Here is a 72,089-nt window from a genome sequence, read left to right as displayed (position 1 = left end):
CCTCTCCCCGGAGCCAGATATTCCCGTAGCCTCAAGTATGGTTTGAAACCTCCTGTCTAGGCAAATTCCCCATGCAAATTCCATTACCTGAGCCACAACAGTTATGATTCCCATCCAATATACCACCATGTTATCCCTCTCTATGGTTCAAACCATTTCTGCAACCAAACCCTAATTTCAACAATCAAGTTGCACATCAATTTAAAACACATATTATTCCTACTCACTCCCCTGTCAAATGTAATGTCATATCTTTTAGAGAGGAGAAAGGAGTGAATACATAAACTTCCCATATTACAACACATCATTTACCTTGGAAAGAAACTTTAATCCATAAACCATTAGAGTGGTAATCTATGATTGGAACTTGTTCGAAAGCTATTGTTGAATCTCACAAAGAAGAAAACCCTAGAGTTTCCCTTAACCATCCTTTTCAATCTAAAGAGATAAATCCTCAAGCTGTGGAAGACTTATACAAGTTGGAGAACCATGAATATGTATGTCCTATTGAATCCTGGTTCCAAACAATTATTAGTACACCCCATTCCATCATCATTCAAAAACTCTCAGTACCATATCAAGTATGTAAGTTGGTTTCTCATACTTCGATATGCGTTAAAGTGTGCATTTTAAACCTGAGTGTGAGTATATTTATTTATTTTTTATGCACATGACTTCATTGGAAGTATGCATTCACTTAAAGGTGATATTTCGTTCTTTAAAAATAGGATAGGATAATAGGAGAATAATGAATAAAAATGCATAACAACACTCATGTGCTTGTGATTCCCTAGAAGTGAAACTTTTGAAATTACTATTGTCATGCACTCTCGTAGTAAGACTTGTCAGAAGAAATTTACACTTAATACCTCTTAAAGTGACTTTTATTTTTGATCAATATGTCAGTGAAGTATTGTTATAAATTACATGTAATACTTTTTCCTATTCTAACAAACTATCATCCAGAAAAAAAATATATTTAAAGTTCCTCTTCGAAGGGACCGGTGAAAAGCCTCCTATGGTGGACCACGCCTACAAAACTCTAATAAGCTTTCATAAAGAACCCTGATATGATAAACTCAAGGAATATTTTTGGTCATTATCTGAGATGTTTTTTAATAAGCTCACCAAATGGTAAAGAGTAGTAATTGAAAACTTTTCACACCATCCTGCACTCTTAAGGAGTATATTTTCTTCCCCACCTATTAAGTAATCCATCTGAGGTTAATCATAGTGAGAGTCTCTTTTCTAAAAACACAAACAAATTAATTGAGGGATCAGAGGTTTCATTGTGAGCCTACCTACTATGATCATGGGTCCTAAGGTGATCTGAAAATGGCGCACTAAGGGCTTCTTGTCAAGCTTACAAGAACCTCTCAAACTCCAAAGCTTATATATTCCCAAGACCTTATGATTAACCAATTGTGGAATTAAAAAGTGCTTGAAAATAGGTGTTTTCTTATGTTTTCCTTTAACTGTTAAGTGCTTTAAGTTCTGTTGCTTATGCTGATATTTAAATACATGTGAGAGTAAATAATGCAGTAAATAAAAAAAACACATAACAGCAATATTAATATGAATTTCACCCAAAACTCTTGGGCTACGTCTCCTTGAGCTCTAGTCAACTCAACTAGGCTCTCCAGGATTATGGCATAAGTTCTTTTACAAGCTCCATTCTCAACTCCATTGGATTACACAGAAACAATGGGATTAGAACACCATCTTATCCCACTGGTTGTCCACACTTTTGCAGACAGACCTAGGCTTCTCTAGACTAGAATCCTTCAATCAGTTCTCTGAGTGATCTAGCTTGCACCAAATCCCGCAAATTCTTTCATTGTCTCTGGAATCCCTTCTTCTATCTTCAGCACAATTTGGACATTAGCAACAGCTGGATCATTTGATCTCTTTTTTGTTCTTGGCTCTGTCTCTCACTCCGGCTCTTCAGCTCTGGCTCTCGCTCTGGATCTTGGATCTTACAAGCTTCTTTTAGCCTCTGCATGCCTCTGTAGTTCACTTGACCTCCAAGCAACTCTCAGCAACCTTCCAGTGACCTTAGTAACTTTTCTCTATTGTTAATTGAGTTCTCTGGTTCGCTCGACCTCCAAGTGACTCCAAAACTCTATGTGCTCTCTTAGCCCTTGCATTCTCTCAACCTCTACACGCATATCTTGATCCCTCTATCAAGCACCCCCTATTAATCGTGCTCTTTGTGTTTTTATGAGGAATCCTCCGAATCTGCGGCTTCCATCCGTTCCATTATGTGCATTCATTCTTCTGCCTCTGCGTTTTCCCTGCTCTGTGTGGCTCTGCATATGACCCTCTAGCTCTGTGGCTCTGTGGCTCTGTGAATTACAAACACCCTCTTAGAGCATGGCAAGGCGAAAGGGATAGTTACAAAGGAGATACAAAGGTGGCCTCTTTCCAAGACAAAATCCGTGAAAAAACCATATTTCCAATACATAGAGAATATACATGGAAATACACTATTGGGCGCAAAATCTAGACATCAAAATCTATGAAATCGTTCTCATAATCCCTATTGGGTACACCTTCCATTGGCATATCACAATCGCATCATCGCATGGCCAAAAACCAACTACACAGGAATACACAGAAATCCCGAATTCCTGGATTTCAAAACTTATGAAATCGGGTCTATAAACCCATCGAGTCCGACACTTATCAGCATATCGCTATCGCAATCACATAGGCCATGGCATCGGCAATCGCTAATAGCCGATTAAATCTGGACCATTGATCTGCTCCTTGATCAGACGGTCGATATCGCATATTGCTGTCGCAACAGCTCTTTGTATCAGGGATTACTGATCTCTCGAACGCCGATTAAGTCTGGACCGTTGATCTCTTTTCCCGATCCGACAACTATCGTGCAATTGCACATCGGCCAATTTATTTATCTTATATTTCATTTGTAATGGCCCGAGGGTTCTTCCTTTGGCTATGGACTACGCCGAAGACGATCCACCTATTTGATAATTGGCAATCGCAATGTCACATAGTCTAAGGTCCTGATATCATATACAACCTGCCTCTGATTTCGATATGTCGGGGATTGCTGATCGGGGGTCCCTTTTTCCTTAGCATTAAGTCCACCCTTTGAACTATTTGCGATTCAATTTCCCGATTAAGGCTTTTTATGCCATTTTTAGAAGAAATGCCTCCTTTTTCAAAGGACAAAGGCAATCTTCCTTTTGCGATAACTTCATCATCCGAAGTCTGTTTTAGTCCATTCAAACTGAATCAGATTCAGAATGAAAAGAGCTATGCAATGGAACTATTTCTAGGAGAAGCCCTTGACTTTCATTTTCCTCTGTGAGGAACACTTTAGACTTAGAAGTTTATCCAAAATCCATTTTGGATCATGCCTTCCAGCTAAAAGAACTTTTGGTCTCCAAAAGACTGATATACTGATCTGAATAGTAAATGAGAGTAACAACACCCTCTTCTTTCAGCCTCCATACACTTTCCTTTCATAGTGCCTCTAAACCAAAGCCTTTGACCACTTTCCTTCCTAGATTTGCTGGTTGCCCTGGGAAGAACTATTTTCCTCCTTGACTTCATGCAGAACTCCTGCTAAAATGGCCATAGAAGGTAGTTTGAGCTTCTCTTCCTTGATCATTGATCCAAGGTGGCCCAAACCAATGTGAAGTTACATCTGCTTAAAAATATTTTCATTTGTATTTGTTTGAAAAGCTGTCAACAACAACTGTTAACAACAACAAAAATACAGACAACAACTGGATGGACTAAACTCGTGCTTCAACAAAAGAAACAGATTTCACATCTTGTGAACACCTCCATGTCTTACATCTGCATAGAAATGATGGACTAGATAACACGCCCAAAAAACATGCCTTTAAAACAAATGACCCTTCAAGTCAAGCATGTCTTTACATCTCTTTCTACATGCCTTTTCAAAGATGAAACACTTCATCATTATCTCCATATTGGAGACCCAATCAACTTTTCTCAAGTCAATATTACATGCATGTTTAAAACAAAAGCAATCAACCCTTCAAGTTAATTACACATACATGTTCAAATACAAGGAAATCATCAAAATCCCTGTGTTCATGCACATCATTCTCATGCATGCATTTCATCCTTCAACTTTCACTTAAGCACATTGTACTTTCAAAGCTAAAATGAACATAATGTTGCAGCAACAAAGTGAGACTCCTACTCAACTTTTCCATTCACCTTCTTGGTAAAACCCTGCAACATGCATTCTATTAAAAAAGAAATGCAAATAGATGCAAAAAGACATGCAATCTTAATTGGATAAGAATTCTAACCATTTCTTACCAACCCATTTCAAAGGTTCTTCCTTTCTCTACACATCAACATCAACATGTGAATCATCCTGAAACACATCAATCATGGAATCTTCCTTTCCATTTCTACCTTTTTCTCTTTCCACCTTATTCAAGTTTCGCGGAAGTATTATTGGATTCAGAGTCCAACACTTTTCAGCAATGTGTCCTTGCTTATGGTAGTAGGTGCAACACATGTGCATCCTCTTGATAGAATGATTTTCCTTGTCCAATGGACCGCTGGCTTCTTGCTTCCTTTCCTTCAAAATTTTCCTGTATGTGGCCATTCTCTTCCAACATCTAGAAACATTATGTTTAACCAAACCACAAAAGGAACATGCAATTATTTTCCCATACTTATATGGAAATTTATCATGCTTAGCATAATCAAAAGGAATATGATAAGAACTAGATTTATACCTTTCTCTTTCACCTTAATTGCCTTCTTGAGGAGGTGAATTGAACGAAGAAGTAGATCCCTTTGGAACACCATCAATCTCTTCAAGGTTGTCAAAGTTTCCACAACTCTCTAGTTCAAGTGTATGCTGATGCACACCTTCTTTCTGCAAGGTATGCTTCACACCATTACATTCCCAAAGAATACAATTTTCATACTCTTGAGGTAGAAGACCTGAAATAAAACTCCTTCTTGGAACTGTTTCAATTGTCTTGATGGCATCTTTGGAACTTTATCCATAATATTGTCTATAGCCAAGACCCAAATACTTAGGCCTTTCCTCAACCATTATTGGCTCAACAATATCTTGTGTATGTTTACGGAAGCCTTTTCCCTCATAGCCCATCTTGGACATTAGCTTGGAACCTATGCCTCTGGTATGCTTTTCAAAAGAACCAATATAAGCATTCTTAGAAGAATTTGAAGACAAACAGGAATTGTTTACCTCTTCTTCAAGATGGTACTGACTAAGGCTTCTTTGGCAACAAAGAGTTGTGTCTCCAACTCATGCATCCTTTTTAGGTTCATATTTGCAATACAAAGTTGCCTCTCCATTTGCTACAATTTGTCAGAAGGCAACTGCTTCTCTTCCTCCACAAAATTCAACTACTCTCTAAGTATGTTGCTCTTCCTTCCATCCTCATACATTTCTCTCACCTTGTCCATCATGGTGAACAAGTCTTGCTTCATTTCTTCACCAAATAATCTTGTGAAGAAAGAAGATTTTGAGGACTCACTTGTAGAAGTTGTCATTATGAAATGAACAAAAGAACTTCAAACAAGACTAACAAAGAGCTCTATTCAAGCAACCTTTTGCAACAAACCTCTTATGCTTCAAGGATTTCCCTGAGGTCCTTTGGGATAAGAAGAATGCCTTTAGCCCTTCTTCCTTCTTGTCCTTCCTAGATGGAGCTATCAATAACTTTCCCTTCACCTCTGCAAACTCAAACAATAATCAATCTGAAAACAAGCATACAATCAATCAGACAATCAATCGTTGACTTCCCAAACACCTTTTTGATAAGCAGTCCTTTGCTCTGTCAATCAAGCATTCTAATCTAATACCATTTTCTCTAGTATAACCAGCTTTGATATCACCTTCCTAAAGGTGGGGTTAATCAATCTCAAGCTCTGATACCACCTAATCTGAAAATGGGGCACTATAGGCTTTTTGTCAAGCTTACAAGAACCTCTCCCACTCCACATCTTATATATTCCCAAGACCTTATGATTAACTAATTGCAGAATTAAAAAGTGCTTGAAAATAGGTGTATGCTTATGTTTGCCTTTAACTGTTAAATTCTTTAAGTTCTGTTGCTTATGCTGATATTTAAATATATGTAACAGTAAAGAATGCAGCAAATAAACAAACACACATAACAACAATATTAATATGGATTTCACCCAAAACTCTTGGGCTACATCTCCTTGAGCTCTGGTCAACTCGACTAGGCTCTCTGGGATTAAGGCATAAGTTCTTTTACAAGCTCCATGGTCAACTCCATTTTGTTACATAGAAATAATGGGCTTAGAACACCATCTTATCCCGCTTACTATCCCCACTTCTGCAGACAAATCTAGGCTTCTCTGGACTAGATTCCTTTGATTATTGCTCTTAGCAATCTTGCTCTAGCTTGCACCAACTCCCTCAACATTCTTTCACTGTCTCTAGAATGCCTTCTTCTATCTTCAACACATTTTGGACACTAGCAACAGCTAGATCATTTGATCTCTTCGCTGTTCTTGGCTCTGGCTCTTTGACTCTGGCTCTAGCTCTAGTTTTGGTTCTGGCTCTTGGCTCTTATGAGCTTCTCTCAGTCTCTTCATGCCTCTATAGTTCTCTTGACCTCCAAGTGACTCTTAGAAACCTTCTGGTGACCTTGGAAACTTTTTTCTACTATCAATTGAGTTCTCTGGTTCACTCGACCTTTAAGTGACTCCAAAACTCTATGTGCTCTCTCAGCCCCTGCATTCTCTAAGCCTTTGCACGCATATCTTCAGCTATCTGTCAAGCGTCCCCTATTAATCATGCTCTCTATGTTTTTGTGAGGAATCCTTCGACTCTACGGTTTCCATCCGTTCCTCTCTGTCCAATCATTCTTTTGCCTCTACATTTTCCCTACTCCCTATGGCTCACGTCTGACCCTCTAGCTCTCTGGCTCTATGGCTCTGCACGTGCCTATGTGGCTCTATGGCTCTGTGCGTTACAAATGCCCACTTAGAGCATGGCAAGGAGAATGGGACAGTTACAAACGAAATACACAGGTGGCCTCTTTCCAGGACAGAATCCGTAAAAAAAACCATATTTCCAATACACAGAGAATATACATGGAAATACACTATTGGGCATAAAATCCGGACTTCAAAATCTATGAAATCGCACTGATAATCCAAATCAGGTCTGCCTTCCATCGACATATCACAATCACATCATCACATGGCCAGAACCCAACTACATGGGAATACACAGAAATCCCAAATTGCCGGATTTCAAAACTTATGAAATCAGGTTTATAAAGCCACCGGATTTGGCCATTATCGGCATATCGCTATCACAATCTCATTGGCCCTGGCATCAGGGATCATCGATTGTTAATTGCCGATTAAATCTGGACCATTGATCTACTCCTTGATCAGATGTTCGATATCACATATCGCTATCGCATATTGTTGTCACAATGACCCTTTGTATTGGGGATCACCGATATCCCGACCACCAATTAAATTTGGACTGTTGATCTCTTTTCCCGATCCAACGGCTATCGTGCGATCACACATCAGCCCATCGCTTTATCACATATCACATTTGTAACAGCCCGAGGGTTCTTCCTTTGGCTATGGACTACGCCGACGCTGATCCACTGATCCGATAATCAACAATCACAATGTCGCATAGTTTGGGGTCCCGATATGGCATACAGCTACCTCCATTTGCGATATGGTAGGCATGGCTGATCGGGGGTCCCTTCCGCCTTGGCCTTAAGTCCACCCTTTGAACCGTTTGCAATGTGATTTCCCAGATAAGGCCTTTTATACCATTTTTAGAAGAAATGCCTCTTTTTTCAAAGGACAATGGCAATCTTCCTTTTGCGATAACTTCATCATCCGAAGTCCATTTTAGTCCATACAAATTGCATCAGATTCAGAATGAAAAGATCTATTCAATGGGACTATTTCCAGGAGCAGCCTTTGACTTTAATTTTCCTCTGTGAGGAACACTTTAGACTTATAAGTTTATCTAAGATCCATTTTGGATCATAAGGAGAATAACATTACCGCACTGGTCACCAAGCTGGGGTAATGGCTTTTAATTGAAAAACTGGAAGAAAATAGGTCTCATCATGAGCCGACTTGTTTGTTCCTGTTAGTTCTCATGAATGGCATTGTTGATAGCTCATTGCCAAGCCAAGACATCAGCCTTCAATTAACTTCTAAAAAGAGAAAAAGGTAAAAAGTTCTTAAATGACTCTGAATCTATATCTAATAGGTGGGACAAAAGCATTTCATAAGGTTAAAGGGTACCCATGTTGAGGCTATAGATGCCTACTGGTAGCAGGGGCAGGACTGTGGTATTAAAGTTGACTCTACACTATAATTTACTTGGTTGATTTTCTTTCCCTCAACTCACTATCAATCTCTTTCAGAATGGCTTTAAAATTGTTTTGTTGTTATACCTTGGAGTGCTATCTTTTTGGGATGGTTTTTATGGATGTGGGATCCTTAGTGCAGGTAATTCACTGTGCCCAGGCAAGAAGATCTTTAACTATACATGGATATTGGTAAAACGGTCACTATGGAAAATATTACTATGTCTACTTTTAACGTCATGGCTTTTAAATCATGTCACTCATCTCTACAATGGGGATTTTAAAGTGTAACTTCTAAAAATGGATGTCTGTGAGATATTCTTGTGTAAATTTTAAAGTTAGCTATTTTATTCAATTAATAACACCATCCGTGCAATTTAGTTTTTATGGCAGCTTTCGTTTTAGGTTTTCTTGAAATCAGTTTAAGCAAATAAAGAGTCAAGAAGACACTATGTTTTGGAGCAAGCTTTATCTAGCACAGGAAAGGTCATCATGAAAAATTGTGAGAACATAATTTTGAAATGCCTACAAATATTCTAATTTTGTTTTTGCAAGGAAGTAACAACACCAGATTTCCTTGCATGAGAACATGCAAGAAGGTCAGCATGGAGGGATGTTGGGTCTCTGTTTTGTCCTATTCTTTTATCTATTTCTCTCATGTTGTCGATTGGCTAAATGTTTATTTTTGAAGAGTATTTTCTACTTATTTGTTTTAACAAGATTAAAATAGCATTAATGTGAGTTTAATTAAGGCTTGTATGTTACAGGATTAAAGCTAGTTTTATTATACTTGATGTGCCTGCACGAGTGCATTCACTTGCCTGCACCATGCATTGAGATTCTTGCACTAGTTACAGTGGGATTCCTCCACTATGAAGGATTCCTAAACTACATTCACATTCCTGCACTATGAGTCCAATGATTCTACGTTGCTACTCTTAATTGCTTCACGAGAACATCCTTCATTTTATTGAGGTTTATTTTATCACGAATTGTATCCTCGGTGATGAAGTGATTTAGGCAGTAATATGTCTACGTATTGTTAGTTTGAAACAAGTGACAGTTATGTGGGATGGAAGTCTGGTTGTAGCTGCAAATAATCATGGAAAATGCTATGTTTAGAGGTTGATGCGTGGAACATATACAATGACGAACTTCAAGCCATTGCATGAGCTTCAAGCACATAATTCATACATTCTGCTGATGGAGCTTTCCTTGTTATTGATTCAGCTCCAAGATCATGTGGGCAAAGTAAGATCAGAGGTTCAATTCTGCAGGCATTGTCAAACCTGAGATTTATATTCAAGGAGAAGCATTCGGCTCTGCTCAATTGTGCCCTGTGGGTGATATACAACTTATTGGGACAATCTGCATTATATGCATCGATTGAAGTTTTAAGATGTAGTGGCCAAAAGTACAATGGAAAAGGGCACAAGCCATACGTTTACAAGGGGCCCAACCTCCACTTATTTTTAAAAAAGATGTTGAAGTTTTATGGGATGGGCGTCTTCACTCTGAGTGAGTGAACTCCTTCCTGGATGTGATCGATAGAGATCATCAGCTCATCAACGAACCTTGGAAAATAAAAAGGTTTGTCTCGGCTTGGAAGGGATCTGTGCGAAGTTCAATAGAGCAATGCCATCTGCATCAAATGCTTCAATGATATGAAGTCAGACTCAGAGCTCACAACACTCATCCCTCTCTATAGAACCTCAGTGAAGTGGAGGACATCTTCCCAGTGCTTTCGGCTAAATTCCACCTTGATAATTGCCCCGTCACTAGTGCAATGATATGGAGATCAGAATTATGGTGATCACCCTATATTCGATGTGTGATAGTCTGAGTCAATACGAATCTAATCGAAGGAGATATTCACCAATGACAACCTGTGAGCAGCTCACACAAGGAGAAAATCGCTCAGTCAAATCGCACCTTCCAGTAACAACTGTTCCAGGAAAAGAGGAACAATTCAACAGAATCGTTCCCTCTTTCGACAATTAGTTCAAACTAATTCTTAATTTAGCAGATTGTTAAAACTAATAATCTTCCCTTGTTAGGCCCTTATAATACTAGTGATTAACCCATTACGGTTGCCATTGTATCCCTTATTGTTATTACTATACCCCTATTGTCCCCATATTGTTATTAGTATGCCCCATAGAAACCCACTATTGTTATTTTTTTCCCTTACGTTATTACTGTTATGTTGGCTTGATTATATTATGACCCCTTAGACTCCTATATATAGGAGGGAGGTTTAGTCATTTGTATCATCCAAGAATTGTTCATTTGTGTAATGTAAAGGAGGGTTCCCCCCTGAAGAGGCTGAATTGTAAGGTGCTGATCTATCTTTTCTATCTTTATGTGAGCTAGATTCCTAACATTTGATATGAGAGCTTTGGATTCTAGGGTTTCGCTGCTCCAAACAGGTCATCGCATCATTTTCGCGATAAATTTTTTTCTATGACGTTTCATAATCTAAAAAAAGAAACCGTTTGAGTGGAAATCGTTCTGAACATCGGGTCCAAATTGCAGATCTTCTCTCGCTATATTTGCAGAGATATGATTTGAGGAGGTTAGGGTTTTTGCAGACTCCCGAATTACATTCCAAAAAAGTGACCTAGGGAAACTCGTCATAACTTTTGTTTCGAGCATCAGATTGAAATTTTGTAGAAAGTTTTAGAAAGAGGATGGCCTGTAGTTTTCGGTGTATTAGTTTTAGGTACTAAGGCCGAAACAGTGACACGTGACGCATCGTACAAGTTTGCTCTACTGAACTAGTTTATAATAAGGTCATCGTGGGAGATTTGGCATAACTCTTCCTTGGAGAATCCAATCTTAATCAGACTTGCGGGGTTAGAAATATGACTTAAAGAGCTATCGTAGGTAGAGATTTCATATATTCGAGATCCACAATTACAAAGACAAAACACATTCAATATTGAGCTCTTACAAAGTTGAAAAAAAGGTGTGTAGTTTTTTTCTAATTTTGCATAAGATTGGTTTAAAAATTAGTTTTAAGGAATTCAAAGGGAATAGTGAATAATTATTAGCATTAATTAATGCCCTGAAAAAAGTAAATGGAAACACCTAGTAAGCAACCTGAAAGCAATAGCATGACTCGTGAAGAAGAGGAAGAAATACAACATGATATATCAAAATTACAAGACCAAGTACAACAAATTTCACTCTCACTAAAGGTAAATGAAGCCAAGATGAATGGCATGGAAGCTAATATGAATGGAATGAAATAATGGAAGCTAAGATGGATGGCATGGAATCTGTTATGAATGGCATGGACACTAAGATGAATGGCATGGACGATAAGATGGAAGAATTGAAGATAAATTTGAATAAGTTGCTACAAGAAATGGTCACTAATGGTGAAAGGGTAGTAAAGGAAATTCATGATGAGAACAAAAGAAATGTTAATCATGATTTCATAGACTCTAATGTTGGATTGAAGACCCACCATGTTCTAAAAATCGATATGAGGAAGTTTGATGGTAAGGATCTTGGAATATGGATACTACAGATGGAGCAATTTTTCAATCTCCATAATGTGCAAAACACACAAAAGGTACATATTGCAACTTTATATTTGGAACAAAATCAGTTTGTATGGTACCGATGGCTTTTCTCTCATAAACAAATTGTCACTTGGGCAATTTTAATAGAAGAAATGATAGCACATTATGAGGATACAAAAAGAAACACCTTTTTTAGCCAATTGATAAATCTCAAACAAAAGGGTTCAATGATGGAGCACATTGAGGTCTTCCAAAAATTGAACATAAGGGTAAAATATATTCCAAAGGAGCATAGGATTGATGTTTTCATAGGGACTTTAAAGGATAATATCCAACATCATGTTCGCCTTTGGGAACCTGATTCATTGGAGAAGGCATTCATGTTAACAAGAAAAATGGAGAGAAAAATTATGGAAACCAGGAAGCCTACCAGTCACAAGTATAAAGATGGAAGTGTTGTTTCCCCTAGCCTTCCACAACCTACAAGGTTGACACCACAACAATTGGAAGAAAAAAGAGTAAAAGGGCTTTATTATAGTTGTGATAGAAAATACACTAAAGGTCATAAGTGTGCTGAGAAAAAATTATTCTACACAGATTGTGAAGAGGAGGAAGAAAAGGAACAAGAAATGTTAAAAGAAGAGGATATACTCTAGGAACAAACCCTACATAAAGAAGAAATGAATTTGACCATATCTTGTAATGCATTGGCTGGAATTACCACTCCTCAAACTATCAAAATAGAAGGACATATCAAGAAGAAAATGGTAATAGTGTAGATTGATTCGAGAAGTACCCATGATTTTATTCATTGTAAGATAGAAAAGGAATTGAATTGATTCCTATATCCAGAACTAGAGTGTCAAGTGATGGTTGCACGTGGAGGAACCATAAATTTCTCTGGAAAGTTCCATAATATCAAGCTATCCATGGGCGAATATGTCTTTAATAGCCAAATGCTTTCCATTCCAATGGGTGGTGTTGATGTTGTAATAGGAGTCCAATGGCTACAATCGTTGGGTACAATAGCTTTTAATTTTCAAGAACTTTTCATGAAATTTTGTGCAAAAGGAAAGGAAGTTGAATTAAGGGGTGTTGCAGGGAAACCAGGAAATATAATTAGCTCTAACGATATGACAAAGTTTCTAAAGTAGGAACAACGAGGTGTAATTGCACAATTATGTTCACTAGAGGTTCCCACATCGATATCATCTATTTCTCCAGATCTCCATAATGCGTGGGACAATCATTCCAAGGTATTTGAGACTCACAAAGGTCTCCCACCTATTCATGATCATTGTCATGCTATTCATTTGATTCCAGGAAGTGTTCCTCCAAACATCAAGCCGTACAGATGTCCCTATTGTGAAATTGAACGTATGATTGCAGAAATGCTAAAGGCTAGTATAATTCAACCTAGTCAAAGTTCTTTCTTTGCTCCAGTAGTATTGGTGCACAAGAAGGATGGATCATGGCACAGGTGTCCGGATTATAGGGAGCTCAAAAAGCTCACTATTAAAGATAAATTTCCCATTCTTCTCATTGATGAATTATTGGATGAATTGCATGGATCAATTTACTTCACCAAGTTGGATCTTCATTCACGATATCATCAAATCAGAATGAAGACTCAAGACATTCTGAAAACAACATTTAGAACTCATGAGGGTCATTATGAATTTTTGGTCATGCCTTTTGGCCTTACCAATGCACTTTCTACATTTCAAGGTTTGATGAATTCCATTTTCAAACCTTTCCTTAGAAAATTTGTGTTATTATTTTTTGATGATATACTAATCTACAACAAGTCTTGGAAGGATCATGTTGAACATGTTGAGAGGGTGCTCAAACTATTGGAGGAGAAACAATTATATGCAAAAAGCTCCAAATATTTCTTTGGAGTATAAGAGGTGGAATGTCTGGGTCATATTATATCTCATGAAGGTGTTAAGGTAGACCCTAGCAAAATTACAACCACTAAGGAATGGAAAATCCCCACATCCATAAAGCATCTACGAGGATTTCGCGGGTTGATAGAGTATTATCGCAAGTTTGTTAAGAAGTATGGGAGAATAACAACACCTCTAACAACATTATTGAAGAAAGATGCATTTTCATGGACTCTAGAAGCAACAAAGGCCTTCAAAAATCTTAAAGAGGCAATGTGCTAAGCACCGGTCTTAGCTATGCCAGACGTCACAAAAACCTTTATTGTGGAATGTGATGCTTCAGGAAATGGAATTGGTGTTATTTTAATGCAAGATGAAAGACCCATTACTTTTGAAAGTCATCCAATCAAGGGAAAGTATTTACACAAAGCTACTTATGAGAAGGAAATGTTGGCAATACTACATGCACTTAAGAAATGGTGAGCCTACCTAATGGGAAGACACTTCAAGGTAAAAATGGATCATGATAGTCTTAAATACTTTTTAGAACAAAGATTATTTTCTCAAGAGCAACAAAGATGGGTCACAAAGATGTTAAGTTATGAGTTTGAAATCATCTACAAAAAAGTGAAGCAAAATGTTGTGGCAGATGCACTCTCAAGAAACGATGAGGATGTGGAAGCATTGTTGTGTGCCATTTCTATTATCCAACCAGGTTGGATAAACGAAGAAAGGGAGGAATGGAAGAATGAAGAAGAAGTGTGGGCACTCATTTGAAAGTTACAACAAGATCCCAATACATTTAATACATTTAGCTGGAAAAATGATTCATTATGGTACAAAGATCACTTATACCTATGTAAGAATTCCCAACTCAAACAAAAGATTCTTATGGAATTGCACACTTCTCCCTTAGGAGGGCACTCCAGATTTTTAAAAACTTACCACAGGGATAAGAAGGAATTTTTTGGGATGGCCTTAAATTGGATATTCAAAAGTCTATGGCAGAATGTTTGGTTTGCCAACAAAATAAAGTTGATACAATTAAGATCGCAGGTCTATTACAACCTTTATCCATTCTAAGCCCACTTTGGGAGGAGCTTTCAATGGATTTTATCACAGGTTTACCCAAGTTTGAGGGAAAGAGTGTCATCATGGTGGTAGTTGAAAGACTTACCAAGTATGCACACTTTTGTACATTATCACATCCATTTAAATACAGTACAATTTCTACTGCATTTATGGAAACAATTCAAAAGCTACATGGAAACCCAAAGATTATTGTAAGTGACATTGATCCCATTTTCATTCGAAATTTTTGGATAGAATTATTTACCTATCTCGGTACTGAGTTAGCTCATAGCTCATCGTATCATCCTCAATCCGATGGGCAAACTGAGATAGTAAACAAATGTTTGGAAGGATATCTTTGTTTCTGTGTATCTAATAAACAGACACAATGGGTCAAATGGTTACCTCTGGCTGAATTGTGGTATAACACTTCCTTCCATACTGCAACGAAAATGACCCCATTTATGGCACTTTATGGATATCATCCACCATTCATCACATCATATTTAAGAGAAAATTATAAGGTTCAAGCAGTGGAACATCACATCAAGCATCAACAACAAGTTCTGCAACTCTTAAAGGATAACCTCACGTTGGCGCAGAATAGAATGAAACAATAGGCAGATCCTAATCGCAGTGAAAGAAGTTTTGATGTAGGTGACTAGGTATTCCAATGGCTACAACCATATAAACAAATGTCCCTCAAGCAAGCTAATAAGGATAATAAATTATCACCAAAGTATTATGGTCCGTACAATGTGTTGCAAAATATTGGTACTATGGCATACAAATTGGAGCTTCCTACAGCTTCTCGAGTGCACCCAGTTTTCCATGTTTGATGTTTAAAGAAGGTTATAGGTGACAAGCTCCCAGTTCAAAAAATATTGCTAGAACTTGATGAGGAAAGAAAAATCATATTAGAACAGGAAGAAGTCACAAAAGCAAGAACTTGACGACTACGAAATCGATTAATTTCAGAGTATCTCATCAAGTGGGAGAACTTATCCACTGAAGATTCGACATGGGAGGATGAGAATTTTATACAGAATCATCTAGAACTACTCAAGTGTTGAGGACAATGCTTTTTGGAATGAGAGGGGCATGTTAGGACCCTATAATACTAGTGATTCCCCCATTACTATTGTCATTGTATCCCTTATTGTTATTATTGTGCCCCTATTGTCCCCATATTGTTATTAGTATGCCCCATAGAAACCCACTATTGTTATTTTTGTGTCCTTATGTTATTATTGTTATGTCGGCTTGATTATATTATGACCCCTTAGATTCCTATATATAGAAGGGAGATTTAGTCATTTGTATCATCCAAGAATTGTTTATTTCTATAATGTAAAGGAGGTTGCCCCCTCAAAGAGGTTGAATTCTAAGGCGTTGATCCATCTTTTCTATATTTTTGTGAGCTGGTTTCCTAACATCCCTCTTGTATTTTAGCTGGCTATTGAAGAGCCCCAATTTTTAAATCAATGCCTATATAAATTGTGTGGAGCGATAGTCATAAATTAATCAATTAATTATAGTAAGGAAGGAAATCGACCGAGCAAGGGATAGTGCACATAAGAGGAAGGCAGAGAAGGGAAGAGGAGTTGTCCGAATGTAGCCTCACGCAAGGATGTTTGCATAATGTAAACTTTGTTTCAGTAATTAATTGAAGCAATTTCCCCGTGTGTTTGTTTATCTACTTGTTGTGTCTAATGATTTCTATTTCTGTGTGAACGAGCCACTCAAAGAGGGTGTGAGCTGGCTGGGTTGGGCACTAGACCAGCTTGACACTGCCCTCATCTTTTAGATTAATAGCATCTAAATTATTATTTGACGTGTGAAAGACTTAACTATTTCAAGTCTCTTTTCCTTATTTAAGTTAACCTTATTTAAATTGTTGCAGTGTTTTCCCTTCAGCTTTAAACTTCATTGATTTGTTGCATTAATAAATTATTCCTATTTGTGCTTACTCTTCGGATATTTCTCCAGTTGTTCTAATTGAAAAGATATGCTTATGCGTTGATGAGATACTATTGATTTATACTTCGAAATATGAAAACAATGTGAGTGGTTGTGGTTTTGAGGCACTAACAGATCCATTTAAAACTCTACTTACAAAAACCCTATATTATTTGGATGTCGCAGAGCCAATATTAATGAAAGTAAATTGTGTCATTAACTTTCCATTAAACTTATGGAGAGTTTGTAAGATTTATTTTCAGGGCAAGGAAGGCGAGAGATTTACATTAATTTAATTACTTTCACAAGTTATTTATGCAGCATATTTACTTAACCATGCACAGAATTAGTGCAGGTAGAATTAGTGCAAGCAAAATGGTTTTGAATTTATTCCAAGATTTACAGTCTTTTTGTTATTATGCCAGCACTGCTTGATTTCTAGTTTATTTTTCCTTATGTTCTCTTGTAATCAGAATTTCCTTTCGCATTGATTGCTTGTATTTCCCGTATGATTTTGATTGCCTCAATTGTAATTTTCTCAAATTCTCTTTTAGTGCGGGATTTCATTTATTGATAACATTAATATGCAAGATAGACTAGCATTTGTTTTGCGAGGGCTGTGTCTCGAAGTTCACGAACTTTCGGGATTGACAAATTAAATGTTGATACATTTATGAGCCCTATACAGCACCCAACAATTACATTGGGGTGTTAGAGTAATTAAGAAAATGAATTGATTAGAAATTAAAACCAATTAACTCTAGAATAAGATTGAGAGACACTAGGCTTAATATAAGTACAATATCTTTCTTTAGTTTTAGGAATTAGTTATGCCTAAACATTCTCTATACATTGTAATTGGTTTGGAGTGATGAATTCAATTTAGTTTTGTGATTTTTTTGCTACAAGACTAATGGTTTCTCCAAGTTATATTATCTAATTATAATAATAATAAAAGGATATAAAAATATATTTTTAGAATAATCTAAAGTAATGATAAGAAACATTAATTAATTTAATAGTCAACAAAATTTACTCTCTTATAAGAAATTACAAATTCAAAAAAAAGATTATATACACTTTCATAAACATTAATAATCAAACAAAATTAACAATTAAAATACATAAAGCTCTACATCATCTTAAAATTAAATTAATATTATTAAATTACTAATATCAACAAATTTTAACTATATATAACATATTTTTATGATAACACCAATATTAAAATTACAATAACGAACACTAACTGGGCATATATAACAAAGAAATGAAAAATAAATAAAAATGGCTTAAAAATTGTTAACAACAATATTTATGATCCCTTTTAACATATTAGTATATTTAAAATTGAATTTATATTCTCTTTTATGATAGTTTAAAACTATTTTTTAAATTTTGATAATATTTTAATAGTTAATTGTGTAAATTAAGTAACGTGTCCCACTCAATCCTAGGCTATCAAAAATTTCTATAAACCCGTAGGAGTCATCATTCTCATTAAGATCAAATTGGAACATTGGCATGCTCTCAAGTCACATCACCCCCTTTTGAATCAAGATCCATTTGTCATGTTTGTACATTGTTCACATTGTCATCAAATGTGAAGGAGGGACACATACAACGAGTGGTGAAACCATCACCGCCCAAACCAAACATGATAGCATAGATGTTATTGTTTACTATTCCCATGTTACCTTTGTCATCATGTTTATGCAGTGGAAGGCAAGTGAGATAGGACTATATTTCACTTGTGGACCTGCAAGGCATCGAAGGTTGGAAATCAATGTCCTCTTTGTCCAATGAAATAATTAAACTCTTTTCCAAAAATCAACAATATTGTACGAACGGTTGGGCTTAATCTCCAAAAATCAACAATATTGTACGAATGGTTGGGCTTAATCTCCAAGCGAATTGCGAGAGAAATAAGAAATGATTAGATCTCAATCATTATTTTTGTTAATCATCATTATTTGTTTTTGTTAATAAACACAATCTCATGACCGAAGTACGCTCTAAATGTAATTAACACTTTAATGGCATCAAGAAACTTCTAGAATCATTAACTTCTTTAAGTGCATTAATTGCCCTTTAATATAAATTCACTTTTAATTTGGTTTTGCTGTGATTTACACTTATCTAAGTGATCCACGGATATGATATATTCCTTGTAGAAAGAAAAGAAGTTAGCTTCTAAATCTATGGTAAATCTCAGAAAAATTAAACTTAATATGAGTGAGATTATAATGTCATTCAAAGCTTTATTTTAGGTAACCAGTATGTATTTTGAATTAGTGTCCGAATTTTTAATTTAAAATTAAATTATAAAATTTATTAGATATATTAATATTAATTTTTAATCATCTCGATGGGCGTGGAGGAACACACGATGGAGGAATTCAGGGGAGCAGGGTTAAATTTGACCGGCACCCGTCAGAGAATTTTTTTATTATGACAGTTTTATTTTTTAAAGTCCCTTTCACATGATTTTTAATATTTATTTTTATTTATTTTTTATAATCTTTTGCAAATTATATTTATAATTGCTCTTACATGAAAATAATGAATGTAGATATTGTTGTAATTAAATTAGACAATAAAATTTAACTTACAAAAATTGAAATACACATACTATATCATGTTTTCCATTTAAATAACTTCAATACCAATCCAATTAAAATTCAATATTTGTGAAATAAATTTCACCATGAACTATGTAAATGTTCAAAAATTACATTCAATATAATCATGTAAAGGAATTAAATTTTTAGATAGCTTCACCAAAAAAATTTAATTGTCAAAGATATATATAAAAATCGAAAAAGAAAGACAAACTACATACCTGAAAAGATTTCAGGTCATCACATATCCCTGCAGAGTGTTCGTTAGCTGCATTGAGTCCAAAAATGAAAATTTATACGAAAATTTATAATTATAAACTACCAATTGTAATAACTTTTATAAAGAATGAGTTCATTACATAACACATTCAAAATATTAAGTTCTAATTTTCTTATTTTTTCATATTTGGTAGAAGCTATTCATTTTTTTTTATATTTTTTTGACATATGCAAATATGTTATTATAGATATGGCCTGTATTGTGAGAAAATACTATAAAAAACACCAAATATTATGGCATCTATAACATAATTTTCCAAGAAATTTTTTTTCCTTCAATCAAATAATTAGACTTTTCCGTTAAAGATTAAACATCCAAACTTAGACAGAATGAAATCATATAAAATATGGAAACATAACAAAATGAAATCATATAAACATACAATTGTATAAAATTTAAACTTTCTTTCTCCTATTAATTTAAAAAATCATATAATAAAATTACAAAATTCCACAAAAAAATTATGTAGTAGAATTATTCTGATAATTACTGTAAAAGAAAATCCAATTTGTAAAATTGTTAGACTTGTCCTTCAATTATTAATTTGTGTTGGGAAATTTTCTTAAAAATACAATGAAATTTTGCATTTTGTGTGAAAACTTATTTTCTTATAAATACACTAAAATTCTGTGGAAAATTTATGAAAAAATTATGTGAGAAAAACCAGAAGAGAACCTAAACACAAGAAATTTCGTTATAAAGGTTCGTTTCTTGAAATAGTGAGGGCTTTAAAGTTAGGGCAAGGGATCGATACTCATGCACAAAACAAAGATTTGGGAAATCTCTGTGACAAAAATAAACTATTCCTGGAGAGTGGTTAGCGGTAAAAGCAAGGCCCGACTTGTCTCTGAGTAATTAACCAACTATAAGTGGCAAGTAACCATCAAATCCAAAAATACCCATTATACACCTTGGTTTATACTCCTATATACTCTGTTTATTAGACTGGTGCATACCTATATACCCCTATTTATTAGACTGGTGGATACCTTGACCTGTGCCATGATGTAAAAACTCTTGCCCTAACCGGCCGGATAGAAGGACTCACAAATTTTATAGGCAAACACTTGAAAACGCAGTTTCTTCTAATCACCCTAGTCTATTCATCCTCGGTTACATCGTTGAAATGATCATGAAAAGCTTGTCCTCGTTTTCTCTGTGACGGCGTTCCATCTGGCATGGATTCATCTAAATTAAGAGTCATTATGTCATTTTTAAAAATTATTAACCAGTCAAAGATTACGTGTTTATTTTGAAATAAACAATATTTCATGGGTAAAAAATGGAAAAATGTTCATACGGGCGTCAATTTCAATTTTAAAGCTTGCAGGGTAGGGGCATGGCTTGTTCCCGTCACCCTACCAACTCCCAAGATCATTAAAGAGGGGTCGTGCGGCTTATTTCCCGTGCACTATACGTGTGGAGATTTTCACTTTTCTTTACGGCACATTGGATGTTTGCATGCTTATTCTCGATCCGTCCTTTGTTTGAAAAACCTTTATATGTGGAGAAAAGTTCATATGGGTTGTACGAGAGCTCCTTTGGCATTTCTATGTGTCAGGATTATGGAATTGGTAAGGACTTTGACCCACTGTGAGGGAGGGAGGTTGTAAGGTTGTAGTGGAAAATATTAAGCGGAGAAGGTTTACTAAGTTTTATTGGATAGTCATTTATCATAAAATCAAAATCTCACAATATAAGGTAGGGCAAGAAAACTATATTTCTAGTGGGTTGTTATTAAAATGTGAGTGCTAGCCTACAATAAGTCTTGGTTAATTGTGTAGATTCTGATTGGGTTTGGAAGGATAGAATGACTTGGAAGTCTTGAGTCAGTCTACCTTAAGGCGTTTTCTTTTACGGTATGTCTATTCTCTAGATTTTATCTTCTCTATTATCTTGTTATTGAATGTTCACATGTGGTGTGGATACCTTATTTACTCTTTATTTTTAAGTTTGAGAAAATAGTCGTTGGTCTATGCAACCAGATTCCTTTTCATTCGAAATCTACTTTGTATCTTGGGTTAAATGCACTCTACTAGCCTTTCTTGTTCATTTTCCCTTCATGGTTTTGGCACTAGGGTGCTAAAGTTACCTTGGTATGTTTCTTGTCTACTCTAACCAATTTGAATGAATTAATTGTTTTTGGCATTGTTGGTGAGTGCTAGCTCTCTATGAAGGCTAGAATTTTATGCCTACAAAGAAGATTTCTCACTTTCAGGGAAAGCACATTTGTGGTCTTGCAAGTGTTATCAAGGTTTTACAGTTCACCTATATCACCATGCCTCGACAACAGGGGACATAGCCATAAAGCTGCTAGGGAGTGTAGCCAAACTAGTAGGTCTTCCTTTGAGGATTTGTCCTAGTAGGCAACCCCTATATACCAAGCTGGAATCTTGTCATCCACTAGAGTTGATATCCATATGATAGAAATAAATGCTTTTAGAGACATATAATGGGTATATGATTATAATCTCCTAGAAGAAAGTTCTCATTTTGTCTCAGGCCCTAGACACATCAAGGGTAGGAAGAATCAATATATGCACACAATTATTCTTTATTGGTAGTTGAAAGCATTATCGGGGAAAATTATTAAGGAAAAGAACAATGACAAAAATTAAATTATATCCTCTCTTAATGATCTGCAATGGAACCAATAGAGAATGTAGATAGACCTAGATTGATTGGAACCATGCATGAGACATATGGAAAGTCATATAGAATGTGAATTTAGGCTTCCAATTCTATGAGGATCTAGACTAGGAAACTCTACTCTTTTGAGCATGCTAACCAAAAAACCTAGTCAAAGTAAGGTTGGTGAATTTTGTTAAATATGATAATGTAATAGTAATCTCTCTCTCTCTCTCTCTCCATTCTCTTTTAACAGTTGAGTTCAATAAAATGTCAACAATACATTCCAAAAATAATGTAAAACATGAGCTCTGGATAATAATAATGTAATAATAATCTCTCTCTCTCTTCTCTTTTAATAGTTGAATTTAATAAAATGTCAACAATATATTGCAAAAAGAATATAGAACATGAGCTCTAGTTAATAGAGGAAAATCTAACACTTAGTGTTTCTCTACAAATGAACATGTTTTGTTTGTTAATATTTATTTTCTTAAATAATTATATAGTAACATAGAACAATTTAAGCATATTTTAACTTATTTTTTATTAATCAAATATATAGTGGAAGTATGTATTGGAGATAAATTAGTTTATAATAACTTATGAGTGTCCAAAATCTACATAGTAAGTAGTAGAGCGTTCACCATAGCAAAAATGAGAAAATCCACAAATACATGGAAGCTCTCAATTATGTATAATATAAATAAGACACCTAAAATTTGGCAAACTTTCAAGTATATTTGGATTAAATTATAGTATGATCTCCAGTAACCTAGAAGAAATGATATTATTTTGCAACCTTAACTAGGGTGTTAAAATTTCGCAACATTGTTTCATCATGACGAACTATTTGAGTAATGTGTTGGTTAGGGGAGAGGGAGAATAAAGGTGATGGAGGGACTCCTTGCTTTATCTCTTCTAGTTTGTTGTGTAACCACCCAATTGCATCCTTAAAATGATGTAATTGTTATGGATTTTGGTTTAAGATGTCAATAATTATTGTCAGTTGAGAAAGCAACTATTTGACTTTTATGTGCAAGTGGCAGATGCAATCCTAAAGATTGTGAACTTTTGAATTCTAGGAGAGGAGTGGATTTTACAAACCTACATAGGTGGAAGAATCCATGACTATGAATGAACAAAAAGGTGAGAATTTAATTACAATCCTCAAGGATATAGAGAGAGCCAAAAGATACTATAATGTGAATCTATAAATCTCTCCAGACACTATAAGATGCACAATATATGAGAATCCATCATGATGGTGATAACCATGTCCCTAACCTCAACTTACCATGAACTAGCTGGTACATTTTCCTATCCTTTAATCAAAGGGAAGATGACACTACAATATCTCCTTATAATTCCTACCATGATTCTCTTTATTCTCACTCATGTTGGCTACATTTATCTCAGTGTGAGTGCTTCCTTTATATGCGATGAGTCCACTATGATGCAGGCCAATATTGCATCAATCAAGGTACGCAATGACTAGTTTAAGTTTCTACTTTATTATTAGCAGCCAGGCACAACTCCTATAAAAAGGAAAATCTATGTTTCTTCTTGGGATAATCCCCCTCCCACTTTCCACCTGGTAAAATTATATAAATATTTAATGGAAAAAACAACACATCTACTTTTACAAAAAAACTAGAATGTTAATATTTAAAATAGCTATGCCTAGATTAAGAGATTTTTGGCTTGACACAACATGATTTAGGAGGCCATGAACCTTCCCAAGGCACATGTAGGTGGCCAGGAACATTGTCATAACACATGTGTCTACATGTTCATACTACTGCGTGTAGCTTAACAACATGGGTAATAACTAAAAACCCTACTCACTTTAGGGTTTTGTCAAAATACAAATCTCTCTATCTCTCCACCATCAATGTTGTGCTTATAGCATTGATTCTAAGATTCGGTAGTGTTATTTCATGGGGAATGTGTAATGTTTGATTATTCTAGTTTATTATAATAGCTATGGATTTAGATTATGCTTCATCATTTGTTATTCTTACTTTTTCAACTTTCTTTTCCTATAACATTCTCTTTGTGCTCCATGTTTTGGTATGGAAGCATTGATCTCGACTTGTCCTCATGGCTCCCCATCCAACTTGTTGGTAGTTGAGCTTGTTTCCATGGAGACCACTTATTCCTTCCACCACATTGTTTTTCCTGTAACCTAGAAAAAGTTAAAATTATTTGAAGAGGAGGTTAAAATAGAGATTGGTTGTATCCCTAATGAGGCTATCCAAGTTGATGTTAAGGAATTTACTCCAAATACAGGATCAAGTTGCACACATGACACTAATCCTTTTAGGAAATTAGAACTGTATTTACATTTCAAGCTTTTGGTAGTGCATGCATTTGCTTCTCTAGAGCTAGAGAAATGGAAAATTTACATTCATATTTAAAATATGGAAAATGAAGGATATTTTCTTCCCCACCTTTTTGCAATGGGCTTGCTAAGAAACATGGCACGATCCTATCTTTAGAATCTATTGTTGGTTCTAGAGACCATCTCATTAACATCCTAGTGAATGTTCCTTCAAACTTTGTTCCTCCAAATACATAATTTTACATTTTCATGAATGTCTTGCAAAGTTTCTTCATTTTTGATATGTGTTTTTATGGGTTTGATAGGTTTGGAGTTCATTAAGTGAAGGAAAATTTTAGGGGCTAATATTTGGAGATGGGCTATTTTTCCATGTTTCAACTTCCATTTTCTTCTAAAAATTATTCCCACAAATTATACAATATAAAATTCATTTACTTTAAAAATCATCCCATAAAGACCATATATAAAATGATAAAAAAAATTGAATATTTTTACAAAAACACCACCAAATTATTTATAATTTGCATAATAACAATTAGGAAAATTCACCAAAGTTTCTAAGTATTAAAATAACTTTCCTAAAAGTTTCAACTTCACATTTGGAAAACCAGCTTTACCAAAACTATGTATATGCTAGTTAATCACTTAATTTTTTTTCCATATAAACTTGCTTGTAAGTTTTGTTAAGCATGCCTCCACTCAAGATAAACCATTTAAACAAGTTTGTTTGGACATATAAAAGTAGAGTAAGTTATAAGATTTTAAATTTATGCTAATGAAATATAAATCTGCAAAAAACAATCAAAATTTTAAGTAAAAAATCATAAATATTATACCAAATAAAAAATTTTAAAATTATTTTCACTTTATTATTTTTTTAAGTTTGTTAACTATTTATATACACATTCAATATGATAAAAAAATTTGCACAATAAAATAAAATGTAAAATCTTTAAAATAAAATTCAAAATTAATATATATATATATATATATATATATATATATATAACTTAAATAAAATCATATCTATAATTAAATTTTAAAAAAAAAATCGAATTTGGATAAATATATTATTTGATATACTTTTAATGTGAGGATGGATGCTCTTACAATAAAAGACTCGAACACCATGAAAAGTTATCTATAAATGAAATCTCATCTATATTTATATCTCATTTATTAGTATATTGTAAGTGATGAGTTTAATCACTTAGTATCATAATAAATAATATAACTTTGAAGATAAATTTTCAAATATAATAATATTCATAAAATGAAAGTGACCATTTTATTATGTGAAAATGTTAATGGCGTTTTTATTTTAATGATGTAGCTGGCGTAAATATTGTAAACATTGGGTTTAAGTCAAAAGGTCTGTACAGAATGACAGGCCTATAAAGTCATGCCTAAGCCATCCTTATCTCACATGCAACAACTTCATGTCCCCACCATTGCCCACAAGTTTTGACTAGTGATCTTTCAAGTAATTATTGGTATTCAGTTGCATTTATATCGTAGTGGAAGCAAAGGAAGTTTATCATTATGGTTAAAAGAAAGTTTTATAACCAATTCTTGTATGAATTACATTATTTTCTCCTACAATTTTGGTTACAATTTAACAGTTCCATTTTTTTTTTGGGACAGTTTTCAAGTTTTTGGCTTTATGTTCGTAAATTCCAAATTGATACAAATATTATCATTAAGTGACTGCAGCATTTGTTTAAAGGAACATTTATCTTAAGGATATGTTTAATATTTTGAACTTTTTAAAATAAGAAAATCTATCTTATTTGTTTGCATGTGAGACCATGAAAAGGACAAAGAATCAGAATAAAATGAAATAAGATTTATAAGCAAGAGGATGCTTAATGCATCCCTTTATCTTTATCATTGATATGTGTATATTACTTTATTTGGATTAGATGGCAGTTGTATAAATACTTCTTAAATAAAAATATATAAATGTATACGTTAGCCTGAGGGAAGATGTCAATCCATGTTGATGATCTCTGGGGATTAAATTTTAGAGTCATTATATATTCTTAAAGAAGCTATATGCATGCACCAGTTTAGTACTTTATATACATGACCTCAACCATGATATATGCGTGCACCTCTTTACTAGCTAGAAAACAAGTTTCATGCATCTAGGGTGTGCAAGAACCTTCGGGGAAGCTAAATCGAATACTAACTGAAAGAGACCCGGAGAAGAACGATGCGAAAACCAAGTCTCTACGCAAGTTAATAGGTAAGCAAAGATGAGAATATTTTTGTTCATGATCTTTTAAATCTTTGACATTTGGATTGAGATTCGATGAAGCTGACATACTGTAATGGAATGATTTTTTTATTAGTATTAAAAATATATATATTTCTCATTTATAAATTAGTGTTTTTTATTTTCACTTATTTTAGTTTGAATTTAAATATATAAAATAGAAAAATAAAATATATATTAATTTTAAATAGATTTATTTTAGGTATTTGAAAGAAATGATTTAAAGAAGTTTAATTCTAGAACTTAACATGATGAGATTTGATGTGATTTGATGTAATGAGTTCAAGTACTATTAAAAATTAATTATAAGTTACACTGAATGGAGCATTACATCAAATATTGATTAAGATAAAACAGTAAATTATAATAAAAAAATTTAGTGTGTCATTTAAAAATGTAAAACAAGTAATAGTATAAATAATAAATTGCTCAATTAAATAACAAAGAGTAATTTTTATATCTGAATATCAATATTAACGTGTATATCTTAATACCTATTTCATTTATAGTTAGACAAAATAAACAAATATTTCAATAATGACTATAAATAAAATATTTTAATATAAGTGCTAACTCAAATAATTTTATATCAACCTGATTAATTTTATATATTATACAATAAATATACATCAATTTTTAAAATTTTATATATCAATAAAATCAAATCATTAGAGATATTTTTTTTTTTTCAAATTTTAAATTATAAAAGAAATCTGTTGTAAATAGATTTGATCTTATCAATCTTTAAAAAAAATTCAAATTCAAAACAAATTTATATTAATTATAATTATCAACTAAAATGATTAACAATAAATTAAAAAATATATATATTTAATTAAAAATAATAATAAATATATAAATATTTAAAATATCGATATTTATTATTATAACTACCCAACATTTTCTAGCAGAAGCAAAAAGGAAATCCAAATCACCTTCTAATAGAAATTGCCCATACAATGCTGCCAAGGAGGATGCATCCACCATTTCCTTTTTTTTTTTTTCCTTCATTGAATTATTTTCCCTTAATATTTGCTTATGTGCACTTCTTAATGGAATTACTGTAATCATTTAAAAATGTTATTCGCAAAATATAACGAATAACTAAGTTTTCCCTTTATCTTTCATATAGCTGCAATCTGGCTTCATTTAGTTTTGTTTTTATGTTCCGTTCCTTTTAGTGTGGGTAATCTTAGTATTTTTAATGTATAATTATCTGATTTAAAACTCTTAGTACCTCACCTAAAATTTACACCATTTCATTTTGTATCAAAACAATATCATTTTGAATCAGAACAATAGATCCAGGCCTGTTTTCCCTCCGCCCCAAGGAGCACGCGCTCCAGTCATTCAGATATGTACATCTCCTAGAGTACTCACCCAAGGAGCATGCCCCTCACCCAATGATCATGCCTCTCCAGTCATTCAGATGTGTACATCTTCGACCCTACTTGACGATTTTGTCTGAGACCACCCTTAGACAGAGCTACGCTTTACGTTGTCGATCAATTCCTAACTCGGATCGGTCGTCACTATACATGGCTACGGGTTTTCAACGGTTCATATAGTAAACCCTATATATGCAGCATCATAGAGCAACTTTGGTTCATACATCCCCACATAGGTCTGAGCACTCAGCCATCGCCAAGCTATTTGTAGATATCGGTGATTTTTAGGTATTTCCCTTCTTTTTTGCCCGTTAGGGTTACAAGAATACCATTCCATTTTTCCAATCCAATAGCTGTTAATACTCATCGTGAAGCCATGTGATTCCACGAAAGGAGGTTGCAAAAACCCTAGGCTTAGAGGCCTTCCTAGGGTTCCAGGTTTGGCGAAGAACATTATATTAGATACCCAGAGATCTTTGCCCATATTTCCTGAGTGAAGTAATGAAGTTATGCACCCAATCATCAGTATCGCTCAGTTTCCAATACAATTCAGCGAGCAAACCTAGCGCAGATGACTGTTAGATTTCAAGCTCCGGAAGCTTGGATACACGTTAATGACAGCAGATCACTCTTCCCCACCCTCCGCAACTTCTATCCCCCATAGTGTACTTTAAACCGTCACACTAGATCACGATTCGCTTGCTGCTGGCAATGTATGGTTTCAATCTGCAAATGATGCCCTAATGTTTCGCTCGAGCACCCTTAATTTGTGTTAAGCTTCTAAAGCATCGGTTCGCCTGTACATTATTTTTGGATAGCAAGCTTCTTCTTTGGGCAATCTCTATCCGTATGTGGACAGCAAACTTTAGCCAGACGTATAAGCTGACCGAAGAGTTGACTTGGTACGACAGTCGCATAGGTAAAATTTTGGTTGTTGCCACGTCTTGGTTTTGTGCACGTTTCTATTAATGGGCGATTCAAGCTCTCTCATGGAGATCTCAATTTTGGACTTTACCTTTATTTTCAGGCCCTTACCCGGCCGTATTTTTCTAACTGCATGAAGGGGGTGCTGGGCCACCACCCTTTTTCTTTTTAACAATACTCACAAATGTGGACTACCCTAACATTCCATATTTAGTTTATTTTTCAATTTCCAAGTATTATTTTCGTAAGCACAACGGAAAACATTCATAACACATTTATCATCATTATGATTTTAACATAGGTACAAAGCAGATAAATATTGGGAGGGGCAACTCCCTGCAGTATGAGTGTGCCCACCATAATAATGACAATCTTAATTTACATACAATTCGCAATTGCAGAGGAACCCCAAGTTCCAACTCTCAAAATCTACTAAGTTTTACAACCGAATTGCACCACCGTGGAGCCTTGCCTTTCACCGAGCAGATGTGCCCACGGGCCACCCTCCACCGTTCACCGTCGTTCAACCTTCGTGTCCCTATCGTTCGGCTGTCTCACGCAGCGCTTCCTCGTCATGTCGTCCACCCGGTGCACACCCCGTGGCCTGCCTACACCCTGCCACCTAACTTCGCGCTTCAACCGTCATTTCACCCAACTCACGGGTCGCCTGCCCGTTTCACCTAGCGCACTCCTACCCACTCGCCAAACCAACTGTGTCGACCAGTTCGCAGGTCAACCGTTCGACTACCCAGGGCGCTCCTGCCCAAGCTCATCGCATGCCCCTCGCGTTCAACTCGTCGCACTTCGTGTGCGGTGGCATGCATTCAGCTCGTCGCACTTCATGTGCGCCCGCCCGCTACAATGAGCTCGTCGCACTTTTGTGTGCGCCCGCCCACTCGTTCAGCTCGCCGCACTTCCGACCTGCGATTATATCGCCGCCCAACCTGCGATTATGTCCATCACTCGACCTATGTTCAACCCGTCATGTCACGCCCCTACACTGGCGATACTCTTCCAACCACACTATAGGAGGTGCGGCACCACCGACCACTTTCTTTTTAATAATACTTGTGACCGTGGACTACGCCTACTTTCTATACTTAGTTTATTTTTCAACTTTGCTAAGTATATTTTCATTAGCACAACAGAAACATGCATACATAAATCATCATTTTTATCTTTTACACATATATGCGCAACAGATAATAAACCTGAGGGGCAACTCCTTGAATTATGAGTCTGCCCGATAGTATCAATACTTCACAAAATATTCAGTTTTACAGTCTTTGCAGGAAACCCCAATTTTCCTTGGTACAATATCTGTCAAATCGTGCAAGTTGGCCTGCACCATTCACACTACTCGAACCGCCGTTTGGAGTGCCCAAGTATACTTCCTCCCGTCGCACCTCGTTCATCATCACACTGTTCAGCACGTCGTTCAGCCTCGACTCATTCAGCTGAATGCCCTCAACTCGTTCAGGGAAACGCCCTCGCCCAGTCGTTCGACCCGATGCCCTTGCATGACCTGCAGCTCCGTTTTCTATGTTTTCCCTGGTTCAGTGTTTCGGCCCAAGAGTTCGCCCACACCTTGCCAAAATTCAGTCCTCTCCAAGTTAGCTCGCCCTCCAGCTCACATGAACACTTGGAAACTTGATTAATTTTTTCCACCATTCCTATGCTTTACTTATATGGCGGTTGGTCCATCATTTAGGGCGTCGACTCACAAAGCCGACCCACCGTTTCGTCCGACTCGCCCCAGCTTCACGTCGGCCCATGGTATGGGCACCCATGTGCAGGACCACCCCCACATATAAACTTTCCACCGCCCAACACTTAGTCATCTTCACAAGATGACTTTGCGTCACACGTTTCCTTCGTTCGATCGGCTCGTCGCACCGTTTGCACGTGCCCTCAACTCACCGTTCAACCGCCCAGCTCATCGCTTGCCCGCTGTGTACTCGTGCCAACTCTCGCTGACCCGTCTGTTAAATGCACCTGCCCAGCACGTCCGACTCGTGGGCTTGACATACTTCCCCACTCTAAATGGTTGTCGTCCTCGACAACACCATCATACGACATCGCAAAGTGTTGCTAGCTCCAACATCCAAAAATGCCCATGTTGCCTGCCTCTGTTCTACCATTGTACAAACCATAAAGGCTCATGTCTCCATAATCGGAAAGTCTCCTCAATCCATGATCATCAACCACATCCGTCGCAATCCCCACATGATGCTCCCACTGTGAAAGGCTGGTCCCTCCAACTCAAGCTACATGTTTACTGCAACATATCATGTCGACCTCATCATGTATCGCCATCGTCTGAACTATTGCCATGATACTCCAACACAATGTTAACACATTTCTGTACACTTCCGGACCCCATGATTTGAACTAGTCAGGTAGCTAGTCCAACCATCACGCTCAAACCATGAGAGTGTGCATCCTCATGCCATCATCAATTGTTTCTTAGACTCCTGTCACAACATCAACTCGACCAAGAATCTATCTCCATCAAAGTAATCCATGCCCAGGTCCATGAAGTAAACTCCATCTCGTCTGCAACATGTTGTCCATGATTTACGGTGTCAATGTGCTGCATGAAATCAGCTGCATCTATCCCAAGATCATCATCCATATATGTACAATCCATCTCCTCAAAATGAAGACATCCCCTCATCAAACCCGACTCTCGATGTGCCACATCTAGGTCCATGAAGCAACCTCCATCATATCTACAATGTGCGATCCCTCAAGTCTGCCAAGGAAACAAGTGTACACTTGTCTCATCTCCCATGTGCTGCCCATGATCATAGAACAATCAGATCCCATGTATCAAAAGTGGTTAAGTCTTGACTCAACCCATGCCCAAGTGTTGCCACCAAGGCATCACCATCGCTGCAACTCCATCACTCCAAACTGTCTCATATCGATCCTCCACATCAAGTCACTGTCTCAAGCACACCCATACATATACTCAAAAGTATGCACCACATACTGCATCAAAGTCCCTGACCTCAGCTTCTCAATGCATTAGATCCTCTAAGTCCACCATAATATGAATTCCCCAAAAGTCACAACCTCATGTCATCATGAGCTCCATGAGTCATCTCCAACCAACACCCTAGCAAGCATACATGTCTTGGCCCAAAAGTCTCTGCAAGATGCCTCAGCTCTCCACGTAGTAGGAATGCTCCATAGTCTTCTCACAAATCCAACCAAGTACATGGCCTTGTTGTACAAGAGTGCACAACATCCCCATTGGCTCATAGATAAAACATCTCCATGTCACATCAACAAATCCACTTACACAACATCCCTGCCTTGGCACCCCTCATTGGATACCCATAAGTGACACCACTACAAGTTCTCCTGCATAATGTCCCTGCATAAGCCTGCCATGCTCCATGCCTCCAACTCAATGTCCATGACTCAAGTTACCCATGTTGTCCAACTATGTGGACCCAACATAACAATCGGTCATCCTCATCCAAGTCTGCAATGCGGTCTAGTGAACTCGGTCACCCAAACCATATCGTCATCACATGAGTCTCTTCCATCATAGCTCCCCCACTAAAAGTTCCACCAAGACTTCCTCTTGGTCTCGGCCATGAGAAGTCCACCCAAGTATCATCAACTCAAGTGTGTGCCCTTCTCTAATTTGTCCATGAGTCATGCCGGGCACTTAGCCAATTTCTCCATATGGCTAAAGCATGACCCATTCCTCCACAATGATCATCATGTTCCTCCCTTGTCACGGGCATTTGCACCTTCTGTGATAAGGTCACAAACAAACCCAACAAGCTTTGCAAAAGTCGATGGTCCTTGCCACTCCATACAAGGTCTCATCATAGACATCCATGGTAAGACTTTCCATCGCATAAACACACTGATTTTTCCCTTCCCTGCATATGGTCCAACTACCAAAAGCTCAAATGAAACACAAGTATAAGTAGTACTTACTTTACCATGAGGTTTCTCCATGTGAGTATCCTCATCGACCAATGTTTGCAAACTGCATGATCCTGGTCCAACTTGATCAATTTCAAGCTCATCCTCCATCGTTGTCATGCCTGCAACATCCTCAATCATCACAACTTCCTCTTCCTTATCATCGCAATTTGCAGCTTTCTCCTTATCATGAATGAAAGCTATGAACTATTTTTCTCTCAAGAGTTAGCCATTCCAGCTTCTTTCGAAGCAAGTTCTACCTTATCTTCAACTCCTTGAGTTCTACACCAAACAAGTCCACTTTCCCTGCAAGTCAATAGGCTTCATCCCTATTCATGTCAGAGATCCCTTCCTTGACCAAAGCACGAAGAGCATCCCTTGTTTCAAACAAGTCCTTGCTCCATTATGAAATTCTTTGTTCCAAATCACTTGATTCTTCAAGTAGACTTCCTTCAGATTGACTTGGCCCCGATGTGTGCCCCCTCCCATTCTTCAAACCCTGCAAAACTCATTTTTTGCAAAATGGACATCTTCCTCGATTCTCTGAATCACCAATGCTCGCGGAATACGAAGCTCTCATACCATCACAAAGTGCAGTGGGATCAACTTTTCTGCAAATCGATTATCTGAATCAGGGCTCTGATACCAACTACCACGCCCTTACACTAGCGGTACTCTTCTAACCGCACTATAGGAGGTGCGACACCACTGACCACTTTCTTTTTAACAATACTTGCGATCGTGGACTACGCCTACTTTCTATAATTAGTTTATTTTTCAACTTTCCTATGTATACTTTCATTAGCACAGTGGAAACATTCGTACATCATTCATCATTATTATCTTTTACACATATATGCACAACAGATAATGAACGGGAGGGGCAACTCCCTGAATTATGAGTTTGCTTGATAATATCAATACTTCACAAAATATTCAGTTTTACAGTCTTTGCAGGAAACCCCAAGTTTCCTTGGTACAATATTTGTCAAATCATGCAAGTTGGCCTAAACTGTTTGCACTGCCCAAACCACCATTCAGAGTGCCCAAGGATAATTCCGCCTATTGCACCTCGTTCATTGTTGCACTGTTCAGCACGTCGTTCAACCTTGACTCATTTAGCCGAACTCCCTCACTCGTTCAGCTGGACGCCCTCACCCATTCAGTCGTTCAGCTCAGCGCCCTCACACACCCTCGCATGTTTGCTCGTTCGGCCCGACTCCCTCGCATGCCCTCGCCTATTCACTCATTCAGCCCGATGCCCTCGCACGCCTTCACCCGTTCGCTTGTTCAGCCTGATGCCTTTGTACGCCCTCCCCTGAATGCCTTCGAACGACTTCATCGGAATGTTCACTAGTTCGGTCATTCGGCCCAACGCCCTCACCCGAACGCCTTCTCATGACCTTGCCTGGTCGTTCACTCGTTTGGGCGTTCGACCTGGTGCCCTCACATGCCCTTGCCTGAACGCCTTCGCACGACCTCGCTTGGTCATTTAGGCAAACACCCTCAAAAGACCTTTCCCAGTCATTTGACCTGACTCCCTCTTGCACCCTTGCACGACCTACGGCTTCGTTTTCAGTGTTTGCCCCGGCTCAGTGTTTCGGCCCAAGAGTCCACCTACACCTTGCCAAATTTCAGTCCTCTCCAAGTTAGCTCGCCCTCCAGCTCACATGAACACTTGGAAACTTCACTTGATTGATTTTTGCCACCATTCCTACGCTTTACTTATATGGCAGTTGGGCCATTGTTTGGGGTGTCGACTGACCAAGCCGACCCACCATTTCGTCCAACTCACCCCAACTTCGCATTGACCCATGGTGTGGGCACCCATGTGCAGGACTTCCCCCACATATAAACTTTCCACCACCCAACACTTAGTCATTTTCACAATATGACTTCGCGTTGCATGTTTCCTTCGTTCTATCGGCTCATCGCATCGTTCGAACGTGCCCTCAACTTGCCATTCAACCACCCAGCTCACCACTCGCCCATCATGCACCCATGCCAACTCTCGCCAACCCGTCGGTTAAACGCACCCGCTCGACATGCCTGACTCATGGGCTTGACACGTCATCTCGCCCTGCAATCATGCTGCCCACTCGTGCTGCGGCTTCCACACGACTGTGTTCTCCTCCGTGGCTCCATGCTTTGACCTAACCACCCCTTGTTATTAGGAAAACTAGTGTCCACTCAGAGCTACTAGTCCCACTAAGACGGGTAGCTATCTTAGAAATAAACAATTTAAAGTTACTTGTGTTTTCCTTTATGAGAGATATATGAGAGAGAAGTAGAGAGTACCAACCTCAGTCTTTCACTTGGCTCCTTACTTGTTTCCTCTCTCCTTTTCTAGAGCTTCGCCACTTCTTTTTCACTTGTCTCGCTTCAAAGAAAACCTGTAGAATCAAAGCAGTGAAATACCATCAAAGCATAGAGATCTATAACCATAAACAATGCAGAATCAGATGTACATTAACCATACAAATGCATACACAAATACAAGATTCAGAAATATACAAGTATATGGAGGAAAAATCAAATAGCTTTATTGATAGGAGTAGTAGAAGAGAGGATTACAACCCAGCTATCTGATCCAGCATCATCCGCCCAACATGAAATCCCTCTTCACCTGATAAAATTCAAGATCACCCAACAATACAATGTCTCAAAGAGAAACCAACAACACTTCCTTACAAATTACAAAATTCCAGCCTCTTGGATCTCTAGGATGAGGGATCCATATATAGATGTTTGTAGGAGAGTGACTCAGCTTCTAGGATTTTGATTAGTGTCATTTCACTGATAGTTCTTGGTTCCACTTGGAGATTTCATGATCTCTTACTTATCCTTGGGCGAATTCAGAGAGGCAAATGTCATATGAGTAGTTTCTAGAATATTCTTTGAATTTCCACCTAGCAAACTGCCTCTGCCATTTGTCTGCTCTTGCTCATCGTACCCTACAGAAGGGATTTTCAGTATGCATCGCACCCTTTGTGTGTACCAGGTGAGATGCATCGCACCCTTAGCATGGAGCAGTCTGTATGGTTCAATTTTGACCATTTCTGAGCCATTTTTCAGGGAGAACTTCTGGGAAATGATGTAATTAGTTGACCTTGATCCTTTAGGGTATGAAACAACACTTTTATGGGTTTGAGAGCCCTTGGTTTATTGACATATGTGATTGGGGTTACAGTGCCCAAATATGTCTATAATAGTTGCCCCCTAAAGCATGAGGTCGTAAATCTTCTGATGTCGGGTGAAATGCTTTATCATGAGGATCCGGGATTTTTCGAACTGGAAGGTGACATGTAATAAGATACAATACAATACATTATCTTCATAATATTTTCATGATCTAGCTGAGGCGGGCATTCCCATGCTCAGTTTTATAAATTCATTTTCATGTACATAAGACAGAAAACCATTTGTGTGGCAAACTGATGATTTTGGTAGAGCCATCATCGTTTAGCTTGGATGATTATCTGTGCAGCTATGGTGTACATTTGATGTCTTTATTTTCTTGAATATATCGCAGCCAGGATGGATGAAACTAGATGTGGGGTCTTCAAGCTCGTTCAATCTTCCCCTGAAGTACAAGTCGATCCATGTGAAAAGATGTTCTGATGTCGAACATGGAAAGACATCACCTGATTACCAGCGAATGATGTAAGCTGTTAACAGGTGTGGGAGGAATCACCGATAATGATAATGACCCTCAAGGTACTGCAGTACAATTCACGTGGTGTGAATACATGAGTTGATGTTGAACACCATGCAAAATCTTTCTGTTGAAAGCCATTGATGTAAACTTGTCGTCAGAAGTGAGAAACTTGCCACTGAGGCATGCACGCTTCAAAGTACTAAAAGGGTTGTTCTTAAGTCAACTTCTTGGATAATGAGTTGATGTAGACAAGAAGTGACCCGTCATAGGAGGGCCTTAACGAATCCCACATCTATGACACGGAATGGAGAAAATGATTTTGTGGAGGTGAAAACGATCTGATGATACAAGGTTCAGGGTGGCGGTCATGAAAAATGGAGCGTCAAGGTATTATAGTGGATGAGGCATTAGCTGGGTTGGTGAATTCACCGAGCAGCTTCTCTTGAACATATCGGTGACACTGGAATGGATTAGTAGCGTTAACCGCAAAATGGATGGTACGGAGGACCAATGGTGATATGACCAGTGAACGGAATAACCCAACTCGACTCAATCATGGTGATGGAATGAAAGTGTCATGTTCAAGAGCGACTTGCTACCAATGAAGTTCTTCAAGTTTTATTTCCTTTGTCCCCAGTCATTGCTGACCAATACCTCTTTATTTTTGTCAAGCTTGAGGAGGATAACATATGCTTGTTCTATAATTTGCCCTTTGGGCAAACCTGTCGCTACGTTTTAGCGAGCCTAGTGACAGTGAAACTCGCTCTTGTCTGCATGGACAAGTTTGTCACTATTGTTTTAACGAGTTTAATGACAAAGATAACTCATTCCTTTTCAATTTTAGAGAGTTTGAAAAGAGACAAAAAGAAAACTCCAGTAGTCCTTTTTCGTAGTATAATCCCTTAAGTCCAAAAATGTATAAAATAATACGAAAGGAATGACTTTTCGATAGTTTTAACGAGCCGAACAAGACAAGCGCTCGATCTTTTTTTGTAATGATCCCTCAGGTCCAAAAAGATTAAAATATAGAGGAGGGATGGCACTTCCAATCACTTTAATGAGCTGGAGAGGCCAATTGCTCGACAATCTTTTCATATTTTATGAGTCTAAAAAGAACTTAAAGGAGACTCATTTTTTGAGGAACGAGTGATGTTTTTGGATAAAAACTGGTTCCAGGTAAGTTTTGGAACTTTTCAATCATGGCAGTGTAAAGAAGGTGGCTAATAGAATCACTCATTGCAGCTATTCCTCAAAACGGTAAACAATCAAGTGGAGGCGTATGATCGACTAAAAGGGAGTGGAGGTGATGGTAAGAACACGACCAAGGTTCAAAAGTTGATAGCTATGCAATCACAAAGGTTATTTATCGAAGGTGGGTTCATTTTTTAATGAGCTTGAACTCTGGGGGAAGGTATGCTCATTGCTAGGTTTATTTTTTAACGAGCTTGAACTTTCACGTAAACCTGATCGTGCTAGTCGTATAATAAGGATGTCTATCATTAGTAGGTTCATTTTTTAAGGAGCTTGCCCCATGCAAAACTTTGCTCCGAAGCCTTTTTATGCAAGCTAGGAATGACCAACTACTGTCCTAGGGGTTAAAGAACTACTAAGGTTAGGTAGGATAGTCTCTCAGTGGGAAACCACCTCCTTTACTTTGCCGGTGCCATTTGGCCCTTGCAAAGGTGAATGGTTGATCAGACCAATCACCTAACTTAAGCAGTTGAAGTTAGTAAAAACAATGGGGTTAGAGTTACGCTGGTTGCTTTTTACTTGCATAAAAAAGGTTTGCATGCCCCCACGTATAAAGAGAAATAGAGTTTCTAGGTTACCATACGGAAGTTCTCGCATTAGCAAGATTGTTCCATCCACGTAGTAGACAAAACACTTCCTTGGCCCTATTTGAAATAGAAAAAGGTGAATGGTGGGAATTTCCAATCACATAACCTTTAACGGGGGAATCCTTTTCCAGTTTAATCCCATTTTCCTAAACAGATGGGTGTGTCAGACTAGTCATATATCCTACGCGGAAACCTACCTTATATCTGGGGTTTTCCAGCCGAAGCAGACTAGGGTGCATGCCGCCTGGGTTTAGTCACATTCACTGAATCATTTGCGCTCATCATGTGGATGGAATAGAGGTTGATGAGACATTCCTTATGAAAAAAGACCAATTAGGGATGGAATTTGACTAGTAGTCATGTTTGAATCAGGGAATGAAAGTTGGTCAACGAGCTGGACCATTCTGCCTTCATACGGAAAGCACATCGCTCGAAAGAGTGAGGAAACAATAGCTCCCATGCTGTAAATGTAGTCACACCCAAGGAGTAGATTGTAATCTAGATGCCCTTGGACTACCATCATGTTTAGATGAACGATTTTCCTTCTCAAAGTTATAAGAAAATTTGGAAGGATCCCTAAAGGTCGACTGGTTCCTTTGTTGAAGCCCGACAAATTTCGAATCTCAGGCAGAAGCGGTGGCAAACCAAGTGCTTTCCAAGTAGCTGAGGAAAGGATACTCACAGAAGCCCCTTCATCTATGATAGTACTAGCCATGATCATTCTGTAAGCTTGTACTACGATTCAGAATGGTACATTAGATGGTAGGCGGGGTCTCCCTAGTAGACTCCAATTGAAGGAAACGACTAGATTGCTTGGAGGAGGGACCAAATAAACAACCAGATGAATCTTTGACGAACTTCCTTCCTACAGTACATGAACGAGTAGATTTCTCCCATGTTCATCAAATTCTGTGTTAAAAAAAAAAAATTGAACGGTGTTGTTCTCATTCTCGTTGGTGACTGTATCATTTGAAGGTGGACCTTTTGAAGACAAGACTGGGTCGACTGCCATCTCGACTTATTGACTTTGGTCCGGTGTGTACTCAGAGGGTTTATCTTCAATGATAGATGCTTCAATCGACAACCAAGGTGTGTTAGTCAAATTTTCAACTAGCGGTGGACTTGGCAAGAGTTTCTTATATCCAGGAGGAAGTCATTGTAGTGAAGCAGGATGGTTATCTAAGACTCTTTTAGCTTCGTCCAGGAAAGGACAACGGTGGAGGGCATGATCACCTTCACATAGTCTACAAGGAAATTTAGATCTTCCTTTCTGTCCATTGACTTCGTTTTCACTAGTTGATGGTGTGCTCTCAACATGATCGTCAGAGGTTGAAGACACCAGATTGTGCAAGCGGGGAGACCAGTCCCTTAAGATCTGCGGGATGCAAGGACAATCTCGATGATAGTGGTCTCCTTTGCAAATGATACATGGAGATTTAGGTTTGGAAGGTGTAGTGTGTGGATTTTTGCCAGGTGATGCATGGTTGCCCCCTTTCGCCATTGGCTTCTTCTTCTTCTTCTCCTTTCCTTTCTTTTTCTTCTCAGTTACTTGGTTTTTAGCGTTACTAGCATCACCAAGTGAAGAGGCAGAAGGAGAGGGAGAAAGAAACGAAGTAGAAGGTGTGGGAGGGACTTCAGTATCATCTAGTTGCTGATTTGATTGTTGAGGAATTACGGTGTTTTGAATGACAGAGGTCGAGAAAATCCATACTGGCAGGCCAATTGTGAGTCATGGAAGGGACAATGTAGCCATGTGTGGAGCACCAACATCTCCCCAAGAAGAGAAAGGACTAGGATTCCCCCCAAGGGGAAATCCTTGATTGGTGGACTCCATTTTCTCAACCTAAGACCAACGAGGGAACAATGATGTTATTCCGATTAAAATAAATTTTATGACGCTTTGACACAACTTGCTTTTTCAATTTTTAAGAGTCGAGGAAAAGCTAAAGGTGACTCTAGTCGCTTTCAATTTTTAATGAGCTTGAAGTGACAAGTGCTCAGATGGACCTTTTCTTTTAAGGAGTCTGAAAGGGAACGAAAGTGACTACTCTGGAAATCTAGACAAAGGGATTACCAAACCAATCCCGAAACTGCAGAATACTTTTTACGTACGGCAGTAAATCTTCCCGAATGTTGTGTTCAGTGCATTGCGATTGATAGGGTGGCAGACACAGCTTCCTAAGGATAAAGGATATAGCCTATTGTGGTCTCCCATTATATACTCGACGGTACATGGGAGCACAAGTCCATACTGGTACTTGTCGTATCAAAGAGGAGGAATCACCCAACCTACGATGAAAACGATTGTTACCAGGCTTTACAACGCCAGAATATGTCTCTAGCCTAGACTTCTAGATGTTGTGCATTAGGTTCCAAAGCGTTTTTATGTTCATTGAGGTTTATTTTATAGTTGATCTTTCTTAAGAAGTTTGCCTTTAAGGTTCACTACATGATGTATATATACAATTCCTAAACATGCAATCTAAGATGATAAACAGTCGTTTACTTTCTTTTAGCAATGAAAATCCTAGCTACTAAGGAAAGAGAAATAAAATTATTTCAACATAGAGCAGAGAGCACACACTAGATGCACTTTTCCTAAATCAATTTCCGCATGCAGTCTAAATGCAAATGCACATGCATGTATTTGTTTTTCAGTTTCCTTAATGTGAGAATGAAAAAAAGAAAACTAAGTACAGATCTGAACTATCTTTCCTCAAAGCGACACTTTAGCAATTTTTGTTAAAAAAAGAAAGGAAGACTAAGACGACACTTTCAATTTCGACTTGAAAACTGCTTTCGACACTTCAGAGAATTGATGATTTAAATCAAATACAATATAAAAAGTGTAATTGACTATCTAAAAGAGGAAGGCTTTATGACACTCTTTTTATTGACTGAAAACGATAGTTGAAACACTTTCAAATCAAAAGACGACAGTTCGATTAAGCTCCTATTTGCAAAGGAGGACTGTAAATGATGAAAAATACATAAAAAAACATTCACAATTCCTTATCAATGGAGGCTGAATAATGCAAAGGAAGAAGGTTTCAACAGTGATATACTAATAATAGACAACAAAACTACTGAATAAAGCTGAAGACAATGAAACCAAAATCTAGAGGTAGAAATAGTCTCCCTCAATCATCACACCTGTAACACAGGGAAACAGGGATGCATCTCACCTGCAATACATGGGAGGTGCAGTGCATCCAAGTTTCTAATGAGAGATAGTACGATGGTCTAGGGATGAGACTGAGCTTGGTTTTCACTCACAATTTGCAACTAAGTTCAGGGATTTAGGCTGAGCTAATGATAGACAGTAAACACAAAGTATAGGGGTTGATTTAATGAGGTTATTTGAGCTACCACTAGGGCACTTAGGATGTTTGCAAGTCAGATGTTCATTTCATAAACCAACCTAGAGATTGACTGAAGCAGCGTTGATCTACTTTACAGTTGCATAGCAAAAGCAGTTTGAAGGCTAGCTTACTTAACTTCAGGCTCCATCTGTAATTTATAAAGCAAACAACAGTAACAAAAGAAACAAACTATTCACTCCCCAGTGGAGTCGCCATTTTGTTATCGGGAAAACTAGTGTCCACTCAGAGTTGCTAGTCCCACTAAGACGAGTAGCTATCTTAGAAACAAACAATTTAAAGTTACTTGTGTTTTCCTTTATGAGAGATAGATGAGAGAGAAGTATAGAGTACCAACCTTAGTCTTTCGCTTGGTTCCTTACTTGTTTCTTCTCTCCTTTGATAGAGCTTTGACACTCCTTTTTCACTTGTCTCGCTTCAAAGAACACCTGTAGAATCAAAGAAGCAAAATACCATCAAAGCATAGAGATCTATAACCATAAACAATGCAGAATCAGATGTACATTAACCATACAAATGCATACAGAAATACAAGATTCAGAAATATACAAGTATATGGAGGAAAACTCAAATAGCTTTATTGATAGAAGTAGTAGAAGAGAGGATTACAACCCAGCTGTCTGATCCAACATCATCCTCCCAGCATGAAAGCCCTCTTCACCTCATAAAAAGAAATATCACCCATCAATACAATGTCTCAAAGAGAAACCAACAACACTTCCTTACAAATTACAAAATTCCAGCCTCTTGGATCTCTAGGATGAGGGATCCATATATAGATATTTGTAGGAGAGTGAGTCATCTTCTAGGATTTCGATTAGTGTCATTTCACTGATAGTTCTTGGTTCCACTTGGAGATTTCATGATCTCTTACGCATCCCTAGGCGAATTCAGAGGCAAGTGTCATATGAGTAGTTTCTAGAAGATTCTTTGAGTTTCCACATAGAAAATTGTCTTTGCCATTTGTCTGCTCTCACTCATCGCACCCTACAGAAGGGCTTTTCAGTATGCATCACACCCTTTGTGTGTAGCAGGTGAGATGCATCGCACCCTCAACATGGAGCAGTCTGTATGGTCCAATTTTGACTAGTTCTGAGCAGTTTTTTAGGGAGAACTTCTGGGAAATGATGTAATCAGTTGACCTTGACCCTTTAGGGTATGAAACAACACTTTTAGGGGTTTGAGAGCACTTGTTTTATTGACATATGTGATTGGGGTTGCAGTGCCCAAATATGTCTATAACACCCCTGCACTTTGCCCGCACCTAATTCCACCAATCTTACAGCTCACACTCTTGCTTGTTCGTTCAAGACTTGAACTTTTTCATTGATGTCTTTCTCCACCAATCCTCCACTAATATATATGGCCATCCGCCCATGGTGGGGGATTTGACCATTGTCAATTCGACCCTCCATTTTGTTAATTCACCATACTTCTAACATTGGCTATGGTGTGGGGCGCCCATGTATGGGTCCGCCCACCCATATAAACTCATCACTTGCCAACACTTAGTCATTTTTACACATGACTTCGTGCGATGCTCCTTGGCTCATTCGATTGGCCTGACTCATCATTCGGATGCACCCCTTGACTCGCCAGTTATGTGCAACCAACTCATCTCATCCCGTCATGTTCCCGCCAACTCATGCCAACTCGCTGGTTAAACGCATTCGCCTAACACACCTGAATCGCCAACTTTGCGATGATGACTCGGGGGCTTTACATCCTCCCCCACCCAAAGTCATTGTCGTCCTCGACAATTATCCATCCCAGCAACCACCTGTCACCAAGATCATCAAACCACACAAACTGTGTGTATGGGTAATCCAGATGTGTCCACCTCTCGACCTGCCTCACGCCATAGATATGCCATTGCTCTGCAAGGAATCATGTGCTGGTACCCCTCATGTCGGTGATTAGTTGGGTAGCTAATCCAACCATGCATTGCCTCCATAATAAATCATGCCCCTACATCGTCATGACTCTCCACTGCATGCTACCTGTCAACCTGTGTCATCTCACCCCTAGATGTTTGCTCAAAATGTTGGAGACTCACTGCCATGAGTAGCTAACAATGAGCCTCATCTCCATGATAGTCTAAGAAGATAAGGAGGGAGTAGAGCCTAAAGGCTCTCCCTCACTAATCAACTCAATCCACCTATCTAGATCCTCCACTTCTAATCTCTGCAAGTATGCTTCCCGATCCTCCGTCTGAACATTTGGCCTCACATACTCATCGTCATCATCATCCTCCACTGCCTTTAGCCTCTTATATAGGTCTAAGATGCTATCTGACAATGTCCTGATAATCTATGACTGCTCCATAAGCTTTGCCTCTACAATAGACAACCTCCTATAGACCGCTTCATCTCACTTCTCATTCTCCATATTCATCGTTGTTAGTTTACACTCAGCATTAGTTACTCCTATGGTTGAAACATCGATAGGTACATCCTCTCGTTCATCGTAAATGTACAATTTCTTCCTATGGGGAACAACCATAGCTTCAAATTCCTTCATAAATTCCATGCCCAATACAACTCCTTAGTCATCTGTCCATACTATAGTGAAATCGACCTTCCCTATCCATTCACCAAGTGTCACATCCACTCTTTCAGCTATATCGATCACACAATCTGGAGGAGCATTCATTGCCTTCATTTGTTCCTGCACTCGTACAAATTTCAGTCCAATCCTTCTCGTAGTATCCTCACTCATAAAGTTGTGAGTTGCCCCACTATCCACCATAGTGAGTACAACATCACTCCCAACTTTCATCTCGACATACTCTAACTTGTTTCTTTTCGGGTCTCTTCGTGAGACAACTTCTGTAGCCACTGCAACTCCCAAAATCTGCATAACCCCTACAAAAGTCTCTTCTTTCTTCTTCATATTGTCTTGTGCTAAGGCAACCACTTTTGGTATTGAAGGAAAATTCTTCACCATATGTGGTTCCTCACAAATCCAACACTTCAACAGTTTCTTCGTCTTCATCTTATCATGTGATCTCGAAGACTCCTCTTTTGTAGACTTTTCTTTTGGTTTGTCATTCTTTTTCTTCTTCTCATCAGATCCTTCATCATAGTGTTCTACCAAGCGATCCACAATAGAAAATGCTTCTTCAAGTGTCTTTATCTTTTGCCTCTTCACTTCATTTTGTGCCCAAGGTTTCAGCCCTATGATAAAGTTGAACACCTTCTCCCTTTTCGCCATGTGTAGAAGTCCCAAAACTGCACTTGAGAACTCTCATTGATAAGCTTGTAGACTCCCTATTTTCTTTATGTTTTTTATTTTAATCCTTGCATCCCATGTTTCGTCTTGTGGACTAAAATGAGTTTGCAAAACCTTCTTCATTTCATCCCACAAAGTAATGTCTACAGAATTGCCATTGACAATCTGGTCCATTCTTCTTCACCACCACATCTTAACATCTTTCGTCAAGAATTGAGTAGCTACCTTCACCTTGGTTTCCTTATCGAACATCCCCAAATTCCCCAAGTACTGTTCCATATCCCATAAAAAGTTACCAAGTTTTTTCACACTCGTCCTGTCATAAGAATCTAGTTCTTTGACTTTCACATGAGCCACACCTCCACCTGAGTTGTGCCCAACAGCCCTCTTCAAAACTATGATCTGATTCCAAGAATCCTCAAGATCCTTTTGCAGTTTCAAGATTTCTGCCAAACCTTGACCTCTTGCTTCACCAATCTTCGTGATTTCTTCTTCCGTTTGTGTATACTACCGTTTAGTATAATCGTACTGAACCTTGAGGTCTTCAAGCCCCCCTTTCACCTTCGCATAACCTTCTTGAACCTACATGTTCTTGGCCTTCATTGAAGCCATGTTAGAAGATAATTCCTCCATATAATCCAATACCCTATCAAAGAAAGCTTCACCTGCATCCTTTCCAGATTCACCCGTCACAGGCTGAGGTTCTTCTGCCATCTCTGCCATCTACCTTCTTTGTGATCTAGTATAGACCATAAACCAATGTCACCAAAGCCCACGGAATACAGACCTCTAATACCACTTGTCACACCTCTACCCTGGCAGTACTCTTCCAACTACATGAAGGGGGGTGCGGCACCACCACCCGTATTTTTTAAACAATACTCACAAGTGTGGACTACACCTAACATTCCATACTTAGTTTATTTTTCAATTTCAAAGTATTATCTTCGTAAGCAGAGCGGAAAACATTCATAACACATTCATCATCATTATCATTTTAACATAAGTGCATAGCAGATAAGTAATGGGAGGGGCAACTCCCTGCAATATGAGTCTACCCACAATAATAATGATAATCTTAATTTACATACAATTCACAGTTGGAGAGGAACCCCAAGTTCCAACTCTCAAAAGCTGCTAACTTTTACTACCGATCCACACCACCATATGTTATGCTCTTAACCTGCAAAATGATACCCAAATACAGAATATGCGAAGAAAAGATACCCAGAACATAGAATAGCAATGATTTTATTATTCAGAGAGTAATGTTCACTTGCCTCTTCGAGGGGGCAACCTCCAATAGAGCAGAGCTCGACTACAAAATAAGACACGATGCTCCTCACAGGGAGTCTCTATCCTTTATATATGACTCATACATGCAATACCACGGGCCAATACCGTGGGTTTTATTAATACCATCTATCTAATACTATGGCCCATTTGCAACTAACTGTGGTTTCGTCATTAATTGCGGATTAACCACTTACAATTATTAATATGGGCTTTATTGACTCTTGACTATGACGTGATCCCATTACATAAATAAGGGGGTTAGGGTGGGACCCTAACATGCCCTCCCCCTTAAGACTAGCCTTGCCCTCAAGGCTGAAGCTGCGGAAACTGCTGAAGAATAGTGGCTGGTTCCCAAGTTGCATCTTCCAGAGAGGTGTCTTTCCATTTGACGAGGGCTTCCTTAATCATGCGGCTGCGCAGTTGCTTGTCTCGTGTGTCTAGGACCTGTTCGGCTTGAAGCCAGATGGATCCTTCTTCATCCAATTCAGATAGACTGGTCTGAATTCTGCAATTGTTCCCAATCACTTTCTTGATGCATGAGACATGGAAAACTGGATGGATTTTTGCAGTAGGTGGCAAGGCCAACTTGTAGGCCACTTCTCCAATGCGCTGAAGTACTTTATATGGTCCGTAGAATTTGGGAGAGAGTTTCTGACACCCCTTGCCTTTGAGTGATGTTTTCTTATATGGTTGGAGCCGTAAAAAGACCTGATCCCCTTCTTGAAATTGGTGCTCCGAGCGATGCTGGTCTACTTGTTGCTTCATGCGGTTCTGAGCTTGATGAAGATTCTCTCGAAGATGGGCGAGCATGGTTGCGCGGTGTTGTGGGAGTTGATCTACTGCTTGTACTTTTGAGCATCCCTTGAGATACGAAGTAGGTGAAGGCGGGAGTTGACCATATACTGCTTCATAGGGAGTCATTTTTGTGGTGGCATGATAGTTGGTGTTATACCACCACTCAGCCAGAGGTAGCCACTGTACCCAAAGGTGTTGCTTTTCTGAAGTGAAACACCTAAGGTAGGTTTCTAGACATTTGTTGACGGCTTTGGTTTGACCATCTGTTTGCGGATGATAGGAAGTACTGAGTTTTATTTGAGTGCCTTGTATTCTGAAGAGTTCCTGCCAAAAATTACTCGTGAAGATCGGGTCGCGGTCGGACACAATAGAAGTGGGCATGCCATGCAATTTGAAGATTTGATCCATGAAAGATTGAGCAACCAAAGTTGGTCTAAATTGGTGGGGTAGGGCGCAAAAATGAGCATACTTCGACAGTCGGTCCACAACCACCATGCTGACTGACTTGTTCCCTGACTTTGAAAGAACTGTAATGAAATACATAGAAACCTCCGTCCAAATTGATGCCGGAATGGGCAATGGTTGTAATGTGCCTGGTGTGTTGACGTTTTCCCCTTTGTGGCATTGACAGACATCGCATTCTGCTACAAAAGTAAGGATGTCCTTTTTCATGCATGTCCAAAAAAATGATCTTCTGGTGCGAGCATACGTCTTCTGAAAGCTCGAATGTCCTGCAATGGGAGATGAGTGCAATTTTTCCAAAATGCGACTTTTGAAGGTGGATGTTGGTGATATTACAACTCTGTCCTTGTAGCGAAGAATATCATCCTGCCACGAGTAGCCCTTGGTGGAATTTGGATCTACCTACAATTGAGAAATGAGTTGCGAGAGCCCGGGGTGTGAAAACCATTCCCTGCGAGCCTCTTCAATCCATTCTGGAATGGGGAGGGAAATTGCTAGCATAGTACTTTCCTCCTCAAATTGGCGAGATAATGCATCTGCTACACCATTGTCTTTCCCTTTCTTGTAAATGATCTCATAATCATATCCCAGCATTTTGGCTAGCCATTTATTTTGTTGTGGGGAGGATAGGCGTTGCTCCAAAAAATATTTAAGACTGTGATGATCTGTGCGGATTTGGAAACGTCGCCCCAATAAGTAAGGTCGCCAGGTCTCGACTGAATGTAAGATGGCCATCATTTCCTTCTCGTAGGAAGATTGGCCCAGATTCCTCCCACTGAGTTGTTGGCTTGTGAAGGCCAACGATCGCCCTTCCTGGATTAAGACCACCCCAATACCTGTACCCGAAGCATCACATTCAATGACAAAAGATTTGGTGAAGTCAGGTAGTGCTAAGACTGGAGTGGAACACATGGCATTTTTTAGAGCTTTAAAGGCCTGTTGTGCTTCCTCATTCCAGAAGAATGAATTTTTCTTTAGGAGTTGGGTGAGGGGATTTGCTATGTGACCATAGTTGCGGACAAATTTACGATAATAGCCTGTGAGACCCAAAAATCCTCTCAAGCTCTTCAAGGTCTTAGGTTGAGGCCATTCCTGCATTGCCTAGATCTTTTTGGGGTCCACCTTGACACCTTCACGCCCCACAATGTGGCCCAAATACTCTACTTTTGCCATGCCAAATGAACACTTGGACATCTTGACAAATAATTTATGCTTGCGGAGCAATTGCAAGAGTAGATCTACATGCTGAAGATGTGCAGCCCAAGTGCAACTATAGATGAGGATGTCATCGAAGAAGACAAGGACAAATTTCCTGAGATATGGTTTGAGATTGTGGTTCATAAGGCTTTGAAAAGTAGAGGGGGCATTACAAAGACCAAATGGCATGACCAGGAATTCATAATGGCCCTCATGAGTTCGGAAAGCAGTCTTGGGGATGTCGACTTCCTTCATGCGAATTTGGTGGTAGCTTGAGTGAAGATCCAGCTTAGTGAAGAATTGAGCCCCATTGAGTTCATCCAACAAATCATCAACCACCGGGATGGGAAATTTATCTTTGACTGTCAACTTATTGAGGGCCCTGAAGTCGGGACACATCCTCCACTCCCCATCTTTCTTAAGCACCATGACCACTGGGGATGAATAAGGACTAATGCTGGGACGAATGACACCTGCTTCCAAAAGTTCCTTGACGATTTTTTCTATTTCATTCTTTTGGGTGAACGGATATCTGTATGGGCACACATTTGGGGGTTGGGCCCCTGGAACCAAGGTGATGTTATGATCATGTTCCCCTCGCGAGGGTGGAAGCTCATGAGGCTTGTCAAAGACCAGCAGATGGCTATTTAAAATCTGTTGCATCTCAGGATGAATTGGCAGAGGCTTGGTTTCGACTTCCTGGATGGCATTAAATTGAGCTACAACTCCATGATTGCCCCTTTTTAACAATTTTTCCATCCTATGTGAGCTGATGATAGAGGGGGTTCTCGCCTGGAGTCCACGGAGGGTATGTGTGTAGTTGTTCTGCTTAAAACTCATATATAACTCCTGGAAATCCATTGTGATTGGCCCAAGAGTGTGGAGCCATTCAGCGCCGAGGACGATGTCACAACCCCCCATGTGTATGGAAAACATGTGAGTTTTCAACTGATAATCCCCCATTTGAAGTTTGACATTTTCACAGTGGCCTTCACATTTCATTTTGCCTCCATCCGCAATTTGAACTTGGAAGTTAGAAACTGCTCGTACAAAACAATGCACTGCTTCTGCGACTTTTTGATGGATGAAATTATGTGTACTTCCACTATCAATCAAGACTACTACTGGGTGATGTTTAATAAAACCTCTGATTTTGAGAGTTTGAGGGGAAGAAATCCTTGCCAAAGCATGCAACGAAATAACTGGTTCATCAGAGACATTGTCCTTTTGGTTGTCTTCTTCTAGCTGCTCATGTTCCTCCAATGGTGGATCTTCCTCTGTTAAGCTGTAGTCAGTGGCATCAATTTGAAAAAATTTGGGCTCCTTGCATTTATGACCTGGGAAGTATTTTTCATCACAGTAGTAACATAGGCCTTGCTTTCTTCTTTCGGCCATTTTCGCAGGTGACACCTTTTGGACCTTAAGTGTTTGAGTCGTGTTGTGAGCCTGTGGGGGCCGACCTTTAGCGGAGAAATTTGGGCGATTGTATTGGGCTGCTAATGCACGTTCCACGTTACGAGCGACCTTGCAAGCCTCCGTCCATGTGGGAGGGTGGTGCAGTAGGACTTGGGCTTTGATAGCTTCTTTAAGACCGCTCATAAAACATTCCGTGTAGAACACATCTGAGAGACCCCAAGTGTGGAAGGCTAAGGCTTCAAAAGCTGTAGTATATTCATCCACTGTACCAGTCTATCAGAGCTTAGTAAGATGACCCAAAAAAGATGATTCCTGGTCAAAGCGGTCTTGAAGAGCTTTGGTGAATTTGGTCTAAGTCTTAAAAGGTCCAGTGCAACGTTGATGCCATTCCCACCATTGCCACCTTTCATTGTCCAAGTACATGCTCCCCAACATAAGCTGAGTCTCATCATCGAAGATGCGATTCAGTTTGAAATACTGCTCCATTTGTGCTATCCATGCCGACGGGTGAGAGCCGTCACATTTATGCATATCCAACTTGGGAGGTCGCTGACTGGGTGTTGGGTGGGTGTGCCAGACATGAGGAGAGTGGCTAGACTCACCCTCATTGTGTTCAGTGCCATTAGACTCCTCCTCGTGGGCTGGCTCCTTGCCCTTCGGGACTATTTTCTCGACCATGTTACATAGTCCCGTAAGCTGAAGGTGGAGGTTGTGCATTGATTCTTCGAATTTGTCCATCCTTTCATTGGCCATCGCTTGAGCTCTAGTTTCTACCATACAACAACTGGGTTTTTTGAAAATTGGGACCGCCTAAAAAATTTCACTAAGAAGTGAATGGTACCACCGTGCTCAGCTCGTCGTCCTGATTCTGATGGGCTAGATCACCAATAAGCACCCCGAAAGATCCCATAATTTTTTTTTTAATCTGAAAACTCCTAACGGAGTTTTACTCCTTCCTTATCAATACTGCAGTGGCCAAATCCTCAAAATGTCAATTCGGCCAAAAGTCCTGCGAAAATTATACCCCGGTATAGGAACTCTTCACAACGACTCCGATCTGGGGGATCTGAGAGATCTGAATGGCGGATCTGATGGTGGAATAGACTGCTTCTGCGGATCTGATGGATCTAAGAGATCAGAATGGCTGATCTGCTAACTTGAGACTACGAGACTGATGTCTACTGCTGCTGCACCCCTTTACACAGGTGGATCTGGAAGATATGCTGTGTGATCCCCTTATAGAAAAGGGAACTAAGGTCTTGAGGAGTGTCAGGTGCTACAGATCGCAATATACATAAGGGTCTGGCAGTAGTACTCGGCCCAATGTTTCAGGGCTCTAACTAAGGAGGATCGACCGTACCCTTAGCCGTACAACCCGACTACCCTATCGTACGGGCGAGTAATCTCCCCGAGTGCTGTTCTCGGTGTACTGTAGCCGCAAGATGGCCGACAATTTATCTATGGCGAGGTTTCAAGGGAGCCTAGGGGGCTTCCGATATACCCAGAGGGTACGTGGAAGACAATCCGTGCGCGGTTCTGTCTAATGTGCTACTACTCGAAGGGGTACCCACAGGGGTTACAAGGGAGTCCAACAGACGTGACCACCTCTTGTATTTCCTGCATGCATGCCTCCCCAAATTCGCAGGTTTATGCACTCAACGACAGATCCCGTGGTTTAAAGACGCCGAAACACGTCTCTAGCCAAAAAAAAATTTGCTAAGAAATGGAGATCCCACCGGCCTTGGAAAGTGCTCTGATACCACTTGTTATCCTCTTAACCTGCAAAATGATACCCAAATACATAATATGCGAAGAAAAGATACCCAGAACACAAAATAGCAATGATTTTATTATTCAGAGAGTAATGTTCACTTGCCTCTTCGAGGGGGCAACCTCCAATAGAGCAGAGCTCGACTACAAAATAAGACACGATGCTCCTCGCAGGGAGTCTCTATCCTTTATATATGACTCATACATGCAATACCACGGGCCAATACCGTGGGTTTTATTAATACCATCTATCTAATACTACGGCCCATTTGAAACTAACTGTGGTTCCATCATTAATTGCGGATTAACCACTTACAATTATTAATATGGGCTTTATTGACTCTTGACTATGACGTGATCCCATTACATAAATAAGGGGGTTAGGGTGGGACCCTAACACCATGCAGCCTTTCCTTTCACAGGACAAAGATGCCCATAGGCCACCCTCCACCATTCACCATCATTCAACCTTCGTGCGCCCGTCGTTTGGCTGTCTCGTGTAGCACTACTCGGTCGTGTCACCCACCTGACGCACACCCCGTGACTTGCATACACCATGCCACCCAAATTCATGCTTCAACCGTCAATTCACCCGACTCGCTAGTCGCCCACCAATTTCACCCGACGCACTCCTACCCACTCGCTAAACTAGCCGTTTCGACGAACTTGCAAGTCGCCCGTTCCACTACCTAAGGCGCTCCTGCTCGAGTTCGTTGCATGCCCTCCACGTTCATCTCATCACACTTCGTGTGCGCCCACCTGTGTTTAGCTCGTCGCACTTCGTGTGCGCTAGCCCACTATTGTTAGCTTGTCGCACTTTCGTGTGCAACCGCCTGCTCGTTCAGATCGTCACACTTCTGACCTCCAGTTATACCGCCACTTGACCTGTAGTTATGTCTGCCACCTGACCTGTGTTCAACCCTCCAGCTCGCCTTGCTGTCACACTGCCTGCTCACCCTATGGCTTCGACACGACTGCGTTCTCCTCCTCGACTCCGTGCTTCGGCCTGGTGACCGCCTACACTTCTCGCTTCACCCAATTCCACCAAGCCTGCAGCTCACACTCTTTCTTGTTCGTTCAAGACTTGAAATTTTTCGTTGTTGTCTTTCTCCACAAATCCGCCACTAATATATATGGGCATCCGCCCATGGTGGGGACCTCGATCACTGTCAAGCCGACCCTCCATTTTGTTAATTCGCCATACTTCTAACATCGTCCATGGTGTGGGGCACCCATGTGTGGGACTACCCACCCATATAAACTCGCCACTCGCCAACACTTAGTCATTTTTGCACACGACTTCGTGAAACACTCCTTGGTTCATTCAGTTGGCTCAACTCATCGTTCGGACACGCTCCTCGACTCGCCAATTATGTGCGACCAATTCATCTCGCCTATCGCACGCTCGCCAACTCGTGCCAGCTCACAGGTTAAACACGTTCACCCAATGCGCCCAACTCACCAACTTTTCAATAATGACTCGGGGGCTTTACATTTATGGAGTCATATATGAAGGCCGAGGAATTTCCCGGAGGGTCAAAAGTGACTCTACTACATCAAGGGCGTTTACATTTTTTTAATACAATCACTTTATATTTTAATTATTTTACATTAAAATTTAATATTAATTGAATTGTCTTAACATTAACATTTAAGACAAAAACATTTTGATACAAAAATATTTTAAGAAAAAGTTTATATTTAAGACAAAAACAACCCAAGACAAATATATTTTAAGACAAAATTTTAAATTTAAGACAAAAACAATTTAAGACAAAAAAGTTTTAAGACAAAAACTGTTTAAGACAAAAATATTTTAAGACAAAAATAGTTTGAGACAAAAGTATTTTAAGACAAAAGTTTAATTTAAGACAAAAATAGTTTAAGACAAAATTATTTTAAGACAAAACTCTATATTTAAGACAAAAACAGCTTGAGACAAAAATATTTTAAGACAATTTTATATTTAATACAATGGCCACTTAAGATGAAACTCATTTAAGACAATTAACAATTAAGACAAAAACATATCAATTTAAGAAAATATTATCTAACAACTACAAAATTGACTCTGACAATGCACCCTAAGTCTACGAGCTTGTGAGCTAATACTATAGCGCATATACCAACACTTCTATTTCACTTTCCATTCACGTTATCTTATATAAAGACAACGACTTGTTGGACTCTTCATTTTGTGGGGGTAGCCAACTTTGAAGAACATGAAAACTTTCACTGGCAAGATTTCCTAGACATTAATTACTCTTTTGTCCATTCGATCTTTGTTGATATGAGTAGAGACAACTTGTATGTCATTACATTCGACACTACTACACAGAGGGAAATTTTAAGACAAAATAAATCTTTTGTCTTTAAATTTTCAATATGAGGCGCTAGTAAAAAGGTAAAGGATTAGGGGTTCATCTTTACTCTATTGATGGGTTCCTCTGGAAGTAGAGCGATGGAGGGTGACAACAACTAATGGGATTTAGGGCGTTGGAGGCCAACAACAGAGGTGTGCATCGTGAGAGGAACAATGGAGGCACTTTCAATGAACGTGGATAGGTGGTAACATATTTGGAGTACTTTTTGAGGTCTCCATTAATTATGATTTAATATGTGTTTTTTAACTGTTTTATTTATTTTGAATGCTACTTATGTCCGTTGGTTGTTGTTATTAGCAAATTATTGTGCTAGATTGGCAACATGGATTAGATTCACATGAAGGATTGTTGAAAAATGCAGCAATAAACTCTCAATTTGGTTTTTCCTTGATTAAATTGAGAAAATTTGAATTTCCACATTAGCAGACAGGTTGGATGTAATTAACTTGTATGACATGGCTTGTGTCACCCATTTTACTCAATAAATTCGAGTTGGAGGAATTAGATTTCAGTTAAGCATGTGTGACTGCTAATTTGTAGCAATCAAAGTCAATTATCTCAAGTTGTTTTCAGTTAAACTCGTTCTAATTGTTGGAGGAACTAGTGGAAGGCTAGTTGTGCAATGGGACATAAGTCAAATGCAGTGATCATCTAGTTAGCTGATCAATCAACCCATAGTATCTATTGCATGCAAAGAATTCAAGTTCCCTGGCTATGTTGGAGATTCCAAGGTAGTGTAACATCTGTTGTAGACTAGTTTTGAGCATATAGGTCCTGCATGCAGTCACATGATCAACATTAGGAATTGTGCAATCCATTTTGGAAAAAATCCTAAATAATAGGGGCCTAATTTCTCAAGGAATTACACAAGGAAATATGGGCTCAAGAAGAGGCAGAAATTGATGAAGTTTGGGTTTGGGCTTCTTAGTGAGCAAAGAGATAGGTTATTCACTTACAGGTTGTGCGCAATTCAGTAAAGCAATTTTAATACATCTATACTCATTAGATTGATGCAAGAAGGCATTGGAGTTTTTAGAAAATTGCTTTCCCCAGGAAAAATATGGTGTGCATGTGTTTCATTTCTTATTTCATGTCTATATTTTTTGTTTTAAATTGTGAATTAACTTCCGTAGAGCAGTAGAGTAGGTTTGTGTCTTATGATTTCGAAAAAACTTCATGAGAAGTTGTAAATCTACACCATAATTCCTACATCATATCATAGTAGGTTTCACATTAGAGTAGGAATTTTGAATTTGTTTCTCAAGAGGTTCGAATTTGCAGTTCAGTGTAGCAAGATTTGTTAAGATCTGAGAATATGACCTTCAACGAGTTGAGCCTAGAGAATTCCTTGGAAGGCAACTCTAATTTTATTGACTAGAAGGATCGCATGGATGAGGCATTCGATGACAATGGATTGCTAGAATACATCAAGAGAGATGTTACAAAAGAAACAGAATTTGATGCCCAAAACATTGTTCAGTGGAAGAAAGTTGTAACCAATGTGTGGAGAATAATATTGGAGAGAGTACGGGACCACATTGTCAACAATCTCCATGGGAAAGAAAATCCATATGCAATGTGGTATGCACTAAAAAATATGTTCTAGACTAACAGTGACCACAAAAATTTGGTGCTCAAGGATAAACTTTGAAACATCAAGATGTAGAAGAATGACTTTATCCTGCAATATCTGAGGAGGTTCACACAAGTTCATGATGAGATTGCAGGAGTTGGTGTTATTGTTTCAAAGGATGACTTGGTAAGCATAGCCCTTCTGGGCCTTCCTAAGAGTTGGCATAGATATCAAGATTAAGTGAACAGGAGGGAGAAACTACCGAATTGGGAACACTTATGGTACGATTTGGTACAGGAGGAAATAAGGAAGAATACCAGAGATGGGACCTCATCCAAGGGAAAGGATGAATAAAAATTTGCATTGGTTGGAAAGGGAAAGAAGGGAAAAGGGAAGAAATCTCAAACCAAACCAGAATCCAGCCAAGGGGGAAAGAAGAAAGATTTGTCAAAAATTAAATGCTTCCATTGTCATGAATATGGGCACTATTCCACGAAGTGCCCATAGAAAAAGGCAAGCAAGAAGACCTTAGGAGGAGCAGCGGGTGACTTTACCCTTATCGCATGCATGTCCAACACAGTGATGGGGAGTGTGTGGTACTTGGACTTAGGTGCATTGTTCCACATGATAGGGTGTAGAGATTTTTTCAGTGACCTGGAGGAGAAAGATCTCTAGATGCACATCGAGCTAGGGGATGATGGAAGGTACAACATGACTGGTATTGGTATAGTCACCTTTCAGAGGGAGTGAGGCTCCTCTCTTAGGCTCAGGGATGTCATGTTTGTTCTAGGCCTAAAGAAAAATCTCATCTCTGTTGCAGTTTTAGAAGACCGTGGTTATGACGTGATATTTAACAAAGGAAAAGAATTCCTAAGACACATAGCCACAAGACAGGTGAAGAATATTGAGGTTTGTGTGAACAATCTATATAAGTTAGATGTGGAATATTGTGTTGCATTAAGCACTAAGGAAGAGAAAGTGCAGGGCTGCGATGTAGGTGAACTTTAGCCCATAAGACTTGGCCATTTGCATCATGTCACCTTGAATATTATACAACAAATAGCCACTAGCCTCCCTAAAGGAGCACTTGAGAAATAGGATGTATGCAAAGGATGTACCTTGGGGAAGTACATAAAATCTACATTCCATGATCGAGACAACAAAGTGCATGCAGTCCAAGAAAGAATCCACTCTAATCTCTGTGGACCTTCTTCGATAGCCTCCACTATCAGACACAAATATTTTGTCCTTTTTATTGATGGCTTCTCACATAAACGTTGGATCTCTTCATGTGGAAGAAAGATGAGACATTCTCCAAGATCGTAGAATTCAAGGAACTCATTGAGAAAGAAACCATCAAGAAGGTGTTGTGCTATACAAAAACCCCCTATTTCAATGTTTAAACTCTTAGTATTAAAATACTAAATAAGAAATGGGTCCCCTTTTGAATATAAATAAAAGCAATAAACTTTTGAATAAAATAAATTTTCCATAGAAGTCATATTAAAATTGCTTTTAGAGTAGTTAGGACCACTCATCGCAAATTGCATTTCTTTGGAACTCGTGAAAATCCATTTGAAGAGCTTGTGATGTGATCATATTCGTAACAAAACCCTCATTGCAAATTTTTATCAAGTTAAGCCTTTTATACGCATAAAGTAATAAAACTGTCGCATCTCGCACAACGTTAATCCCATGGGATGATTTAAAGTGGCATTGAAACTTTGTGATGTGATAAGGCTATCACAAACTGCATATTGTTGATTCATAAGTGAAGCATTCATAAAACTCCATTGAAATCTTGCGTTGAGATAACGCTATTGCAAATCGCATATCATTGATTCATAAAGAAACATTTAGTATATTGCATTAAAAAATCGCAATGTGATTTAATTATCGCATGGCGCGCTCTCGATAAAAATAAAGTGATAAATATTATAAATACATGCGGTAAAGGAATAAATTGATAAAAAAAGAAATAACGTGATTTTCCAAGATTAAAACCCGTTGTCTCCCTATGCCAGCTCAGCACTCATCGCAATCGCAACTATGCAAACAAATCTTCTGAGTATGGCACTTGTAACTCTCGATTTGCGATATGCGATTATTATACAAATATTAAAATAACACAATCGCTGAGCACAAATCCCATAATCACGACACCTATTCTATAAAAGACCGTTATAAGACTTGTGATGCGACATATGGTTTCAACATTAAAGTTTCACATTGGAAGTTATGGAAAAACATTAAGGAGCAGTTATGGGTACGTCCTTTGAAGATTTCATCTGAGATATCTAAGTACAACATAACATCTCATGCATCTAATGCGCTTAACTGTGTTTGGTATGTAATTTGTATTATCTCTGTTCAAGTTTCTCAACTATTGCGATCCTCTTTCTCATTTTACAGAATTGACTGAGATGAAGCAAGATGTCTAAGAAATATCAGAAAACAAAAGCCCCTGTGGTAGTGGAAGAATCACTAGCAAAATTTGTGGTAATTGCAGATACTACCTATCTAGCACTTGGTAAAATCTCGTGGGAAGGCATCTATACTTTACTTGAAGCACAAAATCAAATGGAGATAGAAGAAGAAGAAATAGCGGATGGAACAGATAAAATAGAGAGCACACTCAATGACTTGGCAAGATCCTTCCTTCATAAGATAGTAGACCAAGCCAAAGTTTTATCATATAATGATCTAGTGAGATGGGTGATTGAAAGTATTAATATAACAGATAGAGCCTTCTTCACAACCGATGAGAAGATGTTCAGGACATTCAAGCCTGAAGATGTTAAGAAGATGTACCATTTTCCAGATCCCTAGTGGCACTACAACAAGGCATTTCTAGAAGCTTTCGCTAAGGAGAATGACCTAGAGTCAGACCCTATCAAATAGTGCAGACATTTTCCAAACAAGCATAAGCACGAATCCTCTGGTATGTACTCTATGGACTCCTTGGCATCTCCATATTGTTATGGTACTACAATGGTATGTAGGCTCTTTGGAAGCCTAGATTTTTCTAGGTTTTCTATAGAACTGGTCCCATTAATATAAGCAACAGTCAACTCTTCAATTATGGATTGGGCAACTATTCTATTTGATAAAATGGCCAGTCAAATATTAGATGATAGAAGAAACAGATTTGTGACCACTGGAGTCGTGCCCCCATTTTACATGAGCGCCTATAGAATGGACACTATCTGTTTCAATTCTAATTTTCCTATTATAGGTTGGAAATGGACTGTTCAATACCCAACCCCTATCCATATTTATCACAAGTATCTATGGAAGTCGGACGAAAAAATCACATATACAAAATTTTCCATGGTTTTGTTTTACCTATTCATCAAGCCATTTTTAACAAGCCTACTCCTCGGGTCTCTGACGAAGCTAGCATTGACTTAACTTCAATCGACAGTTGGTTCGGGGAGGATAATTTCACCTATATTAGATTTTTTTGGAGTATAACAGACCCTCATGTCCTTCCACTCTATCTCGCAAACAAGCTATTAGCTAGGGAAATAGCATACCAGATGGTGGAGAAGGGAATGACTAGAAACCTCAAAGACTTGAAAAAACAAGTGTGGCCTCCATTTCCCCTCCATTGTGGCACTTACACATTGCATGAATTTTAGCATGTTGAGAAGAAGGAAAAGAAAAATAAGGACCTAAGTCTAGCAGTAATTCCTAAGAGACAATATGATCCAAACAAGGTCACTTACAATTTCACTAGTCAAGTGAAAATTGCTAAATTTATACATGAGGAGGATGAGTTTGATGATTTATTCCGGTTCTGCAGTGTTATTTTCAAAAGTAACTCATCTCGCAAGATTCAAACTAGGAGCCACAAAGATGGATGAATTCATGGAATACAGGACAAGCAGGTTGCAAACATTGCCTCTAGATTTATTAAATACTACTCCTACTGTTCAGCAAGAGGAACACAGTAGGGAGCACACTATTGAAGAGATTTCTAGGAAAGGGGAAACAATTGAAAAGAACAATGAACCCCTTGCCACAGATGTTCATATTGATGCCATCTTGATAAAAGAATGGGAACAATTTGATCAGCAGATAAAAAACCAGAGCGACCCCCAAAATAGTATTGGAAATTAGCATCGCCTGCAACTCAACAGCCCATCATTACTGAGAGCACGATTGACAAGACACCTAATATATTAATAGCTCAGAATGAAGTTGAAATAATCCCTGAAAATCCTTCACGTTAAATTACATTAAATATTAAGGAGATATCACCTCTGGATGTCTTTTACACTCCTAAGCACAGGGCTGTAGTCAGGAAACAGAGAAAAAAGAGGAAAATTGACCAAAATCATCCATAGCTCCTCAATCAGAATTTATGAATGTTATATGGAAGGATTCAGAGATCAATCCTTCTGAGGATTTGACTAAGCTATCCCAATATGTAGGGGCTTACACAACTGCCACAATTTATAAGGCCACTAAGGTGAATCTATTAATGAAATAAAAAGATCAAAGGATTGCTCAGCTTGAAGAGAAAACATCAACAAAAAAAGAGAAGATTAATCGGCTTGAGGAACAATTGGCTGAAGAAAACAGGCAAACGAGTAGCTCAAAGTTCAATTAAACCTGGAGAAACAAAATATTGACCAGCATGCCATCCAGAAGCAACAATAGTTGTCCCAACAACTCGAACAACTTCAATTGACACATCAACAAGGAATAAAGGCAAAAGAAAAGGAAATCTCATAGCTTCAACTATATACACAACAGTTCAGAGATTATCCTAAAGTCAAGGAATTCAAGAAAGAAGCCCTAGAGGCAAATAAGGCCTTATTGCAACAACTCAACCTCCTTTTCCATAAAATATCGCTCGTCGACCCATTATGCATTATAAATTCATCGCTGATCGATCAGGTAGTTAATACCAGATTAGAATTTGAGGACGTAGCTGACAAGGTCACCAATTTCCTCAAATGGCAAAGTTTAGTGGGATACAGAGCTACTAACCTATCGAAAGTTCAAGAGTCGCATAAAGAAGAATTATTTTCAGAATGGGAAACACAGTTAATAAAGGAAGAAAGGGCTATTTCTAGGGCGAGAGCCATAATGAACAATGTGACAGAGCTGATAAATGATAATTTATATGGAGCAAATTTGATTTCTGACTGTTCCCCTAGAAAGCTCCCAAAAGCCAAAATGTTAGAAAATCAATGGAAACAGGATTTGGCCACCAAAGAAGAACAACTCAACAGAGTATAAATCCTTACTTGGGATGCATTATGGTCCTTTTTGGTTAAGCCCCACATTCAACAGATGAATATCAAATGCCTTACCGACGTTGTTGATTGCATGGTGCCCAAGATTTCAAATGCCACATACATGAGACAAATACACTTAAGGATGAGTCATCCTCCAGAAATCCAAAACATGCTCTCAATTTGTCAGTTGTGGGTACAGGAGAAGAAATAGATACAATGAATCCTTTTCAAAGGCAATCACACAACTATTTTTGCACTGCAAATCCCAGATTTGCATATTTACAGTTCCAACAACACTAAGGGATTTATATTGACAGTTTGTTTTAGTTATATTATATAAACCCTTTCATGTTATTGAGCAAAGGGTCCTCAATTTGTACAAAAACTAGACTTTAGAAGTTGCACCTCTGCTCTTCTAAATTTATTTTTTTATAAGCAGTGGATCAAGGTTTTAGATTTTTGTGAAAGAACTTTTTCAAGACCTGCACTTTTGTATCTTCTAAAAGGTTCTGGAATAAAGAGGTGGAACCGGAATGTTATTTACAGATCAAGACTCAAATACACACGGTATTTCTATCACTGTTCTTTTTGTCTTGATTTAATTGACATTTTATTTAATTTTGCTATTTTTGATGTATTCATACGCTTCAAATAATTCTATATTAAGTCATTTCTGAGTGATTTAGAATTGTTACAATTAGAGATATATATCAGCAATAAATATTACGATGTCATGCGATATGTTTTCATAATTACTTTATTTAATTTCTTAAACAAAGTAATCATTATTTAAATGCACCTTTCTATAGATAAGTAAATCATCTATATGATTGTTTGTCTATTAGGAATTATCAAGAATCACATTGTTATAAGATTACCTGGGCTATGTAGTTTATTTGTATATTTTAGAGTCATAGATCAAACCACCTACCATCTCCGATATATATTTTAAAACATTCATTCATTAAACCACACATTATTGGGAAATTGGTCCCATAACCCCCAGTCAAAGCCACCATCCCAAATGGAAAAGGAGTTGTACTAAGGTCCAGACCAGGTGGTTATCCCCCAATGTTGGTGCTACGATTTTAGAGGTATCAACATTTTTGGCGCTAGAAGGAGGGCCTAACTGTGAATGGCGAGTAAATCTAAATCCACAGGCCATTCTAAGAGTAAAACTCCCTCAGCATCTCCTCCAACTTCTCCTTTTCATTCGAAATCTCCTATTCCCAAGCGAGAAGTTGAAAAGAATAATACAACACCCACTGCTAAAATCCTAAACACACGAGATAATTCTTCTCCTGAACCCCCTAAAGTACAATCCTTGATTCATAAAATACAAGGGTTTTCGATATCACAAGAAGAATCTGAGTTATCCCAAGGCAGTGTAACTTCACAATATATCCCATCCCAGCCACTTACTAGAGCGAAGAGGGAAAAACTTGGTATTCCACCAGTTGAATTTCCTCTACCAAGTCGGAAAAGGGCTAGGAAAGCACCATCTGAATCTAACAGCGAGACTCTTTCATCATCGCCATCTATTCCATCCGTACCATTACAAGATCATTCATCCCTTTCCCAACTTCAAATCATACTCCAAACAGGTACAGGAACTTCAACATCTTCTACCCAATCACTTTCTACCCCTTCATCACGCTCTTCTACCATTAGCTCCACGATGGCACATAATCAACCTCAACCAAGGCCATGGACCAATCTAGGAGCAGTCAAAATACCTGCACCTTTAAGCCAATTGCTAGCTCATCCTGAAAAATGGTTACCAAAATTTAACCCTGACATTGGCCTGTTGGCAGAAGAACATATAAATAATTTCATGTTATCCATCAACTTGAATGGAGTAACTGAAGAAGATGCTGTTGTTAGACTATTTCCATACACTCTACAAGGAGTAGCAGGATCGTGGTACTTTTCGTTACCACCAGGTTCTATTAATAGCTGGGATGCTTTTCAAGAGCAATTTCTAACTAAGTTTGGAGATGATAGGTCTACAACAACTTTGATCAATGATCTCTCCAATCTTAAATCCGAATCAAAGGAACCCATCAAAGACTTCAACTCACGCTTCAATAAGCTATTGAATAAAATTCCCGCCACATCCAAGCCTAGTGAGGAAGTCCAAAATGAATGGTACATCTCTACCTTGCCTTCAAACATAGCCATTTTCATTGATAGAGCTGCTAAACCATCATTAGAAGAAAATATGAAGGAAGAAATCGCTATTGAAAAACATATCCTAGCTTTGGAAAAGAAAAACGCTATAGAAGAAAGGAAATCCAAAAAAGTTACCTTTAGAGATGATTCAAAGAAGAAAGCAGTCAAAGATCCATATGACATGGAATGTTTACAAAAAATTCTTAAAACTATGTCTAATGAAATGGTTGAAATAAAGAAGTAGGTAGCTAGGACTTCTACCAAAAAGCATTTTAGGAATTTTAAGAAAAATCATCCAATTGATCCTAAACCACCTAATGCGATATCTAATGCTGAATCAGATCTGCAAGATGATGAAGATGAAGATATAGTTTTATCAGTTGAAGATACGGATGGAGATGAAACAGTTGAATGTCATGGAATGTGGGACTTTATCTTACCCAATTATGATAATGAAAGTGAACAGGAAGCTCTCCCAGTAAATACCAGAAGCAAAAGTATAGCTGGGCCTAATAAGGTAAATTCTAAGAAGAAAAACTCAAGTCCTGTTACTAAAGACAAAACTCCTGTAAATAAAACTCTAGTAGAACCTCCCCATAATCAACCATCATCTTCCAATCCTCCCTCATCATCTAAAATGCTAGTAGTTTTAGACTATATGGATTATAACATAGTAGAAGATATGAAGAAAACTTGAGCAAATATTCCTTTGCATGAACTTAGCAAGCTCAAACATCAACAAAAGTTGTTGCTCAAAGAATTAAATGTTGTACCTTCTTCTCCTCTTCCAACTAGTGTATTGTCCAAGGCCGCTAAAGGATCAGGTAAGCCACCATCTAATAAAGTAGATGCTACTGATGTTATTTTAATTGGGGACAGGTCAAATTCTCATACTCCTCCTTTTCTCTTAACTTATGAGATCTACAATAGAAATTTTCATAACTACTTGATTGATTCAGGGGCTTCATCAAATATTATGCCAGCCTCAGTTTGCTCCAAATTAAATATTGAGCCCCAGAAGTCTGCAGTCCACATTGTTCAATTAGATCGAAATAAGGTACAAGTTTTAGGAGAGATAAATTCAGTGACTATCAAATTAGCAGTTGATCCTAGGGTTGTCAAAATAATCGGTATATTAATCACTGACATCCCTGAGTTTTATGGTTTGATTCTGAGCAGATATCGGTTCGAAAAACTTCACAATTATATTTCAACTGATTGGTCTCATATGTGGCTTCCCTATAATGGGAAGCCAAATCAAATCAGAATAGATCGCGAAAAGCATTTGACTCATACAGTAACTAAGTTTGAACAAGAGAATCAACCTATAGCCTTCAATAATAATATTCTCAGAAACTAATCAGCTGAGTCATTTTTTGGGAATTTTAATGCCCAGTAATCTACTTTTCCTGTTAATAGTTTCATATCGCAAATTGAAAATTTCTCTCATGCTCATACCTCAAAGTGTGTTAATGTTGTAAATGAACTTGTAAATAAGCCTGTAAATAAGCATTTATTTTGGTCTTTGTATTTCGAAGGATCAAAATCCAATGATGGTGCATGATGTATTTTAGTTAGTCCAGAGGGGGAAAAAACCATGTTATCATGTAGATTGAAATTTGAGTGTACCAATAAAACTGCAAAATATGAGGCATTGATTGAAGGGATTTATAAAGTAATAGGCTTGAATATTCAATATCTGAAAGTATTTGGTGATTCCGAGATTGCTATTAAACAAGTAAGAAATACTATCCATTGTCTCTCGAGTCATCTCAAACATTATCAATTACTTGTTCAAGATCTCATAACTCATTTTCTGGCATTTGATATATCTCTTGTTCCTCGATCACGGAATGCAACAACTAACCTTTTGGCTAATGTAGCTTCTAAGCTCCTTCCATCTGAGGATTATAGTCTAGATAGATTTTAAATTGAGTTATTTTTTCGACCATTTTTCCTAGATAATGTCACCAATTGGCGTGTATTTAATCACGATGTGGTTATCTTAAATTTCCTGACTTCTGAAGGATCTTATGACAGGCAGATTATCGATTAAAGAGAACATGACCTTCATTTAAAGCAAAGACTCAATGAAAATCCTATTCCTAGATCTGTGGTCAAGCTAAAAGATCTTTATGATATTAAGGATAGATTCAAAAAGGTTACTAATGCAAAACTTCAAAGTTCTACTTTAAAGTTTGAATTAGTAAATCTTGGCACTGAGGCCAAACCCCAGAACATCAATCTAGGACTTGGGCTTTCATCAAAGGAAAGATTTGTTTTCATCGGGTTATTAAAGAAATACAAAAATGTTTTTTCTTGGAATTACGAAGATCTGAAAACTTATGATGCCTCTATCATTCAACACACAATTCCAATGATTTCTAATGAAAAACCTGTACAACAGAAGTTAAGGAAAATTCACCCAAATCTTGAAAGTCAAATCAAAGTAGAGTTGAATAAACTCCTTAAGCCTAAAATAATCTTTCTTATCAGACATTCTAAATGGGTTTCAAACTTAGTACTTGTAAGGAAAAAGAATGGTGACATTAGAATTCGCATAGATTTTAGAAATCTCAACAAAGCATGTCTGAAAGATAATTTCCCATTTCCAAGCATGGAACGGATACTTCAATTAGTTGCTAGCTCAGAGTTAATGTCTTTTCTTGATGGTTTTTTAGGATATAATAAGATACTGGCACATCTAGATGATAGATTAAAGACTACATTCAGAACTAAATGGGGAACATATGCTTATCAGAAAATGCCTTTTGGTTTGATAAACGTTGGAGCTAGTTTCCAACGAGCCAGGGATATAGCCTTCAAATATTTAATCAATAGAGCAGTCGTTGTTTACTTAGATGACATAACTATCTATTCTAAGAAAAGTACTAATCCTTTGCATGATTTAAAACAAATCTTTGAATATTGTAAAAAATATGGGATTTCTTTAAATCCCAAGAAATCATTCTTTGCTCTTAATAAAGGTAAGCTCTTAGGGTTTATTGTATCCAAAGATGGCATATACATTGATCTAGAAAGGATAAAATAGATCTTTGATATTCCTTTGCCAGATAACAAGAAATCTATGCAATCATTTTTGGGGCAGATAAATTTTGTGAAAATATTTGTTCCTGATTTTTCTCAGATAGTTTTACCCTTGCAATCTATGATTAAGAAAAATTCAGTTTTCAAATGGGGACATAACGAGAAAGAAGCTTTTGATTCAATCAAAAAAGAAATAATCAATGCTCTTGCATTGACTACTTCTAATTTTTCTAGTCATTTTATTTTGTATACTCTAGCCATTGAAACATCTTATGCTGTTGTTTTAACACAAATCAATGACCAGCAAGTGGAAGCACCCATATCTTTCTTTAGTTCTAATTTGCAAGGTGCCAAGCTCAACTATTCAGAAGTTGAAAAACAAGATTTCACTGTATTTAAATCAATTAAACACTTTAGACCATTTCTCCTAAAAACACACACTAAATTAATAGTCGCGTTCTCTGCAGTGAGGCAATTGCTAGTTCAAGGGGAAGTAGGAGAGAAGAGAGCCAACTGGGTAACAACTTTACAAGAATATGATATTGATATTAAACTAGCGAAAATTGTTAGAAGGAAAGGTTTTTGCAGGTTATTGGCAGGAGCTTCCAATATTCCAGACCATGAAGATTCAAATAATACTGCACAAGTAAATGAGATAAGTATTACCAATTTTGAATCTCAATATGTTGATATGATATTTTACTTGAAAAATGGATATGCTCCCCCTGAACTCAGTTACAAAAAGAAATGTGCCTTAATATTAAAATCCAAACACTTTGAAATCATTTATACTGTGTTGTTCAGAAGAAATTATGATTCAATTTTATTAAGATGCCTTGAAAAAACTGAAGTGTAGACTGTTTTGCAGGAATTACATGATGGCCCAGCAGGTGGACACTTTGGAGGAGACACTACAGATTAGAAAATACTACATGCCGGATATTATTGGCCAACTTTGTTTAAAGATGCCCATGACTACATAAGGAAATGTAGGATATGCCAAACTGCTAGCGGAAGACAAAGGAAACCAACCTTTCCTTTGCAACCAGTAAACATTGAGCAACCATTTGAACAATGGGGACTTGATATTATTGGAGAAATTGTCCCACATTCGTCCAAGCAACACAAATACATCCTCACGGCCACAGACTACTTTACAAAGTGGGTAGAAGCAATTCCTCTAAAGGTAGCTAATTCTGATGCAATTATTGAATTTATTGACCAGTTCATCATTACAAGGTTTGGTTTGCCTAACATGTTTATTTTTGACAATGCATGTTATTTTTCTAGAAATAATGTAGTTGAATTTTCTCTTTAGAGAGGTTTTAAGATAAAATACTCTGCAAATTACTATCCCCAAGGAAATGGCTTAGCAAAGTCAACTAACAAGAATCTCATCAAGATTATCAAAAGAACTGTTGATCAAAACCAAAAGAATTGGCATAAATCTTTGATATTTGCATTATGGGTAGATCGCATAACTCAGAAGGCCTCAATAGGTACTTCTCCTTTTAACTTAGTGTATGGGAAAGAAGTTGTAATACCTCCAAATTTAGCACTCCCATCTCTAGCCCTAGTGCAATTTATTGAATAAATCCCTTCTTCCTCTATTCAATTGAGGTTTGATCAAATCTTTAAATTGGATGAGGAAAGAGAAAAGGCCAGAAATACTCATTCTAAACATTAACAAATCATTAAATCTTCTTTTGATGCAAGTTTTGTTGGCTCAAAATCATTACAGACTGGTGATCTCATTTTGAAATGGGATAAAGCACATGAAGACAAAGGTAAGCATACCAAATTTCAAAAGATGTGGCTTACACCATTTCAAATCATCGAAAAGATAGGCTCATCAATGTTTCTACTGCAAGATTTATCAGAAAAGAGAGATTCTCTTCCTGTGAATTTGCTTATCTTCAAGAAATTTTTCTCCTAAGAAGGTAACCCCTTCTTACCTGTATATATTCTTTATGCAAGCTAGTTTCTTTTAGGAAATAATGTTTCAAATAGTCTCCAATTGGCTTTTCACTATTGAAAAGCTCATTGAAAGAATATTGTGAAAACTTTCTTTCAAAAGATAGAACCTTCTAAGGAAATGATTATAGTTCTGGAAATTAGATAAAACATGAAACTCTGAGAAACTCATTAATTTTGTGAAATCTTCCAAACCTTGAAAACACAGTAAATCATTTTGAAGTTTTATAAAGTCAAGAAAGGTTATTTATGAAAAGGTAAATACTTTCTCCCGCTAAGCATCCACAACTCTAAAATTGTCATCCACAAACTCTTAAGGAGTAATTCATTCACCCCATCCACTAATTTTATGATTTTTCAGAGTGTAATTCTAAAATATATCTGATTTAAAAGATAAGAGGTCTCATGATGAGCCTGCTTACCATGATCATAGGGAACTAATTATACTGACATTACCAATACTGCATATCAAAACAGGGTAATGGCTTATAATCATAAGACAAGGGGTCTCATTACGAGCCATCTTGTTCAATTCAATTACAACCAGTGAATGGCATTGTCATCATCTGGCTCCCAAATGAGGACAATGGCTTTTATTCCAAAAAAAAATGAAAAAGTAAAATATATATATATAAACATATCTTTTGGATTTATCTCTCAAAACGTTATACTCTTAAATGGATGGGACATTGAATGACTAATGGTTAAAAGGTAAGCCTATAGAGACTATAAATGTTTACTGTCAGTAGAGGCACTACCTATGGCAAAAGAGTAAATTTAAAAAGCTAAGTTGGAGGAGCCCCCTACTTTATCTTTAGCAACAATTCAAAGCTGAAAAAACCAAAATGTTTTTATTTTATCATAAGGGTTTGAACAAGAAGTTGCAAAATTCATATATTTTTATTTCGGAGTAAAGTTTTATCTAACCAATTCTTAGATAGTTGTCTTTTCCTCAATTGATTCTACATAAGAAAGTTTTATAAAATTCATTATCTTTTTCAGGGATAGCTCGTTCTCCCAGTGAATCACCAATTGTTGTGCTATACAACAACCCCCCCATTTCAATTTTTAAACTCTTAGTCTTAAAATACTAAATAAGAAATGGGTTCCCTTTTGAATATAAATAAAAGCAATAAACTTCTGAATAAAATAAATTTTCCATAGAAGTCATATTAAAATTGCTTTTAGAGTAGTTAGGACCGCTCATCGCAAATCGCATTTCTTTGGAACCCGTGAAAATCCATTTGAAGAGGTTGCGATGTGATCATAGTTGTAACAAAACCCTCATTGCAAAGTTTTATCAAGATAACCCTTTTATATGCATAAAGTAATAAAACTATCGCATCTCACACAACGTTAATCCCATGGGATGATTTAAAGCAACATTGAAACTTTGCGATGCGATAAGGCTATTGAAAATCGCATATCGCTGGTTCATAAGTGAAGCATTCATAAAACTCCATTGTAATATTGCGATGCGATAAGGCTATTGCAAATTTCATATCGCTGCTTCATAAAGAAACATCCAATATACTGCATTAAAAAATCGCGATGCGATTTAATTATCATATGGCGTGCTATCAATAAAAATAAAGTGATAAATATTATAAATACATGCGGTAAAGGAATAAATTGATACACAAAGAAATAACATGATTTTCCAATATTAAAACCCATTGTCTCCCTATGCCAGCTCAGCACTCATCGCAATCCCAACTATGCAAACAAATATTTTGAGTATAGCACTTGTAACTCTCGATTTGCGATACGCAATTATTATATAAATATTAAAATAACGCAATCGTTGTTTGCAAATCACGGAGTCATGACACCTATTCTATAAAAGACCGTTATAAGACTTGCGATGCGACATATGGTTTTAGCATTAAAGTTTCATGTTAGAAGTTACGGCAAAACATTAAGGAGCAGTTATGGGTACATCCTTGGAATATTTCATCTGAGATAGCTAAGTACAACATAACATCTCATGCATCTAATGTGTTTAACTACATTTGGTTTGTAATTTGTATTATCTCTGTTCAAGTTTCTCGACTGTTATGCTCCTCTTTCTCATTTTGCAGAACTGACTGAGTATTGCACATCAAGCAAGATGTCTAAGAAATCTCGGAAAGCAAAAGCCCCTATGGTAGTGGAAGAATCACCAAAAAAATTGGTGGTAATTACAGATACTACCTATCTAGGACTCAGTAAAATTTCATGGGAAAGCATCTATACTTTGCTCGAAGCAGAAAATCCGATGGAGATAGAAGAAGAAGCAACAACAGATGGAACCGATAAAATAGAGAGCACACTCAATGACTTGGCAACCTCCTTCCTCCATAAAATAGCAGTCTGAGCCAAAGTTTTACCATATAATGATCTAGTGAGATGGGTGATTGAAAGTATTAATAGAACAGATATAGCCTTCGTCACAACCGATGGGAAGATGTTTGAGACATTCAAGCCTGAAGATGTTAAGAAGATGTACCATTTGTCACATCCCTAGCAGCACTACAATAAGGCATTTTTGGAAGCTTTCAGTAAGGAAAATGACCTCGAGTGAGACCCTATAAAATAGTGGAGACATTTTCCAAACAAGAATAAGCACGAATCCTCAGGTATGTACTCTATGGACTCCTTGGCATCTCCGTATTGTTATGGTATTGCAATGGTATGTAGGCTCTTTGGAAGCCCATATTCTGCTCAGATTTCTATAGAAATGGTCCCATTAATAGAAGCAACAGTCAACTCTTTTATCATGGATTGGGAAACTATTCTATCCGATAAAATGCCCAGTCAAATATTAGATTATAGAAGAAACAGATTTGTCACCACTAGAGTCATGCCCCCATTTTACATGAGCGCCTATATAATGGACACTATCTGTTTCAATTCTGATTTTCCTATTCTGGGTTGGAAATGGACTGTTCAAGACCCAACCCCTATCCATATTTATCACAAGTATCTATGGAAGTCGGACTACAAAAATCACATATACAGAATTTTCCATGGTATTGTTTTACCTATTCATCAAGCCATTTTTAAGAAGCCTACTCCTCAGGTCTCTAACGAAGCCAGCATTGACTTAACTTCAATTGTTAGTTGGTTAGGGGAGGAGAATTCCACCTATATTAGAGTTTTTGGGAGTATAACAGACCCTCATGTCCTTCCACTCTATATCCCAGACAAGCTATTAGCTAGGGAAATAGCATACCAGATGTGGAGAAGGGAATGACTAGAAACCTTAGAGATTCTAAAAACCAAGTGTGGCCTCCATTTCCCCTCCACTCTGGCACTTACACATTGCATGACTTTAGGCATGCTGAGAAGGAGGCAGAGAAAACTAAGGACTTGAGTCTAGCAGTAATTCCTAAGAGACATTATGATCCAAACAAGGTCACTTAC

The sequence above is a fragment of the Pinus tabuliformis genome, chromosome 7, assembly GCF_031772625.1.
Source record: "Pinus tabuliformis cultivar Carrire ecotype Pingquan chromosome 7, CPIR1, whole genome shotgun sequence".
NCBI lineage: Eukaryota > Viridiplantae > Streptophyta > Pinopsida > Pinales > Pinaceae > Pinus > Pinus tabuliformis.
The sequence above is the reverse complement of the archived record's forward strand: the minus strand, read 5'-3'. Positions refer to the sequence as shown.